The 72,089-nt window shown below is 37.2% G+C and overlaps 1 protein-coding gene and 1 long non-coding RNA gene across 13 annotated transcripts; one reads left to right on the plus strand and one right to left on the minus strand.

The window, feature by feature from the left end:
- Positions 1 to 28,758: 28,758 nt before the first annotated feature.
- On the plus strand, positions 28,759 to 33,499 carry LOC136221918 (uncharacterized). Of its 12 annotated transcripts, none has more exons than XR_010685380.1 (7): positions 28,759 to 29,115; positions 29,296 to 29,393; positions 30,133 to 30,383; positions 30,493 to 31,379; positions 31,471 to 31,554; positions 32,384 to 32,488; positions 33,101 to 33,499. It is a non-coding gene; the product is annotated as an uncharacterized lncRNA (long non-coding RNA). The 12 variants fall into 12 exon arrangements; XR_010685382.1 differs by lacking the exon at positions 33,101 to 33,499 and having other exon boundaries at positions 30,493 to 30,631; positions 31,281 to 31,379; positions 32,384 to 32,502; XR_010685387.1 differs by lacking the exon at positions 33,101 to 33,499 and having other exon boundaries at positions 30,493 to 30,631; positions 31,306 to 31,379; positions 32,384 to 32,502.
- Positions 33,500 to 36,179: 2,680 nt separating this feature from the next.
- Positions 36,180 to 36,876, minus strand: LOC136223150 (histone H3.3a-like). Its single transcript, XM_066011003.1, has 4 exons — positions 36,805 to 36,876; positions 36,577 to 36,662; positions 36,400 to 36,490; positions 36,180 to 36,311 (listed from the first exon to the last, which is right to left on the minus strand). The coding sequence occupies exons 1-4, from the start codon at positions 36,874 to 36,876 to the stop codon at positions 36,189 to 36,191; spliced, it is 372 nt and encodes a 123-aa protein (XP_065867075.1). The 3' UTR covers positions 36,180 to 36,188.
- Positions 36,877 to 72,089: the final 35,213 nt, after the last annotated feature.

A 72,089-nucleotide genomic window follows, 5' to 3' on the forward strand; every position in this document is an offset into this window, starting at 1 on the left:
GTGCAAGCAACGGTTTCAATTCTGGTTTAGTCACCGGCACAGTTGGTACCTCCGGTGGTTCTTGATGAGTAGGAACAGTAGGATCGAAAGGAGGTGCCGGTAGGTTGGATTCAATGGAACAGCTTGTTCCTTCGCATATGTTCACCTCTTCTCCCAATAAAGTCTCTAAAGTGTCCTGTTCCTGCAGAGTAGAAAGACTTTGAAAATCATCCAAGAAACAGCATGTGTCATCATTATTATTTGCACGTCTCATTGCCTCGTTCATTTTAAAGATGACTTCTTCCCCATTAATTCTTAAAAATAATTTTCCCTCGCCTACGTCTATCAATTCTTTTCCTGTGGCTAAGAATGGTCTTCCTAGGATGATAGGAACATGCAAGTCTTCATCTATGTCCATTATAATGAAATCAACAGGCAAAATAAATTTCCCTACTTTGACTAACACGTCTTCCACAACCCACCTAGGATAACATACTGAATGATCAGCTAATTGAATAGACATGTGAGTAGGTTGGGGTTCTCCTAATCCAAGTTTTGCATATACAGAGTATGGCATAAGGTTTATGCTAGCTCCTAGATCACATAGTGCATTTTCAATATTAGCTTTCCAATTGAACAAGGAATCGAAAAACTCCCTCGATCTTTTAGCTTCTTGGGCAGCTGTTGCTTATTTTGGAGTATTGACGAACAATCTCTGTTGAGTTGTATCATGGAAATGTTCTCCAGTTTCTTTTTGTTCGACAGGATGTCTTTGAGGAATTTGGCGTATGTCGGCATCTGTGCCAGTGCTTCCACGAAAGGAATGTTGATGTGTAACTTCCTTAAGGTATCCAATACTTTCGAATTCTGCTCTTCCAGCTTTTTGTTGATTAGACGCGTTGGATATGGCACAGGTGGAACATACAGTGGTGGTGGCTTATACATTCTTTCGCCCTCCTCTTGGTCTGGCTTACTTGTATAGTTTGCCTTTCTTGTTTCTTCATTACTAGGAACAGCCTGCTCCTGTTCCCCTTCAGCTTCTTTGGACGTTCCTGCACACTCAGCATTCTTATCAGTCAAAATAATTGGTTGAGTTTCCTTACCAGACCTTAGGGTGATTGCCATGATGTCGCCTTTAGGATTTGGCTCTGTGTTGCTTGGCATTATTCCCTTTCCTTTTGATGTGGATGCAGCTATCTGGTGAACTTGTGTCTCCAGATTCTTGATCGACGCCTGTGTCTGTTTCATGAACTGCATCATCATTGTTTTCATATCTGGTTCTACATCTTCCTTTTGTGGCACAGGTTGCTTGTATTGCTGCTGAGGTTGTCATTGGTACTGTCCTCCTTGCTGTTGTTGATATCTTGGTTGGTCTTGATACCGTGGTGGCCCAGCTGGTCTGGTTGGCCTGTCCATCCAAAATTTGGATGGTTCCTGGTTTCAGAGTTGTAGGTGTTAGAATATCGGTTAGGCTGGTTCCTTTGATTATACCCTACGTAGTCACATTCAGCCTGTGTGCCCTTTCCTGGCTTGACTCCTGGACAATTTATGTTGAAATGAGCTCCTCCGCAAAAATAAAAAATGTCATTGAATGGTGGTTCATTGTGGATTGAAGACACGTTGATCTTTCCCAACTGTCGAGCAAGCTATTCTACCTGACTTGTTAGTTTCAACACAACATCATCATTTCTCATCTTTTTCCCTTCACTTCTGGCTGAGTGCCAGTTGTAACTTGTGCTGACTACCTTCTCAATAAGGTCATACAAAGCTTGTGGCTCAAGATCTTCTGGATTACCGTTAGCAATCGATTCAATTTGAATTTTGTAAATGTTGGTCACACCATTGTAGAAATTTTGCACTTGCATCCACATAGGGATACCATGATTTGGCACCCTTCTCAACAACTCTTTATATCTTTCCCAGGCTTCTGCCAGCGACTCATCCTCTTCTTGTATGAACCGAGACACTTCATTTCTCAGCTTTATGGCTTGTCGGGGTAGGAAATATTTCATCAGAAAAGCTCGCGCCATCTCTTCCCAACTTGTGATTGTTCCTGGCTGTAAATTTCTTAGCCAGTTCTTCGCTTTATCCCTCAGAGAAAAAGGAAACAGCTTCAATCTGATCACATCGTCAGAGACACCTCTGTTCGATCTGAATGTGTTGCATAACGTGATGAATTCTTGAATATGCCCATTTGGATCTTCAGATTGAAACCCATTAAATTGTACGGAGGCCTGGATCATCTGTATCATGGACCCCTTTACTTCGAACATGTTGTTCCCCTCGTTGGGTAACACGATACATGAGGAATGTCCCTCTATGGTTGGCCTCGAATAATCTCTGATTCGCATAACAGGAGGGTTGTTATTCTCTCCTTCTTCTTCTTGGTTTGGTTGAATTGGTTGTTCAGGTGGTACCCTTCCAGCCATTCTTCTCTCTCGTTGTCTTTCTCTCTGTCTAGTACGTCGAGCTCCCGCTCTGTTTCGTCTACACGTTCTCTCTAACTCGAGATCGATAGGAAAAACAGGAGGTCCAGTTCTACGCATAAACAGGTTAAGAACTTCTGTGTTTCCTGCACGCCTTAGCAAATAGATTAAAAACACCCTGTTTCACAGAAATTTCAGATAAATTTTGTTGCTTTCAATCCCCGGCAACGACGCTAAAAACTTGTTGTCCTATGATGAGACTCTAGCAAGTGCACTAGATACAAGTAATAAAGTGATAAGTTAAGTATCGTCTCCACAAGGATTGAGATTCAAATGTATATCAGAAATTGTTGCTAAACAGCGTGTGTGTGTCAAACAAGTTTTCTCCCTTTTAATTTGATTGTGTGATGTTGGTTTCGTAAGATGTAAGAGGGCTGATGCAGTAAGAAATAAGACAACTTGGTAATGATTTAGAAAATAGAACAGGCTCGACACTGCCGAACAGGTTGTGCTAAGCCTTACAACATTCCAATGAATACAAGATAATGCCAATGAAGCCAAAGTATCAGTTTTGACGTGAGCTTGAGTCAACTTTCATGTGTTCTCAAACTCCTAAGAATTACTAGAACCTTTAGCGTCCTAAAGATACGTTCTTTCTTGCATTAAGAACAAAACTGCATTTCTAATTAAGAAAACCCTTAACACAACCATCTAACTGGTCAGCTTCGAGGTTGGGAGATTAATAGAGATATCAGTGAAGATGTAAGCAGTATCCTAACATCCATCTAACACATGCATAAATGCCGAGGCATGAAAGTTAAATCCTCATCAATCACAGCATTGAAAAAATACTAATATTCATTAAAACGATGTAAAACTTACATTACCGGCTCGGCCTGGCCATGCCCATTCAAAATAGACTACTCACTCATATTGAGCAGTGAGTAATCTGTAGTTCTTGAAACGTTAAGAGACTCCATTAGAGCTCTCTTTCTTTCTTTTTACAGACAACTATTCTACTTCTAAAAATTAATAAAAGTTCCGAACTCCCTATCTTTCCTTTGCTACGCCTACTTAAAGGAGAAAGACAGGGGCAAAAATGGTACAACCTTCGTACCTTTCCAGAAAATAAGTCAACTAAAAACTAAGACAAAATAACTAAAATGATTAAAGATCGTTTGACCCTTGAACACTCAAGGGGTTGATACTTCATGTCATCATGCTTCTTTCGGTAATGCCGCCTCTACACTTCTCCACCTGCTGCTCTGTCTCTGCTGTTGGTCCCTTATAACGAAACAAGTTAGTTCCAAGGGGGGGTTAGGAACTATTTAAAATTTTATTACGTTAAGGCTGACTTCTTTTTCTTTGAAAAAGGATGACACAGCGCGCTGAGTAAATTAAGACACTAGCTTAGTCAACTGGTGACTAAGTCAGCTTCTTTCTTTGAGTCAGGAGATAGTACTTGAGTCTATTCCTGAACTCAGATACTTAATGCAACACAACTCAGCGTGACCTCTTTACTTGGTCAGTTTTGTTTAAGCAAGCAATATATATATTAAGGAGTTTAAGGTTAGAAAGATGTTACTCAGCAGATTTATCCAGGTTCGGCCTCTAAGCCTACGTCCTGTCCCCGGAACACGTTCCGAGCTTTCAAATTCTCTACTGAGCTCTTTAACGGTAGAGCATCAAACCTTTTACAACTTAGAAGCTGAGTATAACAAGAGTACCTTCCTCTATACCTCTACTCACTCCTAATCTCTCGCTGAGTACTATAACCGAGTACTCGGCCTCTCCTTTCTAATCTCTAGAAATGATAAAGATTTGTCCTAAACAACAATTGCTAAGACACCTTAGATGATTGAATAATCACTCTAGACTTTTACACGAAAGATATAGAATTCAGTGTAAGTATTTGCTTGCTTTTTCTCACAGAACTTTGAGTAGAATTTTGGTCAGCGTAATGGCTTCATCAAGTTCTGTCTTGAATGAAGCAACTGAATGGCTCTATTTATAGAGACGTCTGAGGCATCAGTCATTTCGAATTTCGAAATAACCGTTGGAGGGAAACGACTTCCTGTCGTTGTCACTCAGTCTTGCTCAGAGCTCTCGGCCAATCAGATTTGAGTATCTTCTGTCCTCGGTCAGCTTTTAGTCAGTTCGGCAGAATGTCTCTCCATTTATGGTAAGGTCAACTAGACAGCATCCTGTGTCTTATGAACTTTACCCAAAGTGGAAACACTTTGTTTGGAAGTTGTTCTTGCTCAGCTGCTGTCTTGTACTCTTTGTCGATTCAACTCAGCAGCTTCATTCCGAAGTTGTTCAACGAAGGTCTTCTAGATCATTCTCTTGCTGAGTTGCATTTTGTTCATAACGACAGCGTTTTGCACACGCGGGCCGAGTGGTCTTGATCTGTTTGACTTGGGCTTTGACTTCCGTATTGGGCTTTTAATCCTTTTAGTCTTTATGTCTTATAAACAATTTAACTCAACATTGAACAAACACATTAGTGTAATAAATCAAAGCACTTAAATTTAGTGTGTTTAGAATATATTTAATTTTACTTAAATAATTTTGTCAAATCAAAATCATGTGGAAAGGTGTTTCAACAAACTCCCCCATTTTGATGTTGGCAAAACTATTCAGCGAGGAACTCAGTGTTGAGCTCCCCCATGATAGTTGACCTATTATTACTTAGCAAACTCCCCCGTCAGGGTTGAGCTACTGACTTAGTTTTACTCTAAACATTTTAAGGTTTCATCGAGTAAGTCTAAGGTCAGTTTTTAGATATAGGTCAGCTCATGGAACATATTCTATTTTACTCAGTATTAAGCGGAAGGTTTAACATTCAGAGAGCACTGAGTAATCATTTTTTTCAATGGGTCTTATGAGACAGTGTTTTATAAACATGCAAGACAATGTCAAACATATTATCAGCATTGGATACAATCAACAAGTATTATAAGCATTAAACATAGTTGATGTTTTTGAAGATACATAATAACATAATACTCAGCATCTTATGAAATAAATCAAGTTTGGATAAAAGATGCAAGTATTGTATTGAAGTAAAGTGGTCAGCATACATAGCAAAAGATGAGCATAAATAAACATCGAGACTACAGACTAAGTAAAAAACTAAGCCTAGCCTGTTTCTACTTCTTCTTCTTTTGCTTAGACTGACTACTTCTAGGAGCCTCATGCTGAGTTCTAGCTTGTTCTTTCTCCCCCGTTTTGTCAGCATCGGGAGGAGGAGGAATTCTAAAGGAGTCGGTTAAGACTACGGTGGTCAGTACGCCGGACAGCTCCTTAAGTTTATCAGCACTTTCATTGATGCCGTCGAAAACAATAACGCCTTCATCCAAGACCTCTTTAGGTATACCTAGTTCAGCGGCGCTGAGTAGGCTCAGGATGTAGGCTTGAGACTTACCGACCCAAGTAATTGTATATGACAGTGCAGCAAAAACTTGATGAAAGGTCTTCAGCAGTGCTGAGTCATAATATTGACGCTGGATATTGTTATGACGCACATGGGTGAAGATCCTTTGGGAGTTGACCAATATCTCATTTTGCTTCATTTGGTCAGTGTCCATCTCTTGCTTATTCAAGTTCAACAGACGAACTGCTTCGCTAATTTGCTCCACCGAGCATTGAGAGTAGGAAGCCAGCTGATGGTTGGTCTTGGTTTGCTCAGTGTGAAGCTGGGCAAAGAGCATCTTAACTTCATCAGAAGTTGCATAGTGAGTGTTCGCAGCTGACAAGGTCTGGAATTGGCCTTGAAGAGTATTAAGATGTTGAACCGTTGTCAGTTGGAGCTCAGCCAGCTTCGTTATTGAGTCCTGTTTGGGCTGATGTGATTGAATTGAGATCATATCACTTAGCAGATCCTTCAGTCCTTTAACCTCATTTAAGAGCTGAGTGACTTGGGACAGCTGAGTTGAGGCATTGTTAGTAGACCCAGCAGTAGGTTCAGCAATTTGATGAATATCCTTGATTAATGACTGCATCGAGTTGATGAGTTGTCTACCAGACTCAGTGGCATGCAGATAGCTGAGTGATCCTTCATCATGTTGCCTAGTTTCCTCAGTATGACCAGTTGGTGGAGGAGTCAGAGTGATGACATGGTCAGTGACTGGAAGAGGATTTTTAATCTGCACTTGGTTATCTGGAAGAGATGATTGATCGGCAGGAGTAGTGGTCGGTGAAGTAGTAATCCTAATGCTGTCAGTGATGACAGGAGCAGGAATGTTCTGAGTCAGCACAGTGCTTGGAGCAGCAGTATTGACGAGTACTTGTTCGATTTGGCTTGTGGAGTTAGCGAAAGCATTCAAGTCGGCTTGTTCCTTTTGTTTGAGAAGAAGGAGTTTGCTTACTGAAAAACTTCAGCTTAAGAGAAGAAGGATCTTTAGTCGGCTTTTGAATAGGGAGGTCAATGACAGTTTTCTGACTTGCCTTTACTAATCTTCTTCTGCGAGGAGGAGTAGGATCAGCTTGGATAGATTCTCCTGAGTGAGAAGGAGAAGTCTCTTCTTGATCAGCATTGGGCTGGTTAGCTTATTCTTATACTTCATCTGCATCCAACTCAGTATTAGTTGGGTCAGCAGCTTCCTCTTCACTCGCTGTCTCCTCAGCGTCATCCTGATCGCTTTCTTCTTCTTCTTCTTCCTCCTCATCATCCTAATCTTCGTTATCTAATTCTTCTTCCACCTGAGTGATGAAGTGATCATCCAATTCCACATCATCTTCTTGATGTTCAGCTTCAGTTCCCTGACATTGTGTGAAGTGAGAATCACCAGGAACAATGATGTCAGTGGGGATAGCATCAATTAGGGTCAGCCCTGAAGACTTCGTCTTCTTCAGAGGTTGCTCAGCAGCATCCACTCTTTCTTCTGTATTAGGCTCATCTTGCCTGCTTCTCTTATGAGCTGACTTAGGTCTCTCCTGACCTTTTTGAGCAACTGACTTCAGCTTCTTTGCCGGCGACTCATCATCTTTCGAAGGAGTCCCAACAACTTTTCTTTTATGGGCAGCTGGAGCCTTTGTTCTTTTGCCCTTCTTTGGGACAGTCTCCTCAGCAAGCTGATCACCACCTTTGGCTTTCTTAACTGGTTGGTTAAACTTCAAGGCACGCAGCGCAGGAGCTGTTATCTTAGAGCCTTGGGCCTGAGTTTCCTCGAATAGGTCAATCTGATGGTCTATGAGGATTCTGGTTATGAGTGAGCCCACCCTTAAGGTGCCAGTGCTCCTTTGGAAGCCAGCAATCAAGAAAACTGGCATATTGATGGGCTTGTAGGTCAGCATATGCCATATGAAGCATTGCTCGAAGTTTGTCGTTGAGCTAGTACAATTAATATTAGGATAGATGTAATTGGTCAGCAGGTAGTGCGCCATCTTTTGGTGCTGGCCCATTGATGAACTTGAGATTTCTCCAGAATGGCCAGGGGGTTTGCAGAAGGTGGCTTCGTACCCAGTTTGTAACATCCCCAAAACCCTAACATATGAGTCTTCCCACATTCATATATATTTTCATGATTGAATACATACATTTTAGATTCATCTCATTGTCAGTAGAAGTTTTGTATGCATAATGCGATTATCGTGCGATTAGTAGGCGATTAGTGTGTCGTTAAGATGTAACGATTGGTTAATTGAGTTAGGACTTAAATGAATGAATTAATGAATTCATATGTCCTAAATTGATTAACTTACATTTGTGGAGGGCTGGATTGGAGGTTTGTGAGCAAGCACGAGGTGTCACTCAAGTAAGACAAAGTATGCCTCTTTGTTTTAACAATGATTGATACAACTCATTTCTCCTCATTTCCAGCCACAATTTCGACCAAAACTTCAGCAAACCTTCCTTTGATATACCCTAACATCCTTCAAACAAAACTCTTCCAATTTCTTCCATTTTCAAGCCAAACAAGTCAAGTTAGGAAGCATACTAGGTGATAGACACAAGTTGAAGGTTAGTATGCTGTTTTAGCTTGTTTTCTATGAGTTGGAGATTCTGAAAAAACCTAGGTATGATCATAGGATTTGTTGTGGATGAGTTGTGATTGAGCTTGTTGAGTTTTGGTGTTGTTTTCATTGGTTTTAGGCTGTCCAAATGAAAGATATGTATCAAGTGCCCTAAACAGAAATCTAGGGTACTGCTTTCAGTCATTTTGGAGCCTGTTTTTCATATTGATATTGTTCGAATTTGAAGATACATAAAGAATCACATATGTTCCTATATATGTTATGAAACCCTCTGTAAAATATGGGACTTTAATTCCATATATAGAGGAAGAAAACCTAGATGGATCATGACTGCCTCGAAATTGAATGTCATGTGAGGCAGCCATGTTGATGTAGCATTTTGAGGATCTTAAAGTCCGAATTGGAGAAAGTTTCTTTATACAAAAGTGTTCCAAAATACTTGAAGTATATGTCTGTAAAAGGATTTGGCAATCCATTGTGTTTATTGTGAGCTAGGTTGAGTGAATTATGGTAGATGCAAATCTGAATAGTCTGTTTCTTGGCTGGGAACAGGACCGAATCATTTTGCATGCCATATATTGTGTAGAAGTGATATTAAAGTGAATTTTGGATATGTTATACCCATATATGTCTAGTTTCAGTAGGTTCAAGAATCAGGGCATTTGGATTAATATAGAGAAAGTTATGGCAGAATGTGTGCAAGTAGGTCATGTGATGATCTAAGACAAAAGGATTAGATTGCATGAACTTTGTGGCATTAGTGTCTTGTAAATCATATAGCATTCCTTAGTTTCTATTTTCATTAAGTTTATGTTAAGTCTAATTGTATCAATGTTATGTGACATTAGGAGGGCAAGGTGCAATTGAACGCACACCCGATCGTGTTGAATAGATCGAACCAAGTGCGACGGTAAGCATATTGCTTATATATGTGTATGAATGTATTGTGCCTTGTGACTTGTTGAGTGTGAGATGTGGTTGAATCTGATGTGAATGATGTGGATAATGTTTGAGTGTTTATGATACGTCATGATTGATAAGAAAGTGTTATGATTGAGTATGTTGCAGTGTTATGCGTAAATACGGCATGTTAAGCCTTGTGCACATACTGGAACTGAATAATGGTTGGATTATAAATGAATATGAGCTTGCTTAGATGGATATGTGAAATGGTCCAAGTTGAGAGTGCTATCCGAATATTGTGAGCCGGAAGCACATGTGTTGAGATATATGAGTACGTGAGTGAGTGTAACTCCTCCGTAGCACAGATGATTGTATTCCGAATTTAGTGAGCCGGAATACAGATTGGGCCCAAGGACCATTTTATATATATTGTCTAAGTATAGCAAGGCCTTTCTAAAATCAGTATTACTATTCTAAATGAATAAATTCTAACTTGGTACTGATGACCTATTTTGGTTTGTGCTCTTTACATTACTTGTATATACATATATGTGTAATATGTTTATTGAGTAGGCAGCTCACCCCTTGCCAACAGATTTTACAGGTTAGGTGGAGTTCTTCTTGCTTAAGGTCGCACCAGCAGTGTCAGTCCATTCTCATCTAGGCATTTTGGAGTCTTGTGAATGTACTTTTGTTTTGTAAATCCTCTGTGTAGGATAATGACTTAAACGTGTAATGTAAATTATAAATGCTTTCTCTTATGTCAATTTATATGAGATTGAAGTTTATATGATTGAGAATTGAAAACATGTCTATGACTGATATTGTGTGAGATATCATGTGATCCAAATGAGGGGGTTACATTTAGTGGTATCAGAGCGGGTCTACTTTCCTAGGGATTTGGTTGTGTATGACTTGTTTTGGATTCCTAGGTTAAGACCACATAATCATATTTTCTTATGCTAAAGCATGTTGACATGGTCATGTTTCATGTAGGGTTATGGAGTCTGATGGTGAGAATGGACAATCCGGTAATGTGTCTAGTCATGGTTCAGTTGGTCATGTTCATGAGTCTGGGGGCTCAGAACATATAGGAGCTTCAGAACATGCAGGGTATCCTCAGGGTTACAACCAGTTTGAACAGATGATGGGAATCTATTTGGCTCAAGGTCAGCCTCAGCCACGTGTTCAAGCTCGTCGAGATGCGCCAATCTTTGATAAAAATTTTGAAAGGCTTAAAAAGATGGGTGCAACAGAGTTTGAGGGTAGCACAGATCCTGATATAGCTGATAAATGGTGGGCCAAGATTGAAGATGTACTTGAGAACACAGAGTGTCGTCTGGACTCAATGGTCAAATATGTTTCTAATCTTTTCACTGGTGAAGCTTTAGAATGGTGGAGATCTATAAAAAGGACAAGAATTAGAACTGAAATAACATGGGATATTTTCAAGAAGTTGTTCACTAATAAGTACATGTCAAAGATATACAAAGATAGGAAACAAACAGAGTTTTTGACCCTTATCCAGGAGGATATGTCTGTGGCTGAATACGAGCTTAAGTTTAACACTTTAGCCAAATATGCACCTGCAAATGTGGCTACAGAAGAAGCAAAATGTCGCAGGTTCGAACATGGTCTACACCCAGATGTTAGAATGGGGATTCATGCACATGAAACGAGCTTTAGATTGTTAGTAGAATCTGCACTCAGAGCGGAGGAAATTGTGAAAGATAAAGAACAACTTTTTGTAACTAAAAGGGCTAGATTTGATACAGAAGGCCAGTCTAGCAGGCCATCAAAGAGAGGTGGATTCTCAGTTTCTTCTAGAGGCTATTCTCAACAATTTAGAGGTAGTAGTAGTATCCATCGTGGTGGGACTAGATCACGGGGCGGATTTGGAGATGTTTTGAGTAGTGCTCCATCTGTGGGTAGTAACAGATTTTCAGGTGGTCGGTTTAATAGTGGGTATAGAGGAGGAGCGAGAACAACATCTTTTCCAGCTTGTCAGACATGTGGACGGGTACACAGAGGTGAGTGTTGGGGACCTTCCCTGGTTTGTGGCAGATGTGGCCGATCTCACACAGGAGAGTGTTATGGTTCATTTAAGAAAGGTACATGTTTTGAGTGTGGAGAAACAGGCCATTATCGTAATAATTGTCCCTTGTTAGTTGATAGAGGAGAGAGAGTTCAACCTCAGTCTAATATAGGAGGTGGTACAGCTGGAGTGGATAGAGGCAGAGGCAGAGGTCGAGGAGGAGGTAGATGGGGTAGACATGATGCTCCTATGGGCGGACAGACACAAACTTTACCACGAAATAGAGCCTTCAATATGACGAGAGGTGAAGCTCAAATAGCACCAGAGGTTATATCCGGTACAATTTCTATCCTTGATACCTTAGCTTTTGTTTTGATTGACCCTGGATCCACTCATTCATACATAACACCTGAGTTTATATTGAAAATAAATGGGACGGTAGAACCATTAGGATATGATGTGGGAGTTATCCTACCAGTTGGGAATAATGTTATTGTAAATCAGGTTCTGAGAGATTGTCCTATAAAAGTGAGGGGAAGTGAGTTCCCTATAGATTTAGTAGTTATGGGGTTTAGAGAATTCGATATTATTTTGGGGATGGATTGGCTATGTAAATATGAAGCTAAAGTTGATTGTTGTTCAAAGGAAGTTGTGTTACATTTTAATTCAGAATCAACTGTGTTATTTGTTGGGGAGAGAAAGGTTGTGCCATCTTGTTTAATATCTGCAATTCAAGCAATTAGATGGATTAGAAATGGGTGTGAGGCATATTTAGCTCATGTTGTGGACACTAGGGAGGATGGAGGCAAATTGGAGAATATTCCAGTGGTGAGAGATTTTGCAGATGTATTCGTAGATGAACTACCAGGATTACCACCTCATAGGGAGATTGATTTTCCTATTGAGACCATGCCAGGAGTATCTCCTATATCAATTGCTCCATATAGAATGGCTCCAATGGAATTACAAGAATTGAAGAAACAAATAGAAGAACTACTTGAAAAGGGGTTTATACGACCTAGTACTTCACCGTGGGGAGCACCTGTATTATTTGTGAAGAAGAAAGATGGAAGTATGCGATTGTGTATTGATTACAGACAACTGAATAGAATGACAGTGAAAAACAAGTATCCATTGCCTCAGATTGATGATTTGCTAGATCAGCTTAGAGGAGCTCGTCATTTTTCAAAGATTGATCTAAGATCGGGCTATTGGCAGTTGAGAGTTGCAGAAGCTGACATACCTAAAACTGCTTTTCGTACAAGGTATGGTCATTTTGAGTTTCTTGTGATGCCTTTTGGCTTGACTAACGCTCCTGCAGCTTTTATGGCATTAATGAACAAGACTTTTCAGCCATATCTAGATAAGTTTGTTGTGGTATTCATTGATGATATCCTAGTGTATTCAAGAACTGTGGGTGAGCATGAACAACATTTGAGAATTGTTTTGAAAATTTTAAGAGATAATCAGATGTATGCAAAGCTGAGCAAATGTGAATTTTGGATGGATGAAGTTGTATTCCTTGGTCATGTGGTGTCAGGTGAAGGGGTTCAACCCGACCCTTCCAAAATTAAAGCTATTGATGAATGGGAACCGCCAAAGAACGTTACAGAGCTTAGGAGTTTTCTTGGGTTAGCTGGTTATTACAGGAGATTTGTAGAGGGTGTTTCTCTGATTGCAGGTCCATTAACTAAATTGCTGAGAAAGGGAGTTGTATTCCAGTGGAATGATAAATGTCACCAAAGCTTTGAGGAACTAAAGAAGAGATTGACTTCCGCACCAGTGTTAGTGTTACCTTCTGAAGGTGGTGGCTTTGTTGTTTATACAGATGCCTTGGGACAAGGTTTGGGATGTGTTCTAATGCAAAATGGGAAAGTCATTGCATATGCTTCTAGGCAACTGAGACCTCATGAGATGAATTACCCCACACACGACTTAGAGTTGGCAGCAGTCATCCATGCATTGAAGGTATGGAGACATTACCTATATGGGGAGACATTTCAGATTCTCACTGATCACAAGAGTTTGAAGTACATCTTTACACAGAAGGAGTTGAACCTAAGACAAAGGAGATGGATTGAGCTATTAAAAGATTATGATTGTACAATAGATTACCATCCAGGAAAAGCTAATGTGGTTGCAGATGCTTTGAGTAGAAAGAGTGTTGATATTGTGGCTAGTATGAAGAATTATAGTTTGAATTCACTAGTCGAGATGCGAGCCATGGATGTGCAGTTAGAAGTAAATGAAGTAACAGGTTTGATGGCTACACTACGAGTAAAACCATATTTGAAAGAAAGGATCCAAGAAGCACAATGGCATGATCCTTATTTACAGAAAATGCGAGATCATGTACAACAAGGTAAAAGACCTGATATTTCTGTGGAAGATGACGGAACTATGATGATAGGCTGTCCAAATGAAAGATATGTATCAAGTGCCCTAAACAGAAATCTAGGGTACTGCTTTCAGTCATTTTGGAGCCTATTTTTCATATTGATATTGTTCGAATTTGAAGATACATAAAGAATCACATATGTTCCTATATATGTTATGAAACCCTCTGTAAAATATGGGACTTTAATTCCATATATAGAGGAAGAAAACCTAGATGGATCATGACTGCCTCGAAATTGAATGTCATGTGAGGCAGCCATGTTGATGTAGCATTTTGAGGATCTTAAAGTCCGAATTGGAGAAAGTTTCTTTATACAAAAGTGTTCCTAAATACTTGAAGTATATGTCTGTAAAAGGATTTGGCAATCCATTGTATTTAGTGTGAGCTAGGTTGAGTGAATTATGGTAGATGCAAATCTGAATAGTCTGTTTCTTGGTTGGGAACAGGACCGAATCATTTTGCATGCCATATATGGTGTAGAAGTGATATTAAAGTGAATTTTGGATATGTTATACCCATATATGTCTAGTTTCAGTAGGTTCAAGAATCAGGGCATTTGGATTAATATAGAGAAAGTTATGGCAGAATGTGTGCAAGTAGGTCATGTGATGATCTAAGACAAAAGGATTAGATTGCATGAACTTTGTGGCATTAGTGTCTTGTAAATCATATAGCATTCCTTAGTTTCTATTTTCATTAAGTTTATGTTAAGTCTAATTGTATCAATGTTATGTGACATTAGGAGGGCAAGGTGCAATTGAACGCACACCCGATCGTGTTGAATAGATCGAACCAAGTGCGACGGTAAGCATATTGCTTATATATGTGTATGAATGTATTGTGCCTTGTGACTTGTTGAGTGTGAGATGTGGTTGAATCTGATGTGAATGATGTGGATAATGTGTTGAGTGTTTATGATATGTCATGATTGATAAGAAAGTGTTATGATTGAGTATGTTGCAGTGTTATGCGTAAATACGGCATGTTAAGCCTTGTGCACATACTGGAACTGAATAATGGTTGGATTATAAATGAATATGAGCTTGCTTAGATGGATATGTGAAATGGTCCAAGTTGAGAGTGCTATCTGAATATTGTGAGCCGGAAGCACATGTGTTGAGATATATGAGTACGTGAGTGAGTGTAACTCCTCCGTAGCACAGATGATTGTATTCCGAATTTAGTGAGCCGGAATACAGATTGGGCCCAAGGACCATTTTATATATATTGTCTAAGTATAGCAAGGCCTTTCTAAAATCAGTATTACTATTCTAAATGAATAAATTCTAACTTGGTACTGATGACCTATTTTGGTTTGTGCTCTTTACATTACTTGTATATACATATATGTGTAATATGTTTATTGAGTAGGCAGCTCACCCCTTGCCAACAGATTTTACAGGTTAGGTGGAGTTCTTCTTGCTTAAGGTCGCACCAGCAGTGTCAGTCCATTCTCATCTAGGCATTTTGGAGTCTTGTGAATGTACTTTTGTTTTGTAAATCCTCTGTGTAGGATAATGACTTAAACGTGTAATGTAAATTATAAATGCTTTCTCTTATGTCAATTTATATGAGATTGAAGTTTATATGATTGAGAATTGAAAACATGTCTATGACTGATATTGTGTGAGATATCATGTGATCCAAATGAGGGGGTTACACAGTTCCTTCATCATCACCAGTTCTCCTCAGATTTGTTCCCTCATTCTTCAATTTCAGCAAATTGGCAAGGTAGGTAGGGTTGATAAAGATTGTTTTCTCCTTTACCACGGTTACTAGGTAGTCCTGGTTATCGTCAGCAACCCGCAGATTGTGGTAGAATTCCCTTACTAGGTCAGGGTAAGTTGGATATCTGATAGAGAACAGCTCCGTCCATCCATTCTTCGATATCCATTCACAGAATGGTTGCTCGGTTGTTACAAAAGCCTCAGAGAACCATCTTGAGAAGTCTATCTTCCACTCTCTAACGTCTTCGAAGACTTTAGTGTAGGTTCTGACTTTGGTCGGCTTTTCTTTAGAGGAGGTAGCTTGGCCAGCTTTGCCTTTGCTTGGTGTAGTGGCCTTAGTCGTTTCAGGCAGAGTAGTATGCTTAGAAGGTTCATCAGAACTGGTCTTAGGGTGACCGGCACCGGAGATGTTCACTGAAATCTTAGTCATAGTTTCAGAGAAGGGTTTGGAAGTCTTGAGAGTTTTTAGAGAGAGAATGCTTATGCCTGAGAATTCGGTAAGTGTAAAGTGATAAAAATGGGGATTTGCCCATTATTTATAGCGGTGAAAAGTGGATCTTATCGAATCCATGTGTCAGTTTTGCCTTGGGATTGTCAACCGATAATGATCCTGGCTTTTATGACACATTCGGCGCATACGTCATCCTAGGTGGCTATTCACGTGCTCTATCATTAAATGCAACGGTTCTTATACTCAGCGTTTAGAATACTCAGCGTTTAGAATACTAAGCGTTTTATATTCTGAGTGGTCAGTTTTATACAAACGGATGATTTCTCAGTTTGAGATAACTACTCGGTGCCAATGTTTGCTCAGTATGTGATATTGATTCATTTAGCATTAATCACTCAACATACATCTATTTACTCAGCAAATAATAGATCATTCAGCATGTTAATTCACTCAGCATGAATCTATATTAAGAGCTGGAATTTACTGAAGAGGATTAAACATACCAATGGCTTCTCTCAGTGTGTTGAACTGTTCACGAGCCAGTGGCTTTGTGAAGATATCCGTAAGCTGCTCATCCGTTGGGACATAGGTCAGCTTTATCTCACCCTTGAGTACATGGTCTCTAATGAAGTGATGTCTTATGCTGACATGCTTCATCCTGCTGTGTTGAATTGGGTTCTTTGATAAATCAATTGCACTCTTGTTGTCGCATTTGACCTCAATTGTCTTTGTTTGAACACCATAGTCTTCAAGCTGTTGCTTAATCCATAGGACTTGAGCAACACAGTGTCCAACAGCAATGTACTCAGCTTCAGTGGTAGACAAGGCTACTGACGCCTGCTTCTTGCTGAACCAGGATACAAGACAGCTTCCTAAGAAGTGACATCCTCCAGAGGTGCTTTTTCGTTCAAGCTTGTCTCGTCCATAGTCAGCGTCAGTGTATCCAACGAGTGTGAAACAATGAGTGTTGGGGTACCATAAACCTGCGTTCACTGAGCTTTGCAAATATCTAAGGATTCTTTTTACAGCTATGTAATGAGATTCCTTAGGGTTAGATTGATATCTAGCACAGTAGCATACTGAGAACTGAATATCCGGTCTACTTGCTATTAAGTAAAGTAGAGAGCCTATCATACCTCGATACAATTTGCTGTCTACCGACTTACCATTCTCGTCAGCGCAGAGGAGAGTGTCAGTGCCCATAGGAGTAGATATTGGCTTGCAATTTTCAAGATCATATTTCTTCAATATCTCATTGGCATATTTGGCTTGACTGATGAAGATGCCATTTTTCCCTTGTTTGATTTGAAGTCCAAGGAAGAAGTTGAGTTCTCCCATCATTGACATTTCAAACTCAGTCTGCATTTGCTTGCTAAATTCCTTGCACATTGACTCATTAGTAGCACCGAAAATAATATCATCCACATATATTTGAGCCAGCAGGGTATCTTTACCCTTTCTCTTAATGAATAAGGTTGTATCAGCTTTGCCTCTGACATAGTTTCTAGTTAGCAGGAAACTGGTCAACCTCTCATACCAAGCACGTGGTGCTTGGTTGAGGCCGTACAGAGCCTTTTTGAGTTTATAAACGTGGATTGGGAATTTAGGATCTTCAAACCCTGGAGGTTGATTGACATAAACTTCCTCGTTTATAACTCCATTAAGGAATGCACTCTTAACATCCATTTGAAACAGTTTAAAGTTCATATAACTTGCATAAGCGCATAAAATTCTAATACCTTCTTACTGACTGTAGCCCTGAGCTACAAGCCTTGATTTGTTCCTGACTACATTTCCTTGCTCATCCAGCTTGTTGCGAAAGACCCATCTTGTTCCAATGGTCTTCTGACTCTTTGGATGTGGTACTAACTCCCATACATCGTTTCTTCTGAATTGGTCAAGTTCCTCTTGCATTGCGCTCATCCAGAATTCATCTTCCTCAGCATCAGCAAAGTTCTTTGGTTCCTGAACTGAGACAAAGGCTACGTTGCTGAAGTATCTCCTGAGTTGGTTTCTTATCATCAGGGTATTCTCAGCGGCATCAAGAATAGCACTCTCCGAGTGTCCTCTTGGTATTCTTATCTCCTTTGGTAGATTGATGTCTTGTGCTGTCTGTGTTTCAACAATCTCTGCAGGTGTAGACTGGTCAGTGAAAACAATTTGAGGTTCACTTTTACCTTTGGTCAGCCCTTGAGGGAATGACTCAGCGACTGTATCTTGATCAGCGGGTACTGAGTGTGGATCATCCTCGGTCAGCGGCAGATATCTTCCTGTAGGGTTAGTTTCATCGAACTCAACATGTACTGACTCTTCTAAAACTTGAGTTCGTTTATTGAAAACTCTGTATGCTTTGTTGTTTGTTGAGTAGCCTAAAAAGATAGCTTCATCAGCTTTTGAGTCAAACTTAGCTAGGCTATCTTTGGTGTTTAAAATAAAACATTTACAGCCAAAGGCACGAAAGTATCCAATGTTGGGCTTTCGTCCTTTCCAAAGTTCGTAGGGGGTTTTCTTTAATATAGGTCTAACAAGAGCCCTATTAAGAATATAGCACGCTGTGTTAACAGCTTCTCCCCAAAAGTACTTTGGAAGCCTATGCTCACTCAGCATTGTCCTGGCTATTTCAACCAAGGTTCTGTTCTTCCTCTCAACAACCCCATTTTGTTGAGGTGTCCTAGGAGCAGAAAAATTATGGTCAATGCCGCTAGCTTCACAGAATTCAACAAACTGTTGATTTTTGAATTCTCCACCATTATCACTTCGGATGTGAGCCAATTTTAGGTCTTTATCATTTTCAAGTTTTCTAACCAAATTTGAAAATGTCTCAAAGGTCTCATCCTTGCTACTCAGCAAGATGACCCAAGTGTACCGAGAGAAGTCATCTACAATGACTAAGGAAAATTTTCTTCCACCCAGACTCAGCGGCTGGACTGGACCGAAGAGATCCAAGTGTAGTAACTCTAACGGACGCTTAGTTGAGACAATATTTTTACTATGAAAAGATTGTTTGGTTTGTTTTCCAGCTTGGCAAGCGTAGCATAGTTGATCTTTTTCAAATTTAAGTTCTGGCAGTCCCTCAACCAATTGCTTTCTTGCTAATTTGGCCAGGAGGTCCATGCTTACATGACCAAGTCTCCTGTGCCATAGCCAGGAATTTTCTTCCTTTGAAACTAAGCATACAATTTTTGAAAACTTTTTCTTCAAGTTCAGCATGAACACATTATCAATGCGAGGGGCAGTTAAAATTAACTCATTAGTTTTACCCTCGTATATTTTACATCCAGTGTCATCAAATATAACTTTTCTCCCATTGTCACATAGCTGAGCTACGCTGAGTAAGTTATATTTGAGTCCGTTGACTAGGGAGACTGACTCAATAGTAGGATTACCTCCAACGGTTCCCGACCCTACTATCTTACCCTTTTTGTTGTCTCCAAAACTTACGCTTCCTCCTCGTTTACGCTCAAATGTGATGAACTGAGTTTCATCACCAGTCATATGCCTCGAGCATGCGCTGTTAATATACCACATCTTTGACTTCACAGCACATCTCAGGCTTACCTGCAATATAACTAGTTACTCTTAGGTACCCAATTCTTTTTGGGTCCTAGCTTGTTAGGTTCAACAGGTAAAGCATCATATTTTATTTTATGGCGACATACTTAAACATTATGGCCATTCTTTGCACAGAAGTCACAACTAACCTTCCGTTTAGGATTTCTCACTGACTGGTCAGCACCCTAGTGCTGAGCGTGCCAGCACACCTTTGTGGTGTGTCCTTTCTTCCCACAGAAGTCACACTGGACTTTCCGCTGAGGATTCCATCTCTGCTGACCAATACCTCGGTACTGAGTATTCAGAGGAATATTTCTTTTGTTTGGAACCTTTAGTTGGTTCTGGATAGTTGTGACGTCCTTTCTCAGTTTCTTAGAATCTGATCGGACTTCAGAGACAGACTTATGTATGATCTTCATGTTATCATGCAAAGTTGAGTTGTCCTGAAGAAGGAATCTGAGGTCACTCAGCTTGACCTCTTCAACCTCGTCACAGCGCCTGCTGAGTGCTCTAACTTTCTTATTACACTTTTTGACAAGTGTGTAAAGATCACTCAGGGCATTAACCATTTCATTTCTGAGCTGGGGTAGTGATATTACCTCATTTGATTGCTCATCGTCATCAAATGCAATGGAGGGGTCAGCATGCTCAGAGATGCACGGCTCAGCAAGTTCGTCATCAGCTTCTGATGATGAAGACTCATCACTGTCGCTCCACGTTGCCACCATTGCCTTTTTGCCGTTCTTCCTTTCTTTCCTCAGCGTGGGGCAGTTTGACTTGATATGGCCAGTTTGATGACATTCAAAGCATGTAATGGGCTTTGAGTTGTCCTTCTTGTATTTGCTATCGCTGGACTCAGCTTTATACTTATCAAACTTTCTGTAAGGCTTCTTAGAATATTTGTCATTCTTTCTGAACAACTTTTTCATCTTCCTGGTGAACATAGCCATCTCCTCATCATCTGTTGAGCTCCCATCAGTGGAGTCAGCTTTCATGACAAGAGATTTTTGCTTCTTGTCTTCAGACTTTTCCTTTACCTCGAAATTCTTCATTGAGATCTCATGGGTCAGCAGTGAGCCGATGAGTTCATCATATTTATAGGTGGTTAAGTCTTAAGCTTCCTCAACAGCAGTCTTCTTTGCTTGCCAGTTTTTAGGAAGACTCCTAAGAATCTTCTTGACTTGTTCTTCCTCAGTGAAGATCTTCCCAAGTCTCTTGAGATCGTTGATGATGTTTGTAAACCTAGCATTCATGTCAGAGATTCCCTCATCATCGTTCATTTCGAACAGCTCGTATAGTCTCATCTGCTGGTTCACCTTGGACTCCTTTACTTTGTTGGTTCCTTCGTAGGTGACCTCCAGCTTCTTCCAGATCTCTTGCGCTGACTCACAACCTGATATCTTATTATATTCTGCAGCATCAAGCGCACAGTGAAGCATGTTTATAGTCGAAGCGTGATTTTGTAGCTTCTTGAGATCATCCTCTGTCCATTTGGCCTCAGCTTTGACAACTGTTTGGCCAGCCACAACCTCAACAGGAACAAATGGGCCTTGGACTATTGAAAGCCATGCACTCATATTTGTTGCCTGAATAAAGTTTTTCATCCTATTCTTCCAGAAGGTGTAGTTAGACCCGAAGAATAGGGGAGGCCGAGTAATGGACAGCCCCTCATGTAAGATCTGAGTTGTCTGGTTTCCTGGGAGAAACTGAGTGCTGTTTTCAGCCATAGTGGGGATCAGCTCAAGGTAGTTAAACCTTTCTCAGTGAGCTTTTAAGCTTTGATACCACTTGTTGGTCCCTTATAACGAAACAAGTTAGTTCCAAGGGGGGGGGGGGTTAGGAACTATTTAAAATTTTATTACGTTAAGGCTGACTTCTTTTTCTTTGAAAAAGGATGACACAACGCGCTGAGTAAATTAAGACACTAGCTTAGTCAACTGGTGACTAAGTCAGCTTCTTTCTTTGAGTCAGGAGATATCACTTGAGTCTATTCCTGAACTCAGATACTTAATGCAACACAACTCAGCGTGACCTCTTTACTTGTTCAGTTTTGTTTAAGCAAGCAATATATATATTAAGGAGTTTAAAGTTAGAAAGATGTTACTCAGCAGATTTATCCAGGTTCGGCCTCTAAGCCTACGTCCTGTCCCCGGAACACTTTCTGAGCTTTCGAATTCTCTACTGAGCTCTTTAACGGTAGAGCATCAAACCTTTTAGAACTTAGAAGCTGAGTATAACAAGAGTACCTTCCTCTATACCTCTACTCACTCCTAATCTCTCGCTGAGTACTATAACCGAGTACTCGGCCTCTCCTTTCTAATCTCTAGAAATGATAAAGATTTGTCCTAAACAACAATTGCTAAGACACCTTAGATGATTGAATAATCACTCTAGACTTTTCCACGAAAGATATAGAATTTGGTGTAAGTATTTGCTTGCTTTTTCTCACAGAACTTTGAGTAGAATTTTGGTCAGCGTAATGGCTTGATCAAGTTCTGTCTTGAATGAAGCAACTGAATGGCTCTATTTATAGAGACGTCTGAGGCATCAGTCATTTCGAATTTCGAAATAACCGTTGGAGGGAAACGGCTTCCTGTCGTTGTCACTCAGTCTTGCTCAGATCTCTCGGCCAATCAGATTTGAGTATCTTCTGTCCTCGGTCAGCTTTTAGTGAGTTCGGCAGAATGTCTCTCCATTTATGGTAAGGTCAACTAGACAGCGTCCTGTGTCTTCTGAACTTTACCCAAAGTGGAAACACTTTGTCTGGAAGTTGTTCTTGCTCAGCTGTTGTCTTGTACTCTTTGTCGATTCAACTCAGCAGCTTCATTCCGAAGTTGTTCAACGAAGGTCTTCTAGATCCTTCTCTTGCTGAGTTGCGTTTTGTTCATAACGACAGCGTTTTGCACACACGGACCGAGTGTTCTTGATCTGTTTAACTTGGGCTTTGACTTCCGTATTGGGCTTTTAATCCTTTTAGTCTTTATGTCTTATAAACAATTTAACTCAACATTGAACAAACACATTAGTGTAATAAATCAAAGCACTTAAATTTAGTGTGTTTAGAATATATTTAATTTTACTTAAATAATTTTGTCAAATCAAAATCATATGGAAAGGTGTTTCAACATCTGCCTTTGCCACCTCTGATCTGTCGCTGTCCGTCATTGGATAATCTGGCGTTTGACCGCTGGACATAATAGAGGATCCACTCCTCTTTGGCCGTAGCGAAACAAACTGTTTCCAGTGAGTTTAGCATTTATCTTTACTTATCTGCATAAAGACACTAATCAGTCCTTATTCTTTGCAATATAGCATAAATAACACCCAAATCCTTTAAAAATATCAAGTTAAACTTAGTCAATTTCATGCCTAACAGGCGTGCCTTGGCTGCTGAACTCTTCTCTGGATCATTTCTTCTTACACGCGGAGCGTGTTTTAACTCTACGCGGAGCGTGCCCGATCCAAGCCCTGCATAGATGACCTCCTGGACTTCTCTTTGGATCAAACCCTCAAGTACGCGGAGCGTGTAATAAACCACGCGGAGCGTGCCCCACTTATTGTGTGGCACAGTTTTTGCCTCCCTACTCGCTTGTTGCTCGTGCTTGATTCTTCCTCCGACATCCCTCGTCCGGACCCGATCTTAGGGAAAGATGCCCCGTATCATATCCTTAGTGTTCCATTTCTTAATACCCATGAAACGTCACCCCTAGAATTGCTGGCCATCATGGAAAACTTTTCTCAGATATTGCTCCTTTCCTGTTGATTCCATTCTTTTATGGTTATCTTCAATCCCCACGTGTAACACAATGCTAATATAACTGTCAATCAAAGATTCAGATTTTCTGATTTTCTCGGATGTAAAAAGGTCCGACCTTTGTCTAGCTGCAGTAAAACATTGCAGGCATGCTAGAAGACTAGACAAGGTTTGAGCTTGCAATTATCATGAATCATATATACACATACACATCTCTGGATTTATAGAGATGTTTTACCTAGATCATATGACATCAAAGTTGTAAGACTAGAACATATGCAGAGGCATTGCAAACACATGATGAAGACGAAGAAGATCTCAATGAGAATGATGAGTATAACAATGATCTCAATCTCAATCCCAATCGAAACAATGACTCCACCAGGCATGTAATCATAGCCAGGGTTTGTATATTCAAAATCCATTGCAGCATGACTTTGAAAGCTTCCTTCACAAATTTCTTGACAACAACTGAGACAGAGTTCAGAAACACAATTTCCACATCCACGGTGAAAGTCAACAATTGAAGTTGCATAATGGTTGCTGTAGCAGAGCCCAGCAAAAAGACAGAAAGATCTCCTTCCTCCAATTTGTTTCGTCACACAAATTATGACCATCCCTTGCACAATTTAGCTCTCCAATTCCCACAAATACACCTGAAAGACTAGTGTTTTCTTTCATCAAGATCAAGTGTGATGAATTATGAGAATGTTGTCAAATACTTCTAAGCAAAGCTACTTTGGATGTGCTGCAAGAAAAAACTAGGAATCTATTGAGAACTTTATATCATCCAGTTTAAGGGCTCACAAGTCCCCTATATACATGAGAAGGTCGTAGGATGACCTTTAAAAAGGGATTATCAGGCATGAAAATGGAATGCCTATATACATAACAAGGCAACGACTGCTTTTTTTTTAATTGGTTGTTAGCCTGTTTGCTTTTTAAAATTTATAAAACAACAAGGTTGAATATATTATGGATCCTTTAAACACATTGGCATCAGGAATATTAAGAATGTTATATTGTTCTTATGAACTTACTTATGAGCAAATTCAAATATGGACCACTTAACCCCTGATTAAGAGGCTAAAAGGTCACCAGAAATAATATATTAAGTAATAAAAAAAATGAACCAAAAAAATAATAAATAAATAATAAATTTTTTATACACTAATATGTATAAATTTAAAAATGCTAGTATATATATAAATTTAGGGTTGTAAACTTATCAGGAAACACAAAAAACCTTTCAATATAGCCAACTATTCGAAACAAAATAAAACGAACTACTCACTTGCAACCTCGTGTTAGTAGTAATCCTTTTCGCCACATTCTGCAATCACTAGAATATCATTGTTTACTTCCGAAGATATTGACTTCTGTCTCTTCATCATTATTTTTCCTGCACCCATTCTCAAATATAAGCTGTTATTTATCAAATAAGTTTTGCACAATTCCTTTACTATTATCCCAAATACAGTTTTCTGGTTTGAAGAAATTAGGTAGAAATCATGTTTTTTTTTTTCTGACACAATCAACCTATGCAAATCAAAATTAAACAAACCTGAAAATATGGGTTCATTTCAAGTGGTAAAACTGGAAGATCCCTCAACTTGGAATACCGAAATAAAAAAGGGCAAGCTACCAGGTAAATGAAAAATGAATTAGAGATGCCAAAGCCTTACTCTTCAAGCAAAGAGAGTGGCGGAATTCTCCCCTCCTTCACCATAAAATCTAAATGGGTTTTGATGCGTGAGATCTAACCAAAGCCTCTCTCTCTCTTTCTATGCTTATTATATGCTTGAAAAAAAGTAACCCTAGACAGCAAGGGAATAAGATCCCTGTTGAGGCTAGAGTTGAAGAAGTCGCATGAAATATAGAGGAAATTCTGCACCTTTAGACATTTCAAGCAAGCCCATTGCTCAGGTAAACAATCTAATGACCCTTTTTGAATTCACCTTTTTCTCACAATTAATTTAAGCTTAATACATGTCCCAAAAATTATTGTTACCCCTCGACTTATTTATTGTATAGAATCATAATAGATTGAAAATAATGACATATTAAGAATTAAGTTTGATGATATAACTTATTTGTAATTTTGTAGTTAATTACGATATTCATGTATTTGACCCTTATTTAAATTGGCCAATTGACTATAAAAAATACTCATGGGGCCATCCGTTGGCACCGATGTAAAATTTGGATCTTTAGGCATTTCAAGCAAGCCCATTGATCAACTAAACAATCTAGAAGCCCTTTTTGGGTTTGGGTTTTTCCGCAATTAATTTAAGCTTAATACATGTCCCAAAAATTATTGTTACTCCTCAACTTATTTAAATTGGCCAATTGACTCTATAAAAAAAATCATGGGGCCATTAGTTTGCACAGAGTTACGGAATGAAATAAAAAAGGAAAATAATGAGAAAGGAATGGAATTACTTTGAATTTCCTTTTTTGTTGGTTTGTTTGTTTGTTTCGGTTCGACAAAATGAATGATATAAAAAATGAGGTAATTAACAAGAGTTGTGTTTTTAACAATAATTTATATACATACATATGTGTCTGTATTAATAAATTAATTACCTATAAATATAAGAATGAAAATCAATCAGTTCAACCATTAAAATAAAAAAAAAACGATGAAATTGCTGAAATAAATAAATGAAAGAAAATGGATAATATTTTTATTTTAAAAAGAAAATAATCATTTTCTAACAAAAAAAAAGAAAATAATCATTTTAAAATAAGTAAAAATAAATATTAGGTGGGGTGGGTTAGGGGTTTTACTTTTTTTTAATGTAATTTTCCTTTGTTTAATGTGAGTGCATTGCGTACAACTTTAAAAAAAATAATAAAAAATAATTAAAAAAAAATTTGTCAAAAAAAAATTTAAGATAAAAAATATAAAAAAATAAATATATAATTCATAAAAAATATAAAAAAAGTAAATTTAGTTAAAATTATTTTTTGAACAAAAATTAAAAATATTTTTTATAAATTTTTTTTGTCATATATCTTTATAAAATTTTTTAAAATTTAAACAACTAATAAAACCAATGTATTAACAACTATAATATTATGAGATAAGATACAAATTTAGGTTCATGAGGAGGGGTGAGCAGAACCGAACAAAATTCGGACCAAACCGAACCGAATTGTATTTTGGTTTAGTTCGGTCCTAATTTTTATGATAGTTTGGTTTTCGGTCCCTTTGGTTCAGTTCGGTTTAAAACCGAACAAAACCGGACCAAAATAAAATATATATTTTTAGGACTTTAAATTAATTAACTAAATACATATAACAAAAATTAAACAAATCTCTCTTCTTCTGTTTCTTACGTTTTTATTTTTGGTTTTTGTATATGTATATGTATAAATTGTATTACAATTGGTTCTGTATAGTTTTTCTATTATCCAACTAAATAATTCTAAGTTTTCTGTCTTCAAACTATATAAAAGTTAAACTTCTTAATAAACCTTTAATGGAGTATTATATTCATCTGTTTATTTATTTATTTTCAACTCATTGTATTATCCTTATTTTTATTTAGAATGCAACTACATAGTGCTAATTATAATGGGTTTTGTATTATAAATAAATAATGCTAATTTTAATTTTTTTACAAGTATATAATGGATTTTTATGATTATAAATAAATAATGCTAATTTTAATTTTTTTACAAGTATATAATGGATTTTTATGATGTTAAAGTATTAAATGTTCTTATCTTACAATAAAAAATCTTAAAAAAAATAAATCATGTATGTGTTCTGTTCGGTCCAAACATGAACCAAACCGAACCGACCAAAATAATTCGGTTCAGTCGGCTCTTAAAAAATACATGTAATTTGGTTTGGTCCAATTTGGTTCGGGTCGATTTTTAGACCGAGCCGTACCATGCTCACCACTCATGATCATCACGGAAAACACTTTTGTTCCCCACATACAAAACAATGCAGTTTTAAAGCAAACAATGTAATTTCAAGCCTAGTTAATAATTGTTAGAAAATGTGGATTAGAAATTATCTATAATAATGTCAAGTAATAATTGAAATTATATTCAATCTTCAAAATTATATATAATAATGTAAAAATTTATATTCAATCTTCAAAATTATCTATAATAATGTCAAGTAATAATTGAAATTATGTCAAATTACTATAGTTTATAAATTAGTTGTCTAAAATATAGATTTTTACACTTAATATTGGCAATTTATTCAATTTGAGAAATAATCTATCAAATTGTTTTCTGTATCATGAATTCTTATCATCTACAATTTACATATGTTTCATTTTATTAGCCATCAGTAACAAATCACAAACATATTATGACGTGAAAACAAATAAAATAAATATACAAGCTGGAGAAAAAAATCAAATATTTCACAAACATACGATTTGGGCAAAAAAAAAAAACGAGTTGGACAAAAAAATTCTAATATTTCACACAGTTTATAAATATTAATCTTTAATTCTATTATTAAATCAGAAAAATTATAATTTTTTTTTAGAATCAACTGATATATAATTGGTACATAATAAAGAACAAAATATCAATTGTAGTTTTGTTGAATTGTATTTAACGATTTTATATATAACGCGGACACTTTACTGAATAAAAATGTTTGTGAAGGGAATATGTAAAAGCCTATTAAATCTAAATGTTGATTAAGGAAATATATAAAAATTTATTAAATTAAATAAAAATGTTATTCTTAAATTTAAAAAATATATAAACCAAAATTTTCCTATACAGAAACTCCGGCATATAAAAGTTAATTACCACAATACCCACCCAAATCTCATATATAAACAAAATGATTTATGAAAAGAAACCCTAGCCTCCCAATCTCATATACATGCAACAACTCTCCACCAACACTGTCTTGTTTATTTAGAAAATCTCTTTTATTCTTCATCTAAGTCAATTACACTGATCTTCAGTCATCAAATGAACGAATTCTCTATCTCAGTCATCAAATGAACTATTGCTTTCATTTACAGAAGAGCCGTTGTTCTGCCTGTGCTTTTCCACAAAAAGTATGTATACTCTCTTTGCCTCTCCTTTTCCAAGATTCAAAACTGATTTTTAGTTTATTTTTCTGATCTGGCCAAAGGTGGAACTTTTAATATCTAAGTATGGCTTTTTCTTTTTTACTTTGAACTGCCCCATTGAGTTTATACATATAATGCCTTGTTGAATTTGGAGCAAAGTAGTTGCAATATGGTAGAATGTCTGTCTGAGTAGATCATTTAGGTTCCAAACAAGATTGTTTAAATTTGTATTCTTACTTAAAGAGAGATAGAGATATGTAAGGATATAGCCACTACAAGAAAATGAGGAGTTACTGACTGAATTTAAGGACTGAATATCATTCAGTACTAAATTAACTACTGCTGTAAGTCTTTAACCCCTATTTCAGTCGTTAAACCCGAATGCCAAGTTTAACCCTGACATTACGACTGTCTGCTGGATTTAAAGACTAATTATTTGGTCATTAGAGTAGAAAAAAGAAAAGAAAAAAGAAAAAGTAAAATCAAGTTAACAAACCCTAAAATTGACGGTATCTATTCCCCTCGCCTCTTCGCTCTCTCTCCCCCCTTTCTCTCTTTTCTCCATTTTCCCCCAAATTTCCTCCTTCCCTTCTCGTTTCACTGGAACTCCGGCGACCATGCTCTCTGCCATTCTCCTCTCTGTCGTTCAATTTCTATCTTTTGCTATGAAAAACGAGGAGGATGCAGACTCAAAGGGAGGGAGCTGCGATTGACGATGGCAATGAAGGAGAAGCAACCCCAACTCCGGCGAGTGATGGAGAGACAAAATGAACCACAGTGAATGAAGGTGAGGCAGACAAAACTCTGGATAGAGAAGGAGAAACAAGGGTTTCGTCTTCAGATCTGAGGTATTTTTCATTTCCAATGAAATTAATGCGTGAAGATGTTTGTTCTGTTGCCCACTATAGATGCAACTTCTTCCAACAATTTTTTTGTCATGCATAAATTGATACCAGCTGAATCTTTGTCTTTGTTTTATGGGTTCTTCCTGCTTTCTTATGGGGTCTTGTGGGGATCCTTTTTCCAAGAAGCAGGATTCTGTTTCCTAAATCACATTAGTTTAAAATGGGGACGAAGCCTCCAAGGAGCAGCAGTGATGTTGGAATGGAAGCTTTTCAATAAGAAGGTATAATTTTTCAAATGTTTAAGAAGAGGAAATGTTAGAGTTGCATCTATTTATGTAGTAAATATGGTTTACTTGGCTAGTATTAATCTTCGAATAGAACAATTGGTCAACTCTTATGTTTGCTAGTTAACTTTATTTGGAAATCTAATTTGCTATTTAACTTTATATGTATAATAGGAAATAAAGGATAAATTTGAAATACAACCCTAGTTGGATAACATTTGAGCTTACTTTCTTCCATAGATGCTTTTCGTAGGTCTGTACTGAAAATTGGGAAATAAATATGAACCTTTAAAATTGAAGCACATAGATTCAGCAAATGACCTAGGATTTTGTAGACATTTATGCCTATCATTGATAACATAACAATCTTTCACGAGGCTTGGAAGTTGGCATTGCCATTACTTTTCTAGTTCTTTGTTCTGTACTTTCTGTCCTGTATTGGTTTGTTTGCAGGCATGTAATACTAGCTTACTATAACTAAACAACAGTGTTAACAGAGGCTCAAATGTTTTCTTTGGGGGTGAAAGATTTTTTTACGTAGACTGATGATTATGATTATATGAAGCTTGTCATTACATGGCTGGTATTGTTAGTGTTCATATGCAGTCTGGAAAAATATAAATTTAGTGTATGGTACTAGCTTGTAGCTTCTACAAGATTTCTCTTTGATTACTAACTAATTCTTGAATGCCTCTTTTGCTTCTTCTTTCCTTTTTTAATATTTACCCTTGAAAAGCGGTCATAAAATAAAGGTTCTTAAGGGAGTTTGTGGTGGAGTGCATAAGACCAATTTATTTGCAACTTTAGGATATTTTCTGATTGAAGGGTTTCAAGGTGATGCTGGTGGTATGTGATCTACCTTATGTCTCTAGCATTTAACTTCGTACTATATAATTTTTATCGAGTGCAAATAATATGGTAAATTTATGAATTTAACATGTTCTGTTCTGTCTCTGTTTAAATAGGGGAAGCCCGGATTATATGCAGGTAACTTTCTTAGTCATTTCTACGTTTAAAACTCTACTATCTAGAAATAAATTTTGATCTCCATTATTTTTTATTAATCATGTATGTCAATGTACTCTAAATATGGAAGACAGCTGGAAGTAACAGAATAACATGGCTGTGTGCTTGATAAATGAGTGGGATCGCCAAGTTAAGAAGCATGCTTTGGGTGCTCCCTCTGCAATTGAATTGCTGGATGTAGATTACTGTCAAGAGTTGGAATTGATCGGGTCTGTTTATGTTTACTTCAATTATTATTTTTCTTATAATGAAACAGGCTTCTAGATCTTTATCTTCTTTTAGTTGAGGATCTTCGAAGTTATGGAAATCTATCAAGAAGATCCATCCAGGATTCTCACGTAATTTACTTACACTAGGATTTTATGTGTATCCTACTTGAGCAGATGCAATTTATTGGTAATTGTACAGGGATTTTCTTTTTTAGACAGTCAATAATATCTCACTATACTTAATGGGGTGACTCTCAGCTATTACAGATTTATAGTTGCACTGGTAAAATAATTTGTTAATTGGATATTATATTGTTTTTGCTATTATTATGAACCATCTGATGTTAATGGGGTGACTCGGCAATAGTTGTTCCGTTTATTTGTTGCTATAGATTGCTAATTTCTAGAAGTAGGCTTTGATTTAAGTTATGGAGAGATCCACAACGGCTTGTTTGCAAGGTACAGAGCTGTGTAATGAAGTAGAATAAAATGTTCTGCTTTTAGTATTTGCAAGGTTTGCTCAATCAAAAGACTGCATATATGTTCTACATTTTTCTGTAATCTGTAAAGCAATAATGATGCTAAGTTCAAGGGCTTGTCGGAAATAAATCTACATTAACAAATAGATTGATGATTTGGTCTTATGAAGGTTAAACAATGGATCTTGGTGTCAGGTAGGGTTCGTGGAACTTTGCCCTGGATCGCACCTGAACTTTTGAGTGGAAAAAGTCACATGGTAACATAGAGGGTAAAATTTCTAAACAAAAAATATTTAATTTTCTATGGCATCATTAACATGCTCTATATATGTATTTTACCATGATCTTTTCAATGTTTAGATTGATGTGTACTTGTTTGGCATTGTTATGTGCGACTTACTCACGGGGAAGAACCTTATGCGGTGCATTGTGCCTTCAGAATTGGTAAGAACCATTATATTAGTAGACTGCATTAACACATCTTTTAAAGATACAATGTGACTCCCCTTTTTATTCTGAAATTCTGTGGTCTTTAAATTTGATCTAATTCTAGTTTTCCACTACTCTAATATTGTTTGATTTGGTATTTGACGATATCATTTATATTGGTTCTACTGTTGTATTAAACTATACTGTTAAAATTACCTGGCTTTTACTCTATCAATATTTGATGTTGATTTTATTGCTCTTGATTTGCTATAGTGTTGATTCGAATGTGCTTGTTCTATGTACTTTTTCTATCCATATTTGATTGTTTTCAATTGATCTCATGGTCTTTAAAACTTCATACAAGAGTTAGGACTCCATACTTGTTGCTTAACATAGAATGATGATATCTATGTGCTTTTCTCAACTAATATGCAGAATCAATTTATGGTGCATGCCTCACAGCCTTGACATATTTGTTTTTAACTTATGTCTTCTAGATGTGAACCATTACCATATATGTTGTTATGTTCTAATTAATCCTCCCTCTAGTATTCGACTATGCAACTTAGTTACATGATTAACTATTAACTTATTGGTCATATTTACAGCACTTAGCCAATTTAAGCATGTTCCTTCATTTAATTTAATTTTAACTAGTTTTGGCATTTTCATGTGTTCATATATTGATGCCTTAGTTTAAGTTTTTCTCCTATATCAATAAGGGAGATCCTAGCTTTTGATTATAATTTATGAATGTTTTTCTCCTATATCAATTAATCAATAATGGAGATCCTTCCTTTTGATTAAAAGAAACATTAATTTGTTAATTACTTGCTTTTCGCAGGTGGCCATATCCTTTTTGGTATGTTTGAAGTTTCATGTAGAATTTGAGAGCTCAACGATGTTATTGGGCATGAAGAAGAATTAGACTCCAACTATTGGTCATGTGGTATTTTACAATTTTGCACAACTCAGATTTTGTTCCCATGTGTAATTTTTCAATGTTTTATTATGCATTAGACATTTATGTTTTAGTTATTTTCTCCATTAGAAAGGAACTCTCTTCCATCCAAAATGAAATTTCTGTTTTTGTGTAAATTAAATAATATTAAAATAAGAAAAGGCCATCGGTTTACGACGGAATATTTGGTCGTCAATACGTCACTTCCGTCGGTTTTTAAGTTTACCGACTGAATTATTTGTCGGTAATTAGCGACTTCCTTAACGACTAAAAATTGTCGGTCGTAAACTTCGCGACCAAATAAACAAATTGGTCAGGAACATGTTACCAACCAGCTAGTTACTGACTGAAATGATTCCGTCGTTAATTCATTAAAATCGGTCAGTAAACGGATTTAGGGGTCGAATTGCGACTGAAATTACAGTCCCTAACTGTCGATTTTCTTGTAGTGAGCTATTGAGATTTTTTTTTAATCAAAACCAATGGAGAAATATGAATAGAGAGAGAGAGTGAAAAAATTTGACCCGATCTAGAATGATAGTACAAAATCCAAATCCATCTCGAAAACACGTGATTTTTAACTTAATTAATTTTGTGCAGGAAAAATGACATTGAAAAAACATGAAGAAAATCCATGTCAACATATGAGCTCTTCAGGGGATCTTCAGAAATAGAAAGAAAGAAAAAATTAAATTGTAGCACTTATTGCATAATGTACACGGTGAAAATGACTGACAAGGAAGATGTGGGCTAGGAAGTTGATGTTTTGTCAATGAATTTAAAGAAGTTTTCATAAGACATACCAGTGGAATCGGAGATGATAAATGGGACTTGAGTCCATTAATTCAGCCACAGTTCTGATATAATTCCAGTCTGAATACCTTGTTTGGTTGAAGGCAAAAAGGAGAGGATATGCTGAATGATGGAGTTTGGCAAACCACTGATTCGATCTTCTTGCTAGCCTCTTATTTCCATTTGCCCAGTCTTGTTTTGTTTACTTAGAAGGCCAACTGTTGTAGAACATTTTACTATATGAAAGGACTATTAAACTATCTTAGTATGTGGATATGAAGAACATTTAAGCTGCTTGGACTAGTGCTACTTCAATAGTCTGGATCAACTACTTTCCAAAATTTTGTATAAATCAACTCAACCTCCTCAACTATCTTCCACTCCTTTCTTTCTTCTTTTGTAATCACCCAACCAAATCCCCTCAAAGTAATCTTGTATGTCCTAACCGTGTACAACTTCCCATAGTTCCAGTGAAGCATTCAATAATTTCAGATGGTGAGTCCATCAATATTCTTCCATTGACAAAATTCCAATGGAAAAAACAACTGTAATGAAGAAAGAGGAAGAAAATTAATGTTAAGATGTGATTGTATCAACAGATCTTCCTGGCTCTTCTGAGAAGAACAAAAAAAGGATATTCTAACACTGGATTGCATAAGGTTTTCGGCCAAAACCATCCCATTCCACACTGAGGATGATAAGTAACTTGAGTCTAAACTTTATAATGATCTAATTGTTGTTTCTGCAGGACTCTAAACTGTATATCTAAAAAATGTAGTTTAGTTGATATACAATTTGATTTTTATGTTTGGTAATTCATTGCCAATAAAGGAAATTATTCCTGATTATATATCAGGAAGTTTCGGTAGTTGTAGAGATGATTGAAAAATTGGATTTCTGAGATGGAGATGTACCTATTGTTGTTTAGTTGACTAATGCCTTGTTAAGGTAAATAAAAAAACAAAATTACTTGCCTTTGAAAGAGAGTCAAGCATCTAATTGACCACTTCTCATTTTGCTGCACTGAGCCTTAATTTTTTACTTTTTGGATCAAACAATAGAATTTAAAATAGATTAAAGGAGAAAATAAAAATTGAAACATTGGACCAAACAAACACAAGCACAATAGTTTGATAGAAAATAACATACAAATAAAATAAGACTTTTTGTTTTTTCCTTTTTAATTCCATTCTTATTTTCTATATGTTATTTATAGTTTTTTTTCAAAAAATTATAGGTCCATTATAGGGTCACTGCCACTTTACTAGGAATTCTATTGAAATTGATAAGTCTTTTAGAAGGCTTATCGGCAGCTTATCCGATACATGACTATTCTTTTTTCTATGGTTGTCAACGTGATATTGGTGTGATTCTAATTGTATAAAATGTTATTTCTTTAAATTTTCAATTTTGTTACTGGTAGTTGTTTTAGTTTGCTATGCTTGATTGATTCTTTTGTTAATGGATGCTGCAACAGTTTTTGGTGCTTGCTATCTATTTTTGGCTACTAGAGAGCCATCGAATTCATTTTTAAATAATATATGTTTCTTTTGGACATTTTAAATCCTTGAATCCTGTATTCATCAAAACATTTCACCCCATAAATACATAATATATTGCAATTTGCATCTACATAATCTGTATGTATTTGAGTTCTACTCATAAGGGCTATTTTTAGCTGTAATTATGAGTTAGATGTAGCTGAATTTATTTGGTTTTTGTCAACTCTTCCTGACAGGTCTGATGGGAAAGAAGTTGAAGTGGATGATAAGCATCTCAACTCTAATAATCAATGGAGATAAAAGCAAGAAATGTGGTGCAATAGGTCTGTTTGCAGCCATTTTCAACATTGTATGAAGGGCTGGAAGAAGTAGTAAGCCACAAAATGGTACAATAGGTCTGCTTACAGCCAGGAATTATTATGGTTTATCCATTTTACCGAGATGATGTTAGGTGTCCGAGGGGGTCTGATCGGGACCTGAACACGAGCCACGAATTATTATAGTTTATCCAATAAAAAAAATCGAAAGTTGTCTTACAAAATATATATTAAAAAAAAACTAAAAATATTTCTATTATATAATAATTATACAATAACAATGCATGATAAGTATGTGTATAATAAGTTTAATGGTTATTTAAAGAAAATCAATAATCTAAATCTTATTCTTTAAAATATAAGAAAATTTATAATTATAATATATTGAACTATTAAACTCAAAAATAATTCATCGACATTATATATCACGTGCGCGTTTGGACTAGTTGACTTACTAATAATATATTCAAGTGTAATAAAATGAAACAACAAATTTTGCTTTACTTGCACATTATTTCCTAAGTCCAACATTCTTTATCCATTTCATCACAATAGTCCATTATTGATATTTTTTCTAGTCTATTCCTCCTCCATCACCCAGGTTGAACTAAATACGTCCAAAACTTCCTATTGGTTATAACATTGGCAATTAAGAACAATTTTACCCTTAATGATCACAAATTGGAATTTTACGCTTAATGATCACAAGTTGGAATCATGAATCTTGACATTTCCATTGCATATACGTGAAAATTGGAAAAACAAAATTAAAAAATTATATTACGTCGGAAATCAATTAAAAATAGGTGGAAACACCTAAGCAATATAAAAATTACATTGTAACTTTTATGCAACGCCAACAATATACATTTTGTGGAAATTACATTTAAACTTTTATACAACACAAACAATATACATTTTGCATAAATTACATTTTAACTTTTATGCAACAGAAACACAAATTCTAAAAAACATAAAACCAATGGGCTAAACTGTCTCTGCTGCTTAACCAAAACACCAAACACAAAGAAAACCTAGAGACGTTCACTACGGATCCGCCTGGCAAGTTGGACGTCCTTAGGCATTATCGTGCTTCGCATGAATAGCACAGAGATTAGTATCCTCAAACACACCAACCAAGTAAGCCTCCGCAGTCTCCTGAAGTGCAAGCACCGCATGGCTCTGGAACTTCAAATCATTCTGCCATAAATCAACAAAAATATTCATCACCAACAGGCTTCCTTTCCCCCAAGTTATTAACAATTCATAACAAAATTGTATTACTGACTTTGTAATGTTGAGCAATTTCACGAACAAGCCTCTGAAATGGCATTTTACGGATCAAAAGATCAGTGCTCTTTTGATACTTTCTGATTTCTCTGATAAATTCATCAAACAAAAAGATTCCATCAGATAGGGATTAATTACAACAGAATAATAGAATTGAAGTTACGGGATCCCATACCGGAGAGCCGCGGTCCCAGGACGGTAAGGATGTGGTCTCTTGACTCGTCCTCCAATAGTAGTTGGAGTAGCCGATAACCTAGCAGCCTATATGAAATTGATAAATAGAGAAGTATACATGTATTGAAACATAAATCCTAAACTCAGCCAAAAAAACCGCAATGAAACAGATCTCTAAACAAATCATTTCCATTCCCAACTCCAATTAAGCATCTAATCTAACACATACTTTTGCTGCTAGTTGCTTCCTGGGAGCGTTTCCACCAGTGCATTTACGAGCAGTTTGCTTAGTACGAGCCATTTCACTTTCAAAATAAGAAGAGAAAGAACAGAGACTGCAATTTCTGAAGTTGCGATATCAAACAAAGTAAGGAATTATAAAAATGGAAAAGTAAAATGGGGGGCTTTATAGAGAGAGAGACGATAGAGGAACGTTGTAGGACTTGTTGGCAAATCAGCGAGTAGGTGACTGATTTTTTTTTTTTTTAATTCGCATCCAAATGCCCGTGTTGTGTTCTGAGACTGTCCAGATTAGCCAATCGGATCTCTCGAACCAGGAACTAGACAGACGTCCGGTCCAAATCTATTGGATTTTTTAAAATGCAAAATCCAACAAAAATTGGGACTAATCCATGATCTAAAGGTCCAACCGGACCAGAATTGACTCTGTTTTTTTAATATTTTATCTTTTGTAAAAAATTAATTTATTTGACATAAGATAAAATAGTAGGGGTACAGTACTCATTTCGCTCCTCAAACTAAGGTTTCTCTATCAATTAAGATATTAAACTATCAAAATCATCAATTGGGTCCCTGAACTTAGCAAAAATTATCGATTGAGTTCGTATTCTAAACAAAAATCATCAATTGAGGCCTTATCGAATCTCATTTGGTTGAATAGTTTCACACTCTCTTTCTCAAACTCATTTTGGACCAATACAGAGATTATTACAATCTATACCAAATAGTCTCAATTTCTGATTTTAGTATAGGACGGAGATTCAATTTATGATTTTTGTTTAGTTAGATTTATGATTTTAATAGTTTAAAGTTCTAATTGATTTTAAAACTTTAATTTAGGTAGCCAAATAGATATAATGTCAATAATAGGAAACTATTTTTAATGGACTCAACTTCTTTAGCCTAACCAAAAAGTTTAGAGCATTTCTAATGCATGACATAGGAACATTCTATAATTTTTCATTTTAAAAAAAAAATCTTCAACCATTAGAGTTAGGAAAAGTTGGTATCCATTTTTTGGATATTATCCACACTGTTTTTTAGGGCTCTACCTCTACTACTTTATGTGTGAATTTTATCTTTAGACTTTTTATTTATTTTTCACTTTAGAATTTTATCGCTGAATACTCGGTTCGTCAGAACACGGAACCTGCAGTTACAATCCCCTATGACGTCGAGATATGATTCAATATACGGCTTAATTATTTCAACTATTTTTTCTGAACTTGATGAATCTGAAATATCAACTGCAGTCCCATCGGTACCTGTAATAATATAATTTTAGACTTAATAAACATTCAATGTTGTAAAAATAATAGTAAAAATATTACCAGAAATAATACTAAAAATAAATAATCAATAAACAAGAAGTGGATGGAAACAATAAAGGAACACAAACATAAAAGAAACATTAACCTATTAAAAGAAGTAGTATATCGGGCCGAGTAAACGTGAGATATTGTAAACTGCCGACAATACTCTCAAATAATGTAGGATCATCAAAACACGGACTATCTTCCAATTGCAACTTTTCGGCCGGATTGGTAGGACTTGATACAGGTTTGGACGTAGACATCAGAGCTTTGGCAATAATGGCCTGACAATACTTTGACCGCAAAAGAAAAAGACCACTCGGGAAACTCATAACTTCAATACCCAAGAAATAATGAACCGACCCAAGATCTCGAATAGAAAAATTTCCTTGTAGGAAACGAACAAGCTTGCGCATAATAGGAGGTGAATTACGCGTAATCAATAAATCATCCACATAAATTAAGCAATTTATCCGCACTGTATCTTTAGTGTAGAAGTACAACGAACTATCCATTTTGGAACTACAGAATCCGAATATGAGCAACTTAGAAGTCAGTTTTTCATGCCACATACGAGGGGACTATTTTAAACCATACAATGACTTCCGAAGTTTGCAAACACTATTCGGTTGAGAAGGGTCAACAAACCCTGGGGGTTGCACCATATACACATCCTCATGCAAATCACCATGCAGAAAGGCATTTAAAACATCCAATTGCAACACAGTCCATATAAATGAAACTGCCAAAGAAAGTATAAGTCGAATAGTCGTTGGTTTGACAACCGGACTAAACGTTTCAGTACAATCAATACCTGGTCGTCGATGATAACCTTTTGCAACGAAACGTGCTTTGTATCGATCAATTGTACCATCTGCCTTTGTTTTGAGTTTGAACAACCAACGATTATCAATTAAATTAGCACCTGGTGGAAGTGGAACAAGTTCCCAAGTGTCATTCTTCATAAGGGCATTATACTCCTCAACCATTGCATGTCTCCATTCAGGAATCTTAGGTGCCTGCAGGTAGGTAAACGGTTAGGTGGAGGCTGCAACAGTCAATATCTTAGGTTTGAATGTTCCAACCTGAGAACGAGTAACCAAGCGTTGGTTATGATACCACAAAGCATAAAAAATGGGTGAAGCTGACACAGTAGGAGACGGAGTAGCTGATTGCATAGATTGATCCGAAGCCAATGAGGAACCCAAATCAGCTTGTAAACCTACTGAGGGTAACGGACTACGACCAAAGGCTGAGAGTCAGCAACTCAAAGAGGTACCAGTGGTGTTCGTGGAGACCTCGGTGTTTCAATTGTTGGGTTCTATTCAGTGCCAGAAAAAGCAGAACCGGGTGAGTGAATGTCTAATTTTTTAATAGGGGATATTGACACATCAAAACTTGCAGTTGTAGCAGGGGCAGACAGTCTTTGATGAATCGGCCGAGGAGACACTTTAGACACTGGTGAGATCAGTGGAAAAGTCACAGTCGAAGTAAGGAGAAGAGCCGGTAACGAGTCATGGACAACAGATATTGGGGGAAATATATTATCTCGATATATTGGATATTGAACATTACACACGTATTTATACAAGAGAGGTTCAGCCAAGCATACTCTAACCCTAGCAGACTCCGATATGGAATAGGATTAAGACTCCCTATACAAGTCTAATTCTTAATTACAATTATATTCTATTACTTCTATCTATTTTTTTAAAGGTTATATTTGGTATAAACAAACACAAACTAACATAATAACATGACAATTTTTTTTATCTACTACGGTCGTGCTGAAAGCTAAGATATGTTCCATTAAAAATCTAAAAAAATTAAACAAAAAGATCAAATGGTTAATTTCAACAAAATCCTAAACACCTTATAATATGTTTTTGAAAATAAAAAAACAAAAAAATATACTAGGAACTAATAAGTTATTTACCCTATATATTATTAAGAGTAAAACACCAAATTGGGAAGCTTTGAGAATGATAATGATGTCATGATTAATTAAAAAAAACTTTGATGTCATCATCCATCCCGCATGTCTCAACTTTGTCTTACAAGAGGCTATATGCACAAGGGTAGCATAGTAATTTTCCGTGTATTGATGTATGTTATTAAGTTAAACCCATGTACTTTAACAAGTCAATTTGTTTTTGTAAGGGTCACATATGGTCGGTTTATCTACACCATTTTATTTGGCTTTTCCACAGGAAAATCCGGATGTCTTTATTGGATACCCTAAAATTTATGTTCTACCCTTTGTTTTCATTAAATTTACATTTTAAGGATTGAATTTATTTATTATTTGCAGTTAAGATATGAATAAAAATCAATAAAAAATGTTTTAAATCACTACAAAATGTCTTAATAGATTAGTTCCTAGGGATGACAACCAGAGTATGTGTGGATAATATCAATTTCAAACTTTTATCCGTTTATTTTTATCTGCCCATATGTCTCAATATCATAACAGTCTACATTTTGCATCCCATGTTCGTTCAATTTCATTCACACGTACCCTTGGCTGTTAAGAATAAAAATAAAACAAAAAAAATTATAAATTTAACAACGTCTAAATTTAATAAATCATAGTGGTGAGGGGTAGGGGAAGACCTAAGCAAACTTGGAGGAGGGTGATCGAGAGTGATATGAGTTCACTGGGAATTGAGGAAAATATGGTAGTGGATAGGACGGAGTGGAGGGAGCGAATTTGTGTCGCTGACACGACTAGATTTCACGGTTTTATATGATGGTTCATGTTAGCCGACCCCGAATCATTTCGGGATTACGCCTTTGTTGTTGTTGCTGTTGTTGTATCCATCTAAAAATTGAACATATTGAACCTTAATTAATAAGAATAAAGGAGCTCGGTGGTATCACACAATTGTTGAAGAACAAAATATTGAGCTTCAAATCTCACATCTTATATATAAAAAAACAATAATAATTTATTGATATACAAAAGAGTTAGGACGGGCAACGCGTATCGGGTACCCAGAGACATTCTCATACTCATCCCGTTATCGTAAGGGGTAACAGTTATGATCTCATACCGGTCTCATAACCTTTCATAGAGTGTATGGGTAGTTCTATTACAATCAGGTAGTACCGGGTACCCGTGGGTGCAGTACAAGTTGTCATCCTTACTAGTTCCCTATACTTGTAAAAAAATATTATTTTCCGATATACTTTTAAAATATCTTATTTATATTTTGCATTTGTTTGAAATTATCTATTAATTCATTGAAATCCACGTGGCATAGTAAAGACAAATTTTGAAAAAGTAAAAATGTGTACATTTTAAGAAAATGAGAATGACAAATAGATTACTTTAAGAAAATTCAACAGGCCAATAGATACCATTTATGCTTTAGCTTTTAATTTGCTAGTCGTTTCCGCAACAAATTCTCTCTCATTTTTGTTTTTGGTTGCTTTTTTTAGATTGTTTCCCATTTCTTACTTTTTATTGGACATCTTCTTCTAGTAATTCATTTTATTTATCAATTTTATTAAAAAAACATATATTGTTGGTCCCGTGTAATTAATTCCAATGGGGGGTTAGGAACTAATGTAACTTTTTCGCTTAATTATGCTGACTTAATTTAATTCTTTAAATCACTTTACTCAGTTTTGGTTAGCAAGACCGAGCGAGATGTAAGACAGCTTTAGTCAGAGGCTGACTAGAACCGTTTTACTTGTGAGTAGGGAATTAACACTTAAGGTCAGCTTCCAACTCAGCACTCTGATTACTCAGTGTCAGCTTATACAATTTATATCCTGAGTAATTTAAGCAAGCAACACATACATATATATATTGAGAGAAAGAGTTAGAAATTACTCAGCAGACTTATCCTGGTTCGGCCTCACCGCCTACGTCCAGTCCCCAGAATCCTTCCGGGCTTTTTCAATCGACTACTGAGCTCTTTAAAGGTAGAGCACAAACCGTTTACCAGCAATTGAGTATGCAAGAGTACCGTCCTCTATTCGTCTACTCAACCATACTAAGTGCTATAACCAAACACTTAGATTTTCTCTACCACTGAGTACTAAAACCGAGTACTCAGCACCACTCTATCAATCTTTACAATTGATACAAATTTGTTCTTTCTAGATGAAGAACGCTTTAGATGAATATAAATTCGATCTAGACTTTTACACAGAAATAGGATTTGGGTGTAAGTATTTGCTTTTTCTTGTTTGCATGTGCTTGTATGTATGATTTTCTTTTTGTACTTCGGCAAAGGATCCAAGAGATGAACTTGTCCTTTTATAGTGAAATCTGATGCCTCAATCATTTGAATTCAGATCTATCCATTGAATTCAAACGGTCTTCTTGCGTCATTCACTGGTCAGCATACAGTTTTGCAGGCCAATCCTATCGTCTGAATTTAGCAGGCGTCAGGCTTGTCTTCTTCCGCCAGGTTCGTCTTCTAGCGCCAGTTTCGTCTTTTACCCAAATGCCAGTTGACCCATGCATCTCGAAACTGTCTCCTTGCGTAATTCCAAAGCTTCTGAATTGGCGCAGATCTCTGTTGGATCTTGTCTTTTAGTTAACGGATCATTGGCGCTGTCCTGATGAACACTCAGCTTGACGTAATAGACGTTGCCTTCGATCTTTGTCTTTGACGAGGCTGAGTTACGTTCTACTCAGCTTCTTCGGTCAGCTTCATCTTCAAGCGTTTTGTTCTGAAGAAGACTTTTCTTCTATGATGCTGAGTTGTGTTCTACTCAGCTTCTGTGGCTCATGCTGACTTCATTCTGTCTTACTTTTTATTTCTGTTCTCATTTATAATTATACTCAACATTGAACAAACACATTAGTACAATTAAATCAAAGCACTTAAATTTAATTGTCTTAATCATGGATCAACTTAAATAATTTTGTCAAATCAAAATCATGTGGAAAGGTGTTTCAACAAACTCCCCCATTTTGATGTTGGCAAAAATATTTAATTATGGAACTCAACATTAGAGTTTCCCATGATTGATTTATCTTTTAGTCTTCTGAAGTTACTCCCCCATAAGGGTTGCATCTATTGACTCAATTTAACTCTAATCTTTCTAAGATTTAATTAAGACATGCCTTTACTGACTTAGTTCAATTCTAGACTTTCCAAGATCTAATTCAGATGAGCCTAGGTCAGTTTTCAGAAGATGGTCAATACTTGGAACATATAGTTATTACTCAGTGTCGCATATAAGTATCAGAGTTGTGTGCTGAGTAAATTTTACTTGTATATTTCTTATGTTCACAAGCTTTAACTTGTTGTTTAATGAATAGTTAAATATGACAGATCAGCATATAAGCATAACAAGTAAGCATCACATATAGATAAGCCAGTTTGGATAAAAGGATGCTTATATAGATAGTCAGCATAACAAAATAGAACATGCCAAATATAAAGTTACATGTCTAAGATTATTTCTAATCTATCTCTTTATGTTGACTTGAACTTGGTGGGATTTGCCTTTGCCCTTGGTAGTTCTTTGTTGCTGACTTGGATTACTTGGGTCAGCAGAAGTTGAACCAAGCTTCTGTTGAGTTCCGGCGTCAGGCTTAGTTATCTCCCCCTGTTTCTGTTGAGTTCCAGCAGCTTGCCTTTCTTTCTCTCCCGTTTTTCCAGCATCGGGAGTTGGAGGAGGAGGATAGAAGGTTCCCTGTTGAACAGCACGAGTCAGTTTTGATGAGTAAATTTGGAGTTGACTCGTACTCTCCCTAAGACCTTTGAAGACTTGCATGCCATCGGACATAGTGGAAACAGGGATCTTAATGTTGGAACTGGGCATACTTAACAGATACTCTTGAGATTTCCCGATCCAAGTTATGGATTCTGTCATCCGGGCATATGATTGATGATACATCCTGAGCAGGGAAGTGTCATATTGTTGACGTTGAGTGTTGGTTTGCCGAACCTGCTTAAGGGTAGATTGAGTGCATTGCAGAATCTCATTTGTCTTCACTAGGTCAGTGTCCATTTCCTCTTTATTCAGATTGAGTAAGCGAATAGCTTCACCAATTTATTCGATGGAACACTGACAGGGGGAGGAGATCAGGTCACGAGCTCCGGTCAGCTCAGAGGTCAGCTGGGAGAAATATTGATGGACCTCAGTAGAGGTGGCATATGTTGAGTTCACAGCTGATAAGACATTGAGTTGACCTTGGATGGTGTTCATATGAGTCACCATCATCAGCTGGAGTTCGGCCAGCTTCACTATTGACTCTTGCTTGGGCTGTTGAGATGCGAACGATGTCATGACACTCATCAAGTCTTTGAGACCCTTGATTTCGGTGAGAAGCTGAGTGACAGAGGAGATTTGTGTTGGCTCAACATGATCAGACCCAGCAGCATCGGCCTGAGTTTGATGAATGTCCTGAAGTAGTGCTTGAGCTGAGTCGATAATCTTCCTGCCAGACTCAGAAGCATTTAAGTAAGCATAGGATTCATCAGTTTGTGGTTCAGAGGCTGAAATCTTGTCAACACCGGATGGAGGAGGTGTTTGGTGCTCAGAAGTAGAGGTGCCAGCTTGGTCAGTAGCTGCACTTTGAGCCAGGTCAGCAGCAGGAGCTGACTGGTTTTCATTCTGCGTTGAAGGAGTAGGAAGAGGTGGATCAGCAGAATTATTGACCTGCTCAGTATCAGCCTGAAGTTGAGGAGATTTTGAAGGTTGAGGCAAGTCAGAACTGACTTGAGCAGGGATTTCCTTTGCCAACTCGTTGACTTGAGCAGCAGGGACTTCGAGTACTTGCTCGGCAGAAATAGGACCATGAGGAGCTTTGGGATCGGCTTGTTCCTCAGCTTGAGAAACAGAGGCTTGTTTTTCCTTTATTTGGTCCAGAGTAGGCTCAGTGACAATTGAGAAGAATTGAAACTGAAGCTTGGTGAGGTCGGTAATTGGATCCCTCAGTGGAGACTCATCCAATAGATCGATGAATTTTGGTTTCAGAGCCTTACGCTTGAGCCGCTTGCCTGTGCTGTCGTTGTTTGTTTGAGGAGAGGGATCAGCAGCAATGGAGTCAAGGGACTCAGAGGCGGAGTTAGGACCAAGGTCATCATCAACGCCTTCCACAACCTTGCCCTTCACTAGTTGCTTAGTTTGGTTCTCAGTTTGCTCAGCAGCAAATTTCACACTTGGCTCAGCTGATCCTATTTGATCAGCTTGAGACTGACCTCTGGTATTACCCAGTTCTTCCTCCTGGTCAGTAGGGGTCTTCTCAAGGTCAATTTCTTGACTCCGCACAAAGTGTGATTCAGGAGTAGCCACGAAGTGAAGTGGGTTAGCTTCAATCGGCGTCAACCCATAGGTTTTCTTCCTCTTCAGAGGCATTTTAGGGGTTTCCTCACTTTCTTCCTCAAGCTCAACTTGCCTTTTCTATTTCTTCGCTGACTTAAGTTCCCCTTGAGCTTGCTCAACAGCACCTCTCTTCGCACTAGAGCCAATCCGAATCTTCTTCGGAGCTGTGTTAATATCTTTGGAGGAGGATTGGTTAGCTTTTCTCTTTTTATCCTGTCTGGTGCGGTCAGCGGGTTCTTTGACACCCATCACTTTCTTTCCTTTCTTGGTCAGCGCATCCTATGCTGCTTCAACCATATTATCCTCTTCTTCATTGTCCTCAACAGGTGCTTCTTCAACCATAGCCCCCTTTTCTTTCTTGGGTTTAATTGGTAGGTTGAAGGCTAGCCCAAACAGCAGTGCCGTTGTGATTTCTGTACCCCAAATTTCAATTTCTTTGACTGTGCTCACCTGATGGTCCTGAAGAATTTTTGTGATGAGGGAGCCCATCCTGAGTTTCCTGGTACTTCGTTGGAATGCGCCGATAAGAAAGACGGGCATGTTGAGTGGTATAAAGTTCAGCATGTGCCAGATAAAGCACTGCTCAAAGTTAAAAGCTGAGGAGGAGGCGTTGATCTTAGGGAATAAGAAATTGGTCAAGATGTAATGGGCCATTTTCTGAGGCTGACCCATGCAAGTGCTGGCTATTTCCCCTTTGTGGTCTTTTGGTTTGGAGAACTCAACAGGGTAGTCAATCTTAGAGTAGTCGTTCGTGGTCCTGAGTTCTGAACCTTTGGCCGTCAGTTTCAGCGGATTTGCGAGATAGGACGGAGTGATCGTGATGTCCTTGTCTTTGACCTTGGTTACTAAATGGTCAACATTATCCTCGTTAACCTTGAGATTTGCATAAAATTCTCTTACCAACTACGGGTAAGTGGTACCGGGGAGAGAGAATAGCTCGGTCCAGCCATTCTTGGATATCCACTCACAGAAGGGTTTCTCAGCCTCCACGAACCCTTTAGAGAACCAACGGCGGCGGACAACCTCACACTTCTGTACGTTTTTTTAAACGGGGAGGAATACCTTCTCATTAGGTTGCTTGTTCTTCTTCTTTTTCTTTTCCTTTGACGGTGTTGCTTGGTCAGCTTTGGGGTTTTTGCTCGGAGTGCTGACCTTAGATTGTTCATGCTGACCATGTCCTTGAGACTCAGTTGAAGTCTCTTCATAGTCCTGCTCAGCAGGAGACGAAGGGTTTTCATCGGAGCGATTGTTGTTGTAATCGGCACCGGAGATGTTCTGAGAATCGTTAGACATGATTCTTTGAGAGATTTTGAGAGGATTTGGGATTTGAGAGAGAGAGAGAGAGAAATTGAATGCCAACGATTTCAAATGTAAAGAGGAATTAGTGGGAATTCATCCACTATTTATAAAAGTGCCGAGTTGATCTAATAGGTCGGAATGGCGGTTTGATCTCGAGATGATCAATCGACAGTTATCTCTGGCATTTATGACACATTCGGCGCATGTGTTTTCTAATTATTACGCTTACGTCATCCTAGGTTGATCTGGTGCAAACGATGAAGGCAAGAAACCTAACGATTCATTCGATCCAATAAAAGAGGAGATTGAGAACTCACAATTCAGAAATAATTTCTCTAATGATAATCCAGGAATCGTTCTAGTTTCCAGACTTTTAGCCGGCAATTACATACCGTGGAGTCATTCTATGATTCACGCACTCAGAGCAAAGAGGAAGTTGATGTTCATCATGGAGGATGATCTGAAACCATCGATAACAACACCGGATTATGAGAAATGGTGGGCACTTGATAGTTTGGTGTTTTCATGGCTGATAAATTCAATGGAGAAAGATGTAGCACTTTGCTTCATGTATGCAACTTCTGCTCGTGCACTTTGGAAGGAAGCAGAACAACGATGTGCTGAGAAAAATGGCCTCCAATTGTTTCATCTCAAACAGGAACTCAGCAGAATTGCTCAGGGAAGTCTCTCTATATCCTCTTATTTTTTAAGGCTTAAACGAATTTGGGATGAAATAACAGCTTTATAGCCTTCTACTGCTTGCACTTGTGGTGAATCTAAACAAATTATCCAGGATTTAGATGGGACTGATAGAGTTATGAAGTTTCTTTCTAGATTAAATCCGGATTATGATAATGTAGTGAATCAGATCTTACTCATTAATCATATTCCTGAATTAAATAATGCATATGCTATGGTTCATCTGATGGGTGTCGAATCCACCAAAGATAAATATAACTTTACTTAACCGAAATATGGATTTGTAACAAGGGTAAGCAAAGGTGGAACTCAATGGAATATTACTGACTCAAAACAATAATGACTTGATAAATAAACAAAGTAAATAAATAGGGGGTTTTGATTTGTGAGATTTAACCAATTGTGCAGAGAATTTCGAATTAAATAAAATCAGTAGAAGTAAATATGATTTTGTAAACAATGTCGGAGAAATCCGATCAAGGGGGTTCGTAGGTAGGTAATTCACTCAGTATCGATCATAGATATATAAAATACAACCTTATACACATACCGGATCAGTTTGGAGTATTCTTCCTTAATATTAAACTGGTCAAGCACGCGTGAATAACCAGTTCCTAATCAATAAATAATCATGCCTCAGCGGTCAGGATTTAATTTATTGACAGCCTGATGAATTAGAAGAACCCGACTTTAGCCAACCGACACTCAACGTAGACGATTCAGAAACTAAATTACTTATTCATTCGACTCAAATAAACCTAATTAATTTTGTATTAATGTCACATGAAAGACAATCTCAGGTTGTCAAATCTGAATCTATTCTTTCAAATACAAAACTAACCTAATTTAGATTATCGATTGCTACTATGATTGGTTCGTTTAGGAGAAAATCTAACTTTACCAATTCAGTCGTATGACAATCCAATTCAAAGAACGACCTGCAGTTATCATTCGCAGATTGAATAATCAATTGAGAATAAATCCCTAAATGCAATGAACAAATAAACGGTACATTAATAAGAATAATTAAAGTGCAACAGTCTCACGATAATGAAGAAAAACCTCATTTGAATTAACCCTTAACCGAATATAGAAGTTTAGCTATGAATAGCCATGAAAGAACACATGTTTCTGTTTCAAAAAGAGAACAAAAATGATACTAAAAAATAAAACCTAAAAAGAACCTCTTTCCAAGAACGTAAATCAGGCCTTTTGTAGAGAAAAGCCTCTCCTAAAAATTAGCTAACAAAAAGATAGTTTTTGTTTTTAAACTACAATCAATATCTTTTCTAATCTGTCATATCTCCTAATTTCGTGCATGCTTAGTCATTCCCAATTGTCCAGGTTCATTCTTGATAGAATAAGGGAGAGTCCTGATCAATTCTGGAATCTGCAATTCCCGAAATCCTTAGTCTTGGGCAAGACTAACTTTATCTTCATTTCAGCTCCTCCGAATCAGCTCCAAATTCCCTTCTAGTCTAAATTTTCTTCAATTAAGTCCAATTCTGCTCCTTTTAATCATTTGAGTCCTGTGGAGGCAAATCCAACCAAAACAAGAAATAATATCCAAAATAACACCAAATTAATTAAATAACCTAGCATTAAAGTGGACATTTGAACGTTGAATTGGACACTTATCAAATACCCCATACTTACCCAATGCTTGTCCCTAAGCATATCAGATCATGTCAACAGCTCTTTACTCTTATGATTTCGTGTTAACCAACCTTTCCCAATCCCCCCTCATAATGTGAAGATTATCAGCCATCAACTCTCAAAGCGAAGACATTATTCATGTTTGAACATACAATGTAACTACTTGAAAAATCTCAGCAATTGAGCTTTTGACCATGTACATAAGGTATGAATTAAAATAAACAGCACCCTCACGGAAGCCACTCATTGCACTCAAGTGTTTAGGCTATGATTAGTTTTCAAGGAATCACTCAAGTCGCAACCTATAATGAAATTACCATAAGCTTGCCAATATATCAAATCTCCACCACTTAGTATAAATTCAAGACACTAAATCAAAGGGACTTAAAATAGGGTGTAACATAGGCTAGGATAAATGTTTGGAAAGGAAATGAGGAGAAAGGAAAACCGATGATAGTGGAAATGGCCAAAATGAAAACCAAAACACGATTATGTACAAACTACTTACAGTCTTCAAACTTCAGAATGAATGAATGAGATGATCTTAATTAATTATAAACAAATTGAAATGAACAAACTAACAAGAATTTTTTTGTTTTTTTTTCTTTTTCTTTTCTTTGCCTCTGGTATATTTTTTTTCTTTTCTGAGGCTCCTTTTTTTTCATACTTGAAGAAGATAATACTAGAACTAGGAAGCTACACTTTTTTTGCGAGCTAATGTCCATTTAAACACCTTTGAAGCACAACCACATATATCTAAAGGGTCATTCAGTTGAATCCTCGTACTTTGATAAACTTGTGGTTAATTTGAATATGGAAATTGCTCAAAGCAACAACTAAACATAGAAATAAATGAAAGAATGTACAGACTTTGATGGCTAGAACGTCCATGGCCAAGGGACTCGAACAAAGGTGTGTCAAGAATGGGAAAAGGCTCAAATCTGGCTAACTAAGGGATTGTACTGTTATTTTTGTTAGTCTTGGGCAAGACTAAGGGTTCAAAGTTTATTTGAAATGGCTGACAGAAAAAAAAACCTACTGCCCTTATCATTTTTAATGCTTAAATACATCAGTGTGGTCTCGAAATGCATAACATGGCAAGTTCTAGAATTCCAAACTAGAATTGGATAACACTCAGAAAAAATAGAACAAAGTGTAATGTTTTTGTTCTTGCATTTAGGCTCAAAAACTTTCCAAAAATTGGGGTTAAATTGATGTTGTTTCATTCAAAATGTCTGTCATGTTTATGGGAAATTAGTCAAGTGGTTCATATGCATGTTCAAGACAATTGTGCAACCTTGACCTTTTGAAATCGACAGCTTACTCAAAACAAGACTTAGGGGTTTCAATACTAAGTTGGCAACCTAGTTTCAACCGAGTGCAAAACTGAGAGCTAGCATTATTATTTCTAGGGACAAAACAAAAGGTGGACACCGCACACTAGACTCGAGCATATTTTTCGGGGGCTTTTTCCACTTGAGGTGGATACCTCACACTAATTTAGCACATATTCCATAAAATTAAACCCAGAAAATTGCAGCAGTAAAATAAGGAAATTTCAGCAGCAGTAAATTTTCAAAACAGCCAGAAGCTCTTCAACAAATTAACCATCACAATCAGTCAATTAACCATGAAATCAAACACGATCCTTCCCCCACTTTTCTCCTCACATTGTCCTCAATGAGGAATTCAAACAATCAGGGGAGAAGGACAACAAACAAGAGGAAAGTAATAAATTGAAAAAGAAAAATTCACTTACTGCCCTATTTGGAGGAACCTGTCCTTAAGCCCACTTATTTCACCATTTTTAAGCTCTTTGGCACTTGCAAATTAAATCGAAAGGAAACACATGCCTATTGAAGAAGATGATGGCAGTTAAGTCAGTTATTAAAAATAAAAAAAAATAAAACAAAAACAAAAACAAAACATAAAGGATAACTTGGATCTTTTAGCAAGACCAACTTGGGCTGTCTCCCAATAGCGCCGCTAGTTAACGTCTTTGGCTAGTTAACGTCTTTGGCTAGACACTCTTGAACTCTAAGGCTAGTCTCCTGGGTCAAGATGTTGAACTTCTCTAGAGACTCCAATTAGGATATTCTTGTAAAATGGCTTGAGTCTGTGGCCATTTACTTTTTGCACTTTCCCATTCTCCAGGCTCTTAATTTCCACAGCACATTAAGGGTAAATCTTCATGACCATGAAAGGTCCTATCCATTTGGACTTTAATTTTCTGGAAAACAATCTCAATCGATAATGGTGTAAAAATACCTTCTGTCCTATTCGAAATTGTTTCTGGATAATCATATCATCATGAAATTTCTTGGTCTTCAATTTATTAATTCTCGGGCTTTCGCAAGCTTCATTTTTCAACTCTTCAAGCTCCTGTACTTGTAGCTTCCTAACACTTTCAATTTCGATACTCTTTTCAACAACCACATGTAATTCATCTTCCCTATAAAACTCAGAATCATGTTGTGTTATTGGTTCGACAACATCTATACCACAAATGGAATGCACTTCGTTAGGAAATTTCATGGCATCATAAACATTAAATTGAACTATTTTACCATCGAATTCCATAGTCAGTGTTCCTTTGTGAACATCTATCTTTGTCTGAGCAGTTGTTAGGAATGGTCTCCCTAACAAGATTTCTGATGCCTTTGAGGAATGATCATCATCTTCCATATCGATAACAAAGAAGTCAGCTGGAAAAATTAAACCATTAACCTGCATAAGAACATCTTCCAACAAACCTTCAGGATAAACTATAGATCGGTTAGCGAGTTGAATTACTACTCCTATTTCCTCTAAAGGACCAGCATTTAAAGATGAATAAATTGATTTAGGCATGACATTAATTGACGTCCTAGATCACACATTGCTCTTTTAATACTAGTATTTCCGATTTGGTAGGAAATAGCAAACATACCTCTGTCCTTGCACTTTTGCGGCATTTTTCCTTGTAGGACAGCAGATACATTCTCGCACATTGTTATCTTTTCATACCCAATTTTTTTTATCTTGTTAGCACACAATTCTTTAAGGAATTTAACATATCGAGGGATTTGTCTAATAACATCAAGCAATGGCATATTTACCTCAACCTTGCGGAACGTCTCAAAGATGTCTTTCTCCTCCTTTTCTTTCTTTGATTTGGCCAACCGACTAGGGAAAGGTGGTCTATTTACCAAAGGTGTGTCTTGATTTGTGGCTTTTTCTCCAGATGACTTACCAACTGAACCTTCTTTCTCTTTTTCTGTCACCCCCCCTTTGATTGCAGATTTCTCTGACACAGGTTGTTCTGATTCGGAAATAGACTTAGTCTTGGGAAAGACTAATGCTTTTCCGCTGCAAAGCGAGATTGCACTCACATTCTGTCTCGGATTCGCCTCAGTTTGTGAAGGTAACTTCTCCTGGGATTGTATTGCACTTAGAATGGTCGCTATCTGACTCATTTGCTTCTCTAAATTTTGGAAATTTGCTTGAACATTTACATTGATCTTGCTTTGTTCTTCCTGAAATTTCAACAAGTTAGAAAGAACAGATTGGTCATTAGGATTTGGCAGCATACCTGAATTTGGATCTGTTTGAACAGGTCTATATTGTTGAGGTCTTTATTGATATTGTTGGGGAATGTTTGATTGAAGCACATTATTTTGCTGCTTGTAGCTGAGGTTCGGATGATCACGTAATCCGGGATTATATGAATTTGAGTATGGGTCATAATTATGTGGAGGTTGCCCCTGATATCCGAGGACGGCATTAATCTGTTCCGGTGTTCCTTCATGCAATGTGGGACATTCATTTGTGGCATGTCCAGTAACTGTACAGATCCCACATGCCTTAACTTGAACTACCTTTCCTACAACCAAATTTTTTACAAGAGATGTCAAAGCATTTATTTTTTCTTCAATGGAAGAAGTACTTACCTCATAAGCTTTCCTTGGACCATCTTACTGCTTCCCAAATTATTGGGAAGTTTCTGCCATACTTTTGATCAAATCTTTAGCTGCATTTGGTGTTTTATCAATAAGGCTTCCCCCACTAGCAGCATCTATCATCTTTCTTTCCATGCCTAACATTCCCTCATAAAAATATTGAATAAGAGAATGTTCAGTTATCCCATGTTGGGGACAGCTTGCACATGGCCTTTTGAACCTCTCCTAATAGTCATGGAGTGTTTCAATATCTTTTTGCCTTATTCCAGTAATCTCTATTCGAATCATTGCTGCTCGAGAAGCTGGAAAATACTTCTCTAGGAATGCTTGCGTCATGCCAATCCATATTGTGATGGATCCAAAGGGTAGGTTGAGAAACCAGTCTTTAGCAGCATCCTGCAAAGAAAAGGGAAAAGCTCTTAATTTCACTTGTTCCTCAGTTATTCCTTGGGGACTCATACCTGAGCAGACCGCCTGAAATTCTTTGAGATGATTATACGGATTTTCGCTTTCCATTCCATGAAACTTAGACAAATAATGAATCAGTCCCGATTTAAGTTCAAAAGCTGCATTTAGGACTGGGTATGTGACGCATAAGGGCTGTTGATCAGCCTGAGGTGCATGAAGTTGTCTTAAAGTTCTGGCTGCCATCGTCTCCTCTTCAGATTGTTCACTTTCTTCACTGGAAATTTCTTCTTCTTCACTAGAACTTGAAGTTTCAACACCTTGAAGTTTCTGCAGCTTTGCTTCTTTTCGGAGTTTCCTTACTGTTTTTTCTATTTCTGATTCAAAAAGAAGTTGTTCCAAATTTTCAGACCTGGTCATAAATTGCTTTAAATCAAGTTAGAATATTCCCCGGCAACGGCGCCAAAATTTGATGGGTGTCGAATCCACCAAAGATAAATATAACTTTACTTAACCGAAATATGGATTTGTAACAAAGGTAAGCAAAGGTCGAACCCAAGGGAATATTACTGACTCAAAACAATAATGACTTGATAAATAAACAAAGTAAATAAATAGGGGGTTTTGATTTGTGAGATTTAACTAATTGTGAAGAGAATTTCGAATTAAATAAAATCAGCAGGAGTAAATATGATTTTGTAAACAATGTCGGAGAAATCCGATCAAGGGGGTTCGTAGGTAGGTAATTCACCTAGTATCGATCATAGACATATAAAATACAACCTTATACACATACCAGATCAGTTTGGAGTATTCTTCCTTAATATTAAACTGGTCAAGCACGCGCGAATAACCAGTTCCTAATCAATAAATAATCATGCCTCAGCGGTCAGGATTTAATTTATTGACAGCCTGATGAATTAGAAGAACCCGACCTTAGCCAACCGACACTCAGCGTAGACGATTCAGAAACTAAATTACTTGTTCATTCGACTAAAATAAACCTAATTAATTTTGTATTAATGTCACATGAAAGACAATCTCAGGTTGTCAAATCTGAATGTATTCTTTCAAATACAAAACTAACCTAATTTAGATTATCGATTGCTACTATGATTGGTTCGTTTAGGTGAAACTCTAACTTTACCAATTCAGCCATATGACAATCCAATTCAAACAACGACCTGCAGTTATCATTCGAAGATTGAATAATCAATTGAGAATAAATCCCTAAATGGAATGAACAAATAAACGGTACATTAATAAGAATAATTAAAGCGCAACAGTTTCACGATAATGAAGAAAAACCTCATTTGAATTAACCATTAACCGAATATAGAAGTTTAGCTACGAATAGCCATGAAAGAACACATGTTTCTGTTTCAAAAAGAGAACAAAAATGATACTGAAAAATAAAACCTAAAAAGAACCTCTTTCCAAGAACGTAAATCAGGCCTTTTGTAGAGAAAAGCCTCTCCTAAAAATTAGCTAACAAAAAGATAGTTTTTGTTTTTAAACTACAATCAATATCTTTTCTAATCTGTCATATCTCCTAATTTCGTGCATGCTTAGTCATTCCCAATTGTCCAGGTTCATTCTTGATAGAATAAGGGAGAGTCCTGATCAATTCTGGAATCTGCAATTCCCGAAATCCTTAGTCTTGGGCAAGACTAACTTTATCTTCGTTTCAGCTCCTCCGAGTCAGCTCCAAATTCCCTTCTAGTCCAAATTTGCTTCAATTAAGTCCAATTCTGCTCCTTTTAATCATTTGAGTCTTGTGGAGGCAAATCCAACCAAAACAAGCAATAATACCCAAAATAACACCAAATTAATTAAATAACCTAGCATTAAAGTGGACATTTGAACGTTGAATCGGACACTTATCATCATCAAATCAAAAAATAGAAAGGTTTCAATGCTAAAAACCTAATTGATCTTGCTAATGTGATCCCTAAGGTTTCTACACCTAGAAATGAATCCACACAGAAAAAAACTCATAAAGGGAAGGATAGAGATAACAAGGCTGAGAAGTTCTGCCCTCACTGCAAAAGAAATAGACATACTAAGGATGAATGTTTCTTAATCCATGGATTTCCTAACTGGTTCAAAGGAAATAAAAACTCTTCTAATAGCGAGAATTCCACCTCTACTGCTTTGTATAGCCGGGGCAGTCCACTTGAAGTTGATAATAGTGATGACGAAGTTGAATACCGTAGTCATTCCTCAACTGCAAAATCAATGGAGAAAGATGTTCTTTGCCTAGTGAGTCAAGAAGTGCAACAATTACTCAAAGGCAAAGATTTAGCATCTAGCAGCAACAATAACAAATCTGATTTCACAGCCATTGCTGCATGTGGTAAACAACTATCTTCATATTTTTCACATGCCAATTCAGATTGGATCATTGATTCAGGTGCCTCAACGTACATGTGCAAAGATCTCAATCTGTTTAGTGAAATTACTTGTTCAAATGCCTCTAGGCAAGTTTTCATGCCAGATGGCTCAACACAGCAAGTAACAAAGACTGGAGTTGTTACACTCAGCTCTAAGCTACAGTTGAAAGAAGTCTTGTATATACCTCACTTTGAATTCAACTTACTCTCAGCTGGAAGATTGTTACAGGATAATCCTAATTTCACACTTCAATTTTACAACAATAGCTATTTATTGCAGGACCAGGCCTCTAAGTTGCCTATTGCTGCTGGAGTTTTTCAAGATGGATTGTATTTGCTTATGCATTCATCTTTTGACAATGTCATTTTACAGTAATATATGAATAAAGGCAAGTATGCAGCTTGCTTGGTTAATTCTACAACACCAACAGATTCTATTTCCCTTTGGCATTCTAGAATGGGGCACACTTCAAATCAGGTTTTGTCTAAGCTTTTACCTCAGCTGCCTGATTTGTCTATTAGTTTAGTTTGTGAGGTTTGTCACAAGTCTAAACAACCTAGAACATCTTTCCCTTTAATTTCTATTAAAACACAAGCTATTTTTTATTTGATTCATGTAGATTTATGGGGACCTTATAGGCAATCTACCTGTAACGGTTCTAGATGCATGTTGACTGTTGTTGATGATTTTTCAAGATGTACTTGGATTTTCTTGTTTGCATCAAAGTCAGATGTGTTTCAATTGCTTGATGATTTCTTTAGAATGGTTCATACTCAATTTTCTACAAGAGTCAAGCGAATTAGAACTGACAATGGATCTGAATTCACCTCACTTCAAAGCCAACAAGTTTTCAAATCATATGGCTTAGTGCATGAAAAGAGTTGTGCTCACACACCCAATAAAATGGGGTTGTAGAACGTAAGCACATGCATTTGATGGAAATTGCTAGGGCTTTACTCAAACAGTCCAGTTTGCCCATTCATTTTTGGGGATATGCCATGCTACATGTTGCTGTTATCATTAATGTTCTACCAACCAAGGTTTTACAGTGGCGGAGTCCATATGTCCTTCTATATTCTACCCAACCAAATATGTCAGTGTTCAAGACATTTGGTTGCTTATGCTATATTACTAACACAAGACCTCATATGCCCAAGTTTGAAGATAGAGCTTTCAAATCTGTGTATCTCGAAAGTGCACCTGGCCAAAAATGTTATAGGGTTTATAACATTGACCTTAAGAGACACATGGTCTCTAGAGACATTGTGTTTTATGAAACACATTTTCCAATCATAAATCCCCTAATTTTACTTCACTTCCTACCTATTCATCACCCCAAATCACTGTGCCAATTCCTACTGAAAATGTATCCCTCAGCCATGATAACAATCTAATTGACACAATTACTGCTATTTCCAACATATCCCCTTCTACTCTGATCAACACTCCTATTCATCAAAGTCCAGAACCACACAATTCTTCTTTTGAACCTGAAATTCTTCAAACACCTCCAAATTCTTCTTCTTCTTCTATTCATTCTATTTCTATTTCCCCCGTTTCTTCACCAAAAAATTCTCCTTTACCAATCAGACATTCCACTAGACACAACAAACCTCCAAATTGGTTGCAAGATTTTGTGGTTAACAATGTTACCTCCAAACTAGCTTCTTCTATTACACCTAATGTTCAAATTTCACCCTCTTATTGTGCCTTTCTTGCTCAAATTGTTAAGATTCCTGAACCCACTTCTTATGCTGCAGCTTGTGAGGGTCCAAATTGGACTCAAGCCATGGATAAAGAGCTAAATGCTCTTGAAGAAGACAATACTTGGTTTCTTACCACTCTGCCTCCTGGTAGGACTACTATTAGTGCTAGATGGGTTTTTCGGGTCAAATACAACCCTGATGGATCAGTTGAGAGATATAAAGCTCGCTTAGTAGCTAGAGGCTATAAGCAACAGTTTGGTATAGATTACACAGAAAGCTTCTCTCCAATTACCAAGACTACAACTGTGAGAACTTTTCTTGCTCTTGCTGCTGCTTTTCAGTGGCCTATTCACCAAGTGGATATTAACAATGCCTATCTACATGGTTATGAAGATGAAGAGATTTATCTTGATCCACCTCTGGGGTATAAAAAGGCACACCCAGGCTAGGTGTGCAGGTTAACTAAGTCATTATATGGCTTAAAACAAGCCGGGGGACAGTGGTACAAAGAATTCACAGGAAAATTATTGTCCTTAGGCTTTGTTAAATCTTATCATGATTATTGTCTCTTCACTAAGAGAACTGATTTAGGATTTGTAGCCATTGTGATTTATGTTGATGATGCATTAATCACAGGATCGTCAGAACATCTTATAGTAGAAGTCAAGAAGGCTCTTGATGAAGCTTTTACTATTAAAGATATGGGGCATGCTAAATACTTCCTAGGGGTTGAAATTGCTAGATCAGAGGCTGGTCTACTCCTCCCACAACACAAAAACATCTCTAAAATGCTCACTGATGCTGGTTTACTTGAAGCTAGTGAGGTTAGTAGTCCTATACCAAGTGGAGTATTGTTTGATGAATCTTCACCACCATTGGAAAACCCTAAAAATTACAGGAAGATAATTGGGAGATTGTTATATCTTGGTTTTACACGCCCGGATATTTCATGTTCTGAAGTACCTTAAAGGGACTACTCACTTGGGATTGTTTTATCCATCCAGCAAAGAATAATCTCAAGTTAACAAGTTATTGTGATGCTGATTGGGGGAGATGTAAACAGGCAAGGAAATCAGTTACAGGTTATTGCGTTTTCTTAGGTGATTCTCTCATCTCTTGGAAATCTAAGAAACAAAACACTATGAGCCGCTCATCTGCAGAGGCATAATATAGAGCCATGGCAACAACTGTGTGCGAATTAAAGTGGTTAAGTTTCTTGTTACAGGAATTCAATGTTCAAGTTCCTTTGCCTATACCACTGAATTGTGATAATCAAGCAACAATCTACATAGCCGCTAACCCTGTCTTTCATGAACAGACCAAGCACATTGACATAGACTGTCATGTGGTTCGTGACAAATATATGGAAGGTTTCATTGAAACACCTTATGTCAATACTGCACATCAATTGAAACACCTTATGACAAATATATTTGCAGACTTCCTGACCAAAGGTTTAACAGGTCCTCAACTCAAATCTATCATGACTAAGATTGGTTTCTTATCGATGAGTACTTCAGCTTCAAGGGGGTCTTGGAATGAAGATTTACCAAGATGAAGTTTTCCCACTTATTGTTACTTAACACGTGTAACACTTTTAGTTTTTCTGACTGTATAAATATCCATCTTTCTTACATTAATAAATCAATTCAGTTTTATGATATTTTACTCTCTTAAATCTCCTTATCTCTCTAACAATGTCTGTTTTTATTTTTATTTAAAACCAAACATATGATTTGAAGTTAGTTAATTTTGTGCAGAAAAAGCCATGTTGAATAAACAGGAAAAAGAATCATGTCTAGATGTGGCTGCATGAACAGATATTTGGGCCACTAAGAAGAACAAAAAAGGTTGCAGAATGTTGCGGGCGAAAACCATCACTTCCCATACTATATAAGTAAGTTGAGACTTAAATTACTAATTTGTTGATTAAATGTGCATTATTTAAAGGAAAAAAGGATGATTTTTTTTTTCCGGAATTCATTGATTGGTTGATTGTGTTGTTAAGTTGTATGATTATATGTCTTTGTCAAATGGTATTTGTTTTCTGATCAGTTTAGGGATCTTTTATTGTTTAGATGCATTTTTCGTTAATGAATGGTAATAATAATCATGTATATATAAGCAGAAATGAATGACGACAACATTTATTAGGGGATGCATGTATATATAAGCAGGAACAAATGATGACAACTTTTATTAGGGGATGTGACTTTGCATAATTACTTAAATAATTGATAAACCAGGATGACAAGCATTAACATTAGCCCCCTATTTCTTTCAAGATTTAGGATTCCGAATACACAATAAGATGAGTTTTCCCTTTTTTGTCAATCAACTGCACCTATAAAGAAAGCTTAAAGTTTCTCTAAATAAAAATGGAATTTCAAATATCAAAATTAGCTAATCCAACACCCAACGATAGACAAAAAAAAAACATAAGAATGATACTCTGAACAACTAAAAAAAGCAAGAAAAATGTTAGGTACTGATCCAACACCTATGAGTTCTTGAGTATGTTTTTACAATTTTCTTCATTTTCTGATATTACATGGTCACCTATAGGTAATGAGATGAAGAATCTAAGAAAAAAAGGAATTATTGATTCCAACACTCATAAAGCTCTGTCCGTAATTGAAACTGATCAGAGATGATCAGAAACAACCGACAACAACATTAATCACCTCTAAGAACAATGACATTCTCATTCAAGCTGCTGTCGGAAATTCAATACCACAAACTTAATGCCCCCGCTCAAGAATTCTTCCTGAACAGGTTTTCTTCAACCACCAGTGCTGGCCATTGGAGACAGCAATAGTAAGTTTAAGCAGCAAGTATGCAAAACAGCAACAATATAAGACTATTTTCTTCCAAAAACTACTGCCCACCCAAATGAAAATTTAACAAAACTAATGATAATTTTAGCTTTTAGATGTTCACATAACATGAACTTCAATTCACTTACAGTCTCTTATCATGGTTATTGTAAGAAGGGATTGTTTTCGCCGGCAACATTGTCCAATCTAAAATTGTACTGCTCATGCACATGCTTTTTCGCATTCTTAAGTTAAAATCATCTTTCTTTTTTTTTTTGCTTTTTTTTTATCTCAACCGTCCTAGCTGTCTAAATCTATTCAAGTTTTTTGATGCGGACATCCTAACTGGCAGCACTGATCACGTGTGCTCTGGCGGATCCTCAGACATCAAACCCACGGAGGTTATACCGAGGAGGGCGGATCCCCAGGACATACGAGCGGGGCGGATCTAGGAGGACACAAAGAGGCGTATCAACATCTACCCTGGGCGGATCTCTAGGTTTACTTCCTCCCGAAGTAATTCACCGACAACCCTAACAATCCGTATATATACCATTGTACTGATTGTCGGGGCGTATCATCTATTTTACCCTTTTATGGATAACCTTAATAAAACCCTAGTAGGGGTAGTCCTTGTCTTTTATTATCATTAGGGGGATGTATTTAAACCCTCATTTTGTAAGGATGAAACAACTTTTTATCAATCAAATATCATTCTCTTTGAGAACCTAAGGCTTATAGCTTGTTATTGGGATTCACTCCTTCTAGTTTATCTAGAGAAGAACCTCTTTGTTGGTTTACGATTAAAACCTCCATTTATCGCTTTCAATCTGTATCAGTTGGTATCAGAGCCGATTGTTTCCTGACCCGAAACTTCTTTTGGCAATGGTTCAACCCCGACAACCGCAAGATTCCATGGAAACTAGTGACCGGAGGTATGAGGAGCTGAGGGAGAACCTCGCGGAGCAGATCCAAGCCAGCCATGAGCGGCAGAGGCAAACCGACCAACGGTTCCTGGAGCTAGCCACCTCCTTAGAAAACTTCAAACTGGAGGTTCTGGCTCTGATCCGACCAACCGCGGGAGGATCAACCCAGAGAAAGGAAGGAGTCCCTGAACAACAGCTTCCACAAATGGGTCCTAGGGATCCTGAGATAAGAAGACCCAACTTTGTCCTTGTGCATAACGCTGATAGTGATAGTGATGACTTTGAGGGCATCGGGAATGATGATACCGTTAGGACTATGAGGGATGTTGGGCCTGTTGACAACCGACGTATGGAGGTTGCTAGAGTATACCCAGGTCTAGGAAAATTTGATAGAGATGATGCCTTTAAGCTAAAAATAGACTTACCGTCTTTTGGAGGCGAACTGGATATAGAGGGATTCTTAGACTAGTTATCGGAAGTTGAACGTTTCTTTGAGTATGCTGGGATTCCTGATGAGAGGAAAGTGAGGCTGGTGGCGTATCGCTTGAAGGGTGGCGCATCAGTTTGGTGGGATCAGATGAGGGAAGAAAGAAGAAGAGGGGGCAGAGATCCAATTAGATATTGGCTACGGATGAAGGCGATGTTGAGGGAGCGGTTCTTACCGCCGGATTATGAGCAGTATATTTACAGCTCCTATAGGGGATGCTCTCAAGGGACCCGAAGTGTCCATGAGTATACCTCCGAGTTCTTGAGGCTTTCGACAAGGGCCAACTTGTCAGAAACTGAAAGCCAAAAGACCTCTAGGTATTTAGAAGGGTTGAGATACAACATCCAGGATCGTATTGGCACACAGATGGTGGTTCGGGTACAAGATGCCAGGAATTTAGCCCTCAAGGCTGAGTCTCAACTAACCGGGAGATCCAGGAGATCCGCCACTACTGAGTATACGCCTGGAGGAAGAGATAACGTGAAGTCTTATGACAAAGGCAAGCAGGTGGCGAGTGCCAATAGGGCCAAGGTCAACAGTGTGGGAAGGGGATCTGTCGGAGATACTAGGCCGTACAAGGAAGCACCTATACTACCTAAGAACAACAACCCATACACGAGGCCAGCGCCTTTCAAATGTTTTCGGTGCAATGAGCCAGGCCATAGGTCCAACGAATGTCCTAGGAGGAAGAGCGCCAACATGGTGGAGAGGTATGAAGATGACTATGACGAAGGGGATGAAGTACTTTGTGAACCCTTAGGAGAAGATGATGATGAGGCAGATGAAGAGAGATACGCCATTCATGTGGTACGTCGTTTGTTAGTCTACAGCCGGATAGAGAGAGATCAGAGGCACCGACTATTCAGGACCCGCTATCTTGTGAAAGGTGGGCGATGCAATGTGATAATAGATAGTGGGAGCCAAGAGAACATTGTGAGAAGCAGCGCCGTTCAGAAATTCGGGTTGTCGGTGGAGGCGCATCCCGACCCCTATAGGGTGGGATGGATCAAAAACGTGGGTGAACTTAGGGTGACCCAGAGATGCAGGGTACCTATTGTGATTGGTGATTACAGTGATGAAGTCTGTTGTGATGTGGTCGATATGGATGCCTGCCACCTATTGTTTGGCCGACCCTGGCAGTTTGATAACGACGCCATCCACGCAGGAAGAGAGAACACTTACAGATTTGTGAAGAATGGGGTGAAGTTCGTACTTACACCAATGATGAGAGAGCCAAAGGCCGACGAGAAGTCTACCTTGGTAGTTTGTCCTACACACAAATCATTTGTCAGCGAATGTGAAGAGAGCCAGATGGTGTATATGGTAATGGTTAAGGCGAATCACGAACCCTCCCAAAGGGGCGAAAGGGAGATGCCGAATGAAGTGACCCGCCTACTTGGCGAATATCAAGATCTGTTCCCTGAAGAACTGCCAAGTGGGTTACCACCTTTGAGGGACATCCAACATCATATCGATCTTGTGCTCGGGGCTAGTTTACCAAGCCTCCCCCATTATCGAATGAGTCCAAAGGAAAATGACATCATGAGGCAGAAAGTGGAAGAGCTCATTGAGATGGGATACGTTAGAGAAAGTATGAGTCCATGCGCCGTCCCAGCCCTACTTACGCCCAAGAAGGATGGATCTTGGCGGATGTGCGTGGACAGCAAGGCTATTAACAAGATCACTATCAAGTATAAGTTCCCTATTCCAAGGCTGGATGATATGCTAGACCAACTTGGCGGATCCCGAGTTTTCTCCAAGGTTGATCTCAGGATCAGATACGAATTCGATATGGGGATGAGTGGAAGACCGCCTTCAAGACCATAGATGGATTGTATGAGTGGTTAGTTATGCCATTCGTGATGACTAACGCCCCCAGTACTTTCATGAGGCTGATGAATCAGGTGCTTCGCCCGGTGATTGGAAAATTTGTAGTTGTGTATTTTGATGACATCCTGATTCATAGCGAGACCTTGGTGGAGCATGTGGAGCATTTACAGATAGTGTTTGACCTGTTAAGGAAACACCAGTTATACGCCAACACTAAGAAGTGTGATTTCATTATGGAAAGCCTGGTTTCTTGGGTTCGTGGTTAGTGGCGATGGGGTCCAAGTTGATGGGGAGAAGGTAAGAGCCATCCGAGAATGGCCCACTCCGAGGAATGTGGGGGATATCAAGAGTTTTCATGGGCTAGCAATATTTTATCGCCGATTCATCAAGAACTTCAGTGCCATAGTGGCCCCGTTGACGGAATGTTTGAAGAAGGGAAGGGGGTTCGAGTGGGCGGATGCCCAAGAGAAGAGCTTTGCCCTGATCAAGGAAAAGTTGAGTACAGCGCCCGTGCTGGCGTATCCCAATTTTGATAAACTATTCGAAGTTGAGTGTGATGCCAGTGGAGTTGGGATTGGTGGAGTCTTGATGCAAGAAAAGAGGCCCATTGCATATTTCAGTGAGAAGCTCCGTGAGGCACGGCAAAAGTGGGCCACGTATGATCAAGAGTTTTATGCTATAGTGAGGGCGTTGAAAGTATGGGAACATTACTTGGTGGGGAAAGAATTCATCCTCTACACTGACCACCAAGCTCTCAAGTACCTGGGAAGTCAGAAGCAACTTAGAAGCTCCATGCATGCCCGGTGGTCCGCCTTCATAGATAAATTCCCCTATAAGCTTATCCATAAGGCTGGAAAACAGAACAAGGTGGTGGACGCCTTGAGTCGAAGGGTGTCACTAATAAAAACAGTCAACCTGGAGACTGATTGTTTTGAACACATCAGAGGAGAATACTTGGCGGATCCTGACTTTGGCAGTATCTGGGAGAAGTGTCAACACCAGCATGGGGATGGGGCGTATCATCTGATGGATGAGTATCTCATGAGGGGCAACCAACTTTGCTTACCCTGCACTTCCATCCGCGAAAAGGTTGTTCGTGATCTACATGGCGGATCCCTTGGAGGGCATTTTGGGTGAGACAAGACATATGAAGCAGTGAGTTCTCGTTATTTCTGGCCTAAGATGAGAAGAGATGTTGCCTACTTAGTAGAACGATGCTATATTTGCCAAACCGCCAAGGGACGCACTACAAATGATGGCTTCAGCTACCTTTGCCTGTGCCAGAGACCATATGGGAGGATATGTCCATGGACTTTGTCCTAGGGTTGCCCAGAACTCAGAGAGGCATGGATTCCATCTTTGTTGTGGTTGATCGGTTTTCAAAGATGGCCCACTTCATACCTTGTCGTAAAACTAATGATGCCTCAGTGACTGCTAAGCTATTCTTCAAAGAGATTGTCAGGCTACATGGCGTACCTAAGAGCATTGTCTCGGATCGTGATACGAAGTTCCTCAGTCACTTCTGGCGAACGTTGTGGGCTCTGTTTGATACGTCTCTGAAGTTTAGTACCACCGTCCACCCTCAAACAGACGGACAGACCGAGGTGGTCAATAGAACTTTGGGAAACTTACTGCGCAGCAAATGTAAGGATAAGCCCAGGATGTGGGATGTGGTTTTAGCCCAAGCTGAGTTCGCCTACAACGGCTCTGTACATTCGGGAACCGGGAAATCCCCATTTGAGGTAGTATACACAAAGACCCCAAATCACGTCCTTGATATAGCCCATCTTCCTAAAGGAAACGTGACTGCCAACCAGCTGGCTAAGGATTATGTACAGATGCACTAAGAGGTGAGAGAGACTCTTGAGGAGAGAAATCAGAAATTAAAGGCTAAGGCGGATGAGCACCGTAGGGACCTACAGTTTGAAGTTGGGGATGAGGTTATGGTATATTTGGGCAAAGAGAGACTCTCCAACGCCATAAGCAGCAAGCTTCGGCCTAGGAAATACGGGCCATATAAGGTCACCAAGAAGATCAATGCCAATGCCTATCATATAGCATTGCCGAATTGGCTCGGTAAAATATCACCAGCGTTCAACATCCGTGACCTTAGCCCATGGAAGTCAGATGGTCCTTTGGAGTTCAACAAAGACGAATCAGTGCTGAGATCTTTTAAAGAAGGAGAGAATGATGCGGACATCCTAACTGGCAGCACTGATCACGCGTGCTCTGGCAGATCCTCAGACATCAAACCCACGGAGGTTATACCGAGGAGGGCGGATCCCCAGGACATACGAGCGGGGCGGATCTAGGAGGACACAAAGAGGCGTATCAACATCTACCCTGGGTGGATCTCTAGGTTTACTTCCTCCCGAAGTAATTCAACGACAACCCTGACAATCCATACCTGTACCATTGTACTGATTGTCGGGGCGTATCACCTATTTTACCCATTTATGGATAACCTTATTAAAACCGTAGTAGGGGTAGTCCTTGTCTTTTATTATCATTAGGGGGATGTATTTAAACCCTCATTTTGTAAGGATGAAACAACTTTTTATCAATCAAATATCATTCTCTTTGAGAACCTAAGGTTTATACCTTGTTATTGGGATTCACTCCTTCTAGTTTAGCTAGAGAAGAACCTTTTTGTTGGTTTACGATTAAAAGCTCCATTTATCGCTTTCAATCTGTATCATTTTACATATACATTTAATCTTTTTTTAATTAAATGATTAAAAATGAAAAATGTCAATTGGGCCGGCCAAGATCTTTGTAGCTTATAATACATACTGCGTGGCTCAATCTACAATTTACTAACTACTAATGACTTTTGTGATGACTAAAGACTATAAGGATTTTGTAATTCCACATTTATTTTATTATTATGTACATTGCTTATGGAACTTCACATGAGTTATTATTATTCATAAATATCTCTTCATAAATGTCATCTTTGTAAACTGAAATAAAAAACGCCTAAAAAATAAGTATCTCCTTAAACTTGTCCATAATAGTAGATTGATTCTCTAAACATTGCAAGTATCTTACCATTTCCTTGAAGTGATTATTTCGTATCACAACTCTCTGAACTTGTCCATAAAAACAGATTAACTACCTGAACTTTATAAGTATCTCACCAACTCCCTAAACTTATGTATTCGGTAACAACTAAATAAAAACAACTAAATCTTAATTCTAAAAATACATCTACATCTATTCTAGAGCTAATTTTTTTTCTTCTAGTACCTTTCAACCTATTATAAGACTTAGTGTTGCAGGTTTAAAAGATCGAATAGATAAGGATTAAGAGTTGGCATCAGTTATGTATTAACAAAATATCTGTTTTTGTATTAAGTTGTTACTAAATAAACAAGTTTAGGAAGTTGGTGATACACTTATAAAATTTAGGGAAATCTATTATTATGGACAAGTTCAAGAAGCTGGTAAATGATATGGTTTTGCATTTCTAAAGAATACATACTATAAAATTCCTATGCACATTTATCTAAGAAAGAAAAAAAAATGTATCAAAGAGACACAAAAGACAAAGAAAATTCCTGATTTAAACTCACTCCTTTCCCAACTGGTTCAGCACTCGCATCAGATGCAATCTCAACACCTGTATACAAGAATATTTCTGCATAGGAGTTTCTAAATAATGTTACAGGACAGATTCTGCTACCTTGCATCTTCAAGCGGGAGGCAATTGCTCTTCTTGCTGTATGATCCTGACAATTGAATATGTGATGAGGGAGAATATGGCCGTTGCTTAAGAAGATCTTGAGGAGTCATGCCATCAGCATCAGGAGCATTCACATTTTTTGATGGAGCAGCCATCAGAAGCTGCACAAGATCAGAGTGAAAATTCCTAATGATGGCAGCATGGAGCCCAGTTCTTCCATCATTATTTTTGGCATTGATGCTTTCTTCTATATTGATGATCCCTTCATCAGATATAAAGAACAGGACATTGCTAACAATCTATATTTCATTCTGTAATTTTAGTTCTATTTCAGATACCACTAGTAAATGCCTCTGTTTAGAGACAAATTTATTCAGTGATGCACCACTTGTTTCAATGTTGAAAATAGCTGCAAACAGACCTATTGCACCACATTTCTTGCTTTTATGAGTAGAACTCAAATGCATACGGATTATGTAGATGCAAATTGCAATATATTATGTATTTATGAGGTGAAATGTTTTGATGAATACAGGATTCAAGGATTTAAAATGTCCAAAAGAAACATATATTATTGAAAAATGAATTGGATGCCTCTCTAGTAGCCAAAAATAGATAGCAAGCACCAAAAACTGTTGCAGCATCCATTAACAAAAGAAAGAATCAATCAAGCAATGTAACGTTGACAACCAAAAATAACTACCAATAACAAAATTGAAAAATTAAAGAAATAACATTTTATACAATTAGAATCACACCAATGTAACGTTGACAACCACAGAAAAAAGAATAGTCATGTATAGGATAAGCTGACGATAAGCCTCCTAAAAGACTTATCAATTTTAATAGAATTCCTAGCAAAGTGGGAGTGACCCTATAATGGACCTATAATTTTTTTTAAATAACTAAAAATAGCATACAGAAAATAAGAATGGAAGCAAAAAGGAAAAAACAAAAAGTCTTCTTTTATTTGTATGTTATTTTCAATCAAACTATTGTGCTTGTGTTTGTTTGGACCAATATTTCAATTTTTATTTTCTCCTTTAATCTATTTTAAATTCTATTGTTTGATCCAAAAAGTAAAAAATTAAGGCTCAGTGCAGCAAAATGAGAAGTGGTCAATTAGATGCTTGACTCTCTTTCAAAGGCAAGTAATTTTGTTTTTTTATTTACCTTAACAAGGCATTAGTCAGCTAAACAACAATAGCTACATCTTCATCTCAGAAATCCAATTTTTCAATCATCTCTACAGCTACCGAAACTGATTTATATATAATCAGGCATAATTTCCTTTATTGGCAATGAATTACCAAACATAAAAATCAAATAGTATATCAACTAGACTACATTTTTTTAGATATACAGTTTAGACTCCTGCAGAAACAACAATTATATCAGTATAAAGTTTAGACTCAACTTACTTATCATCCTCAGTGTGGAATGGGATGGTTTTGGCCGGAAACCTTATGCAATCCAGTGTTAGAATATTCTTTTTTGTTCTTCTCAGAAGAGCCGGGAAGATCTGTTGATACAATCACATCTTAACACTAATTTTCTTCCTCTTTCTTCATTATAGTTGTTTTTTCCATTGGAATTTTGTCAATGGAAGAATATTGATGGACTCACCATCTGAAATTATTGAATGCTTCACTAGAACTATTGGAAGTTGTACGCGGTTAGGACATACAAGATTACTTTGAGGGGATTTGGTTGGGTGAGTACAAAAGAAGAAAGAAAGGAGTGGAAGATAGTTGAGGAGGTTGAGTTGATTTATACAAAATTTTGGAATGCAGTTGATCCAGACTATTGAAGTAGCACTAGTCCAAGCAGCTTAAATGTTCTTCATATCCACATAATAAGATAGTTTATAGTCCTTTCATATAGTAAAAGGTTCTGCAACAGTCGGGCCTTTTAAGTAAACAAAACAAGACTGGGCAAATGGAAATAAGAGGCTAGAAAGAAGACAGAATCAGTGGTTTTCCAAACTCCATCATTCAGCATATCCTCTCATTTTGGCCTTCAACCAAACAAGGTATTCAGACAGGAATTATATCAGAACTGTGGCTGAATCAATGGACTCAAGTCCCATTTATCATCTTCGATTCCACTGGTATGTCTTATGAAAACTTCTTTAAATTCTTTGACAAAACATCAACTTCCTAGCCCACATCTTCCCTATCAGTGCTTCAATATAATTTTTTCTTTCTGTCTGTTTCTGAAGATCCGCTGAAGAACTCATATGTTGACATGGATTTTCTTCTTGTTTTTTCAATGTCATTTTTCCTGCACAAAATTAACTAAGTTAAAATCATGTGTTTTTGAGATGGATTTGTATTTTTCACTATCATTCTAGATCTGCTCAAATTTCTTTTGATTTCTTAACCATTCCAAGGTAGATCTATTCATGTTTCTCCGTTGGTTTTGATTAAAAAAAAAATCAATAGATATATCCTTAAATATATCTATCTCTCTCTCTCTAAGCAAAAATACAAATTTAAACAATCTTGTTTGCAACCTAAATGATCTACTGAGACAGCCATTCTACCATATTGCAACTACTTTGCCCCAAATTCCACAAAGCATTATATGTATAAACTCAATGGGGGAGTTCAAAGTAAAAAAGAAAAAGCCATACATATATATTAAAAGTACCAACTTTTGCTAGATTAGAAAAATAAACTAAAAATCAGTTTTGAATCTTGGAAAAGTAGAGGCAAAGGGAGTGTACATACTTTTGGTGGAAAAGCACAGGTAGAACAACAACTCTTCTCTAAATGAAAGCAATAGTTCATTTGATGGCTGAAGATCAGTGTGATTGACTTAGATGGAGAATAAAAGAGGTTTTCTAAATAAAAGAAGACAATGTTGGCGGAGAGTTGCTACAGCCATATGATATTGGGAGGCTAGGGTTTCTCTTCATAAATCATTTTGTTTATATATGAGATTTGGGTGGGTATTTTTGTAATTAACTTTTATATGTTAAGGTTTCTCTATAGGAATAATTTGCTTTATATATTTTTTAAATTTAACAATAGCATTTTTATTTAATTTAATAGATTTTTATATATTCCTTTCATCAACACTTAGATTTAATTGGCTTTTACATATTCCCTTCACAAACATTTTTATTCATTGAAATTTTCGCTTAAATTTAAAATCGTTAAATACAATTCAACAAAACTACAATTTGTATTTTGTTCTTTATTATGTACCCATTGTATATCAGTTGATTCTAAAAAAAACTTATAATTTTTCTAATTTAATAATAGAATTGAAGATTAATATTTAAAAATCCGGTGAAATATTGGAATTTTTTTCTAACTCGTATTTTTTTCCCAAATCATATGTTTGTGAAATATTTGATTTTTTTCCAACTCGTATATTTATTTTATTTATTTTCATGTTTAATCATATGTTTGTGATTTGTTACTAATGGCTAATAAAATGACGCATTTGTAAACTGTGGATGATAATAATTCATGATAGAAAAAACAAGAGAAAATTACACCAAACATCACTTATCAATTTAATTTTAGAATTAATGCAGGTGTGTTTTTTAATTTTATCAACAAATTATTTTATAATTATTTGGTCAAAAAAAAAACTTCTCATCCTTTTCTTCTTCCTTCTCTTCCCTTGTTCCGTCAATCTTTGTATTTTGTTGATATACTTTGAGGAGGACGAAGGATTTTCCTTCTTCCTCCTCACACCGGGTTAGATTTCTGTATTTTTTTATTGCTTTTTTAGTCTGTATTCATATATTTTATCGGAACTCTTTATCCGTCTGATTGTATCTGCTCTCTATTATTCTGTGGTTTATGCTTTTTTCGGATTTAGCAAGAGCGGAAATGGTTTATCTTGTTCAGAATGGATTAACGAGAAATATATTGTTATTTTATGTTTTTTGGACCTTTTATGGGCTATTTTTGCTCTTTGTAGTCATTTCTATCCTTTTGTGGATATTTTATTTGTTTTAGTCTGTAATCATGTGAGGTTTTATTCCTTACATTTTGCTTGTTGTACTTCTTCATATTTAGTTAATGAAATTACAAGCATTTCTCAAAAAACTAAGTGGTGGTTAAGATAATATGTTCAAATTAATTATTACTTATACTGAATATAATATTTAAATAATATTCACAATTCCACTAATTCTTTTTTCTTTAGAGTTATGTTTGATTTTTTTCTGCCATTTTTCTTCTACATAGAAAATCTAGTAGATTACTATATCCAGCCCCATTTTCTCATCTCCAGCCCCAAAAAAAGACGTTACCACCCTTTAGCCCAAAATTGAAATCCCTAAACTCTGTCAAACTCACCCAAAAGCATCTTTTCGCGAAATCAAAGATTACACGGTTCATGGCAAGCAATCCGTTATCAGTGGGAAGAGACGAGAATGACCAAGCCGTTGAAGTGGAGGTATTTTTGTGATTCTAACATACTTTGAATTCTGTTTTAAATTTTTTTTTAAATTCGGAATTTAGCAGTCGGGTTTGTGAGCATTACGCCCCACCATATGGTGGGGCGTGTGAACATACGCCCGACCACATGGTGGGGCGTATGGCTATTACAGAAAATCTATAATGTGCATATACCAGTACTGGTCACGACCACTCAAATAATAAGTTGACCAAATTGGTATCATGTCAATATTTAGTTAACTAAAAAATTTATAGTTTATTTAATTCAATTTGCAAGTAGTTGGTTCTTTTTAAAATAGTTATCAACAACCGTTTTTCTTTTATGATCAAACATTTTGCATCTATCCATTGGAGTAAAAGGAAAATCAATCTGACATTTAATAGATACTCTATACAGAGTTGCAAC

Source organism: Euphorbia lathyris, chromosome 3 (genome assembly GCF_963576675.1).
Source record: "Euphorbia lathyris chromosome 3, ddEupLath1.1, whole genome shotgun sequence".
Taxonomy (NCBI): Eukaryota; Viridiplantae; Streptophyta; class Magnoliopsida; order Malpighiales; family Euphorbiaceae; genus Euphorbia; species Euphorbia lathyris.

Coding starts and splice junctions, on each gene's coding strand:
- LOC136223150 (XM_066011003.1), bottom strand. CDS start 36,876: ATGGCTCGTACTAAGCAAACTGCTCGTAAATGCACTGGTGGAAACGCT. Junction 36,663..36,804: donor GGAAGCAACTAGCAGCAAAA/GTATGTGTTAGA, acceptor AATTTCATATAG/GCTGCTAGGTTATCGGCTAC. Junction 36,312..36,399: donor AAATTGCTCAACATTACAAA/GTCAGTAATACA, acceptor GATTTATGGCAG/AATGATTTGAAGTTCCAGAG.